The 72,089-nt window shown below is 44.7% G+C and overlaps 2 long non-coding RNA genes across 3 annotated transcripts; one reads left to right on the plus strand and one right to left on the minus strand.

Moving 5' to 3' along the window:
• Positions 1-23,282: 23,282 nt before the first annotated feature.
• On the minus strand, positions 23,283-27,492 carry LOC132828743 (uncharacterized). Its single transcript, XR_009646151.1, has 3 exons — positions 26,660-27,492; positions 25,394-25,565; positions 23,283-23,356 (listed from the first exon to the last, which is right to left on the minus strand). It is a non-coding gene; the product is annotated as an uncharacterized LOC132828743 (long non-coding RNA).
• A 5,506-nt stretch (positions 27,493-32,998) lies between these two features.
• LOC132828660 (uncharacterized) lies at positions 32,999-52,898 on the plus strand. 2 transcript variants are annotated; one of them, XR_009646137.1, is made up of 4 exons: positions 32,999-33,064; positions 35,323-35,501; positions 42,060-42,183; positions 50,714-52,898. It is a non-coding gene; the product is annotated as an uncharacterized LOC132828660 (long non-coding RNA). The 2 variants fall into 2 exon arrangements; XR_009646138.1 differs by lacking the exon at positions 32,999-33,064 and adding an exon at positions 34,049-34,178.
• The last annotated feature ends 19,191 nt before the right edge of the window (positions 52,899-72,089 follow it).

Here is a 72,089-nt window from a genome sequence, read left to right on the forward strand (position 1 = left end):
TGCTGTGCCCTTTCTGTGGAACAACTGCTCCCAGTCTGTACTTTCCAACTCCTGTCTGATGGAGTCATAATTTCCTTTTCCACAGTTAAATATCTTCCCCTCAGTAACTGCTCCTTTCCTCCCCATGGCAACGGTAAATGTGATGCAGTTGTCATCACTGTCACCAAAGTGTTATCCCACCGCGAGATCTGACACCTGTCCAGGCTCGTTGCCGAGCACCAAGTCCAAAATGGCCTCTCTCCTCGTCAGCCTGTCTACATACTGAGTAAGGAATCCCTACTGAACACACCTGACAAAACGGCTCCATCCAAACCATCTGAACTTAGGAGGTTCCAGTCGATATTGGGAAAGTTGAAATCACCCAAAGCAACAACCCTGCTACATCTGCATTTTTCCAGAATCTGACTGTCTTTGAGATCTTCAATCTCTCCACTGCTATTAGGTGGTCTGTAGAAAACCCCCAATGCGGTGTCTGTTTCCTTGCTGTTCCTAACTTCCACCATTACTCAATCAGTAGACAAACCTTCCTCAACAATCTTCGTTTCTGTAGCAGTAATGTAGAGGAAGGAGCTGCAATGAATATTCGCCAGGATGTTCGCTGCCTCACAGCACCAGGGCCCCAGGTGTGATGCCTGCCTCAAGTGACTGTCTGGGTGGAGTTTGCACATTCTCCCCGTGTCTTTGTGAGTTTCCTCTGGGTGCTCCGGTTTACTATCGCAAGGTATGCAGGTTAGGGTGAATGGGTCATGCTAAATTGCCCATAGTGTTAGGTGCAATAGTCAGAGGGAGATGAGTCTGGTGGGTTGCTCTTTGGTGGGTCAGTGTGGACTTGTTGGGCAGAATGGCCTGTTTGCACACTGTCGGGAATCTAACGTTGCCTGGGATGGATCCTTTCTGGTATGAAGTGAAGCTGGATAAGCTCAGGCTATGTCCTTTAACACAGAGAAAGTTGAAGGAGAACCTCAGAAATATATAAGATTATGAAGGGCATAGAGTGAGTGAAGAGAAAGTAACTGTAGGTCTGCAGTCACATGTAGGCCAGACCAGGTAAGGATGGCAGCTTCCTTCCCTAAAGGACATTGGTGAACCAGATGGGATTTTCCAACAATCAGCAATGGATTCACAGCCATACTTATCATCCAAATTCCCGATTTTTCTTGAATTCAAATTCCACCATCTGCCGTGGCAGGATTTGAACCCGGTTCCCCGCAACATTACAACAGTCTCTGGATTAGCAATCCAACCACAAGACCATCGCCTCCTCTAATTTATATCACATCTGATAAAGACAAGTGTCCTGTATGCATTCTGAACTACCCAAATAACATGACATGGTACCTTGACTGGTGTATAAGGGTCAATATTTAGTAGATTAAAAAAAATGTGGAAGGCATGGGGATGAGAAGGAATTTGAGAAAAATTATCATCCAGAGGGTGTGGAGTCCTGGAAGACATTGTCTGGGTGAGTAGTTGAGGTGGGTAACCTCCCAACCTTCAAAGGTACTAGGGCACGTGAAGTGTTTAAAATTCAAGACTAAATGCTAATGTAGGAAAGTGGAACTAGTGCTGTTGGTGCTATATTTTTGGCAGGACAGACTTGTTCGACAGCCCAGCTTCAATCCTGGATCTTGAGACTGTGTCCCCTGGTTCTAGACCTCCCAGCCAGGGAAAATATCACCTTCGCATCCAATCTGCTCAGCACTTTCAGAATTATATGTTTCAGTCAGATGCACTCTGATGATTCAATCTTCAATTGAATACACGCAACTGAACTAACCTCTTCCCATCGCATAGTCCTGCCGAACCCATATCATGCCAGTGAAGCTCCATTGCACTGCATCTCTTCCAAGTATATCTTTCTAAGGTAGGGGACAAACGCTGTGTGTAATTTTCCAGAGACCTGTATAACTGCAGTAAGAAATCCCTACTTTTGAACTCGATTATCCTGCAATGAAATACTATGATTATACTGTGCTTGCCTGTTTATTTTAATTAAATGGTTTACAAGGATACACAGATCCCTTCTTTGTATATATGGTTCTTATTTTTAAATACATTGTAATCCTTGTTGTATTCCATCTGTCATGTGCTTGGCTACTCACTGAACTCTTCTAAACCACCTTGAAGTCTCTGTGCCTCCTCCTCATCACACACAATTGTAGCCAGTTTTGTATTGTCAACAAAACTGGGCATGTTTTATTCGATTCCCTTATACAGGTCATTTATATATATTATAAATTGCATAGTCATACTCAGTTGAACAGATAATACAGGCATGTTAATTTTGAGCCTTTCACTGTCCATCAGATCACAGCACGATACTCAGGATGAAACTCTTAAGGGACAGCTGGAACAGTCTCAGCAAGAAATACATCATCTGGCATAATTTCAAGATAACTTTGCAGTGCTTGTATGAAAGACAGAATCTATCCAGACCAAGGGTTCAATAATGAACGTGTCTTGAAAAGTAATTTATTTATTGGCAAAAAGCAATAACTTTACTAGTGATGGTTGCACCAATATAGTTTTCAAAATGTTCTAACATCATCATGAAGTATGGCATGTGTATTCATAATTTTAGGCTTGTTTCAAAAGCCTGTGAGGCTGATGGAACACATCTCTCAGAGTTAGCAAGAAGCAGAGAACTGGGAATTAACATAGGACATCTTAACCAAACTGAATGATGCAGGAATTAAGGTGCTGCATACATTCTTAAACACACACACTGCGGGAGAAACAAAAAAAAAAGCAGATCAGAAGAGGATACGTTGGAATGTAATATAGATTTCATCTAAAAAAAATGGAGATTTCATTTTCAATTTCACTGGTTAAAGTTTGAATAATTTAATGCATAGATTCAATGGATAAGACAGACCTTTCTTTAACTCCTCTCTGAATTTGCTCTGTGTCCCTGCATAAATAAATGGGTTGATGCACGAACTCATAAACTGAAGTATATACCCACTTTGCTCCAGAATAAACGCAGTTTGATTAGAGTTTGAGAAGTAAGTCAGATTTGCAATCCGGAAATAGAGCACTGTTATAAAAAACAGGAAATATGAGAGGATGAAGGTGCCTGAAATGGCGAAGAGTAACACAATCGACTTTCGTCGTTTGTCCATCTCTGGGTCACCCTGATTATCTCCATTGTTCTGGCTCCGAAGTCTCTTGCGGGCTCTACTTGCTGTGAGAATGTGTCTGACAGTTAGAACATTGAGCAGCAAAGTCAGAATGAATGGAAGACAAGGGGTTATAATTGGTCGAATCCAATCATATGTAGCCCAAGCAACTGATGTATAAAATTCTTTTTTAATGTTGCAGAACCAGGGTATATTGTCAATTATGTATATTGGCTCTGATATGAAATACATGAAGGAACTTTTTACACAGCTCAGAATTGACACAATTCCTATAACCAGCGCTGCAGTTTTCTTGGTGCAATATCTCATTTTCAGCTTCTGACAACAAATGGCCACAAACCGATCAAAGGTGAAAGCTACCGTTAACCACGCGGAGCTGTCAATAGCTGTATATATTAAGGTAGCGCGGAGACTGCACAGTGGTGTGATGGACAAAAAACTGAATGGGAAGAAAATTCCAGCAATTCGACTTAATATCACAGCAGTAATCATCACCAAGAGATCCGTTGCTGCCATGGACACGAGATAATATGTGATACATCTAGTTAGACCACATTTGCTTCGAGACAGGATCACAATCACTGCCACATTGGCTGAAAATGATAGAAAAATAAATAGAGTGGAAGAGAAAGGCTGTGTATATAATCAAGAGTAAATGATTGCTACTAGTTTGACTCTTAAAATATCATAGAAAACTGTAAATATGTGCATTTGAAACAGTCCTGTCCTGTGATATATACCTTACGTTAGGGGAAAAAAATGAGCAATTATCTCTATTACAATTAAAGCAAATCAATTACATAATGAAGTAAAATAATGTGACTAAACCAAACAGAAAACAGCAAGAAAACAGAATGATTGAAAGGAAAGTAATAACAAAGCATCTGTATTGACAAAATGTTACAGAACATACTAATACAGGTGATGAGCCAAATAATCACCAATACGCTTGCAATTTTATGATGAAACTGATTACAACTTGCTGAGGCTTGAAAATAGCATACCCAAATATTTACTCTATTTTTGTTTCCATTGGAAATGTAGAGGCATGTTTTTCTTCAATATGCTGTTGTCCAAAAATGAAAACACAAATTGAGAACAAATGCTGATCATTCATGAAACAGCTCCTGCTCTTTTCCTTATACATCTGTGAATGATCACTAACAAGACAGGGTTTTCAATAAATCTAAACAAAAAATTCAGTCAGAATGACGCGAAATTTTAATAATTGAATCAGCAAACTATTTGTGGAAATTTGGCTCTCCCTGTCAATGCCAATTGTACAAGACAGCTACATTTAGACAATGACAACAATGCAATTCACTCTCCAATAGGTGAAGTAGCATAAGAGAAATATTTTCTTAAATCACACATTGAAACACTGTCAACAAACCACAATTTGTTTGTGATATGTGCGTGATAATTCACCAACAGAGCCAGTACCAAAAGAGAAAAAAAAGACATTTATTTCATTTCAATTCATAATAAAAATGTGATAAATCTCCTGTAGGAAAACTGTGCGGATCTTCTCACTCAGTTACAACACAAATAACAGAATACGATTCAGGTTACTCTGTAATATTTTCAGTTTAAGAAACAGGACCTGAAGAGTAAATGTGAGAAAATGTGTGACCAAAGGCATCATTGGAACTGGTGACAAATTCAAGCAACAGCATTAACCTGGGAGGGGTGGGGAAGTTCTGCAGTCCAGATGAATAACACTTGCTTGTAAATAGAAGAAAAGATATTTTGAGACAGTTTGGTTTATCGCATATATAGATAAATTATGTCTGTAATAGCAGTTATTTATAAGGTTAAATTGAGAAGAGCTGTCATATCATGTTCAAGAATTTTCATATAATAGGAAAACAAAAAAAGAAAAACACTGGACCATAACTAAAGAGCCATAAGTACAAGGAAGACAATAATTAATTACTAGTGGGCAAAATAGCTAACAGTCATGTCCTAAAAGACTTTGGTGAAATGCATGATGTGTATTCAAGCTTTATTGATCAGATAGAGCTCTGAACATTAAGAGGTTACAAGGCAAAACTGTCCACTCTTCAACCACTTCTCACTTAAATGTCAAGAATAAGAGCAGTTGGATGCTAATGACGTGCAATACCCTTTCCCCACTAAGGAGGTGAAAGGGGTGCACAACACCCTATTCTGTTGCATCCTCCCTTACACCAGATATGTTGTTTCCTCAAGCGATTCCAACATGGTTGATATCCAATGAACACAGCAAAAACAAAATGGCGCAGCTGGCAGCAGTTTTGCCAGTCAGAACTGTTCACGTCTGGAAGACTTGAGAAGGGATGGATGATGCCCATCTTCAGAAAGAACATGTGGCATGGAGGTTCTCACTGAAGCTGCAGCTGCAGATTCTGCTGTGGTGTATCCCCGAATCTCTGGCACAGGGTGCGCAGATTGGGCACCCTTACAAGAATGATGGAGGATTGCATCTCAGGAATGTGTGCAGTCAGAAATCGGGGTTAAAAAGGCAATTTAGAGATTCTGCTTTTGTCATTATCACCCCTAGAACGTACCAGTGTACAATACCTGTCTGTATAATTCAGCCTATGTTGATCGCATTGCTATAGAACTCTGTAGAACCATTGGGGCTAATAGGGATGCACAATCCCCAAATTAGCAACTGCGGGTAAAATGGAAACTAATAGCCTGCTGTTCTGGATAACACAGCTTTTCCTGCACATTCTTACTTGAACATTGTACATTATATAAAGAATGAAACGCTAGTCATAGCATAAGCAACAAGAAAATTTCGAAAAGGGCGCACAATTAATGATGGATTACTCAGCCTCCATTTAAAAAAAAACATACATTTATCTCTTTTTCCTCCAAATTAATGTGGATCATTGTGAAAATAATTGTGTTGATGCATGAACTCATTGACATCTTAATACCTGTCCTACTGAAATATTGACATAAAATTATAGAATGAGAACCAAAGATGAAGGAGGAAATGGAAACACAAATGAACACTCAGCATCAAAGAATAACATCATTTAAGAATTAGAGAAGGATTCATTGTGAATAAATTACAGACTACGTGTGCAAACATGGAAGAATATATGTCTCACTGAGGTTCAAAGCCAACTCCTTCAAACAAATGTAAAATTATACGATTAAAAAACGAAAAAACTGCGAGTTCTGCACATCATGAACAAAAACAGAAGTTGCTGGATAAAAGCTCAGCAGATCTGCCAACACCTGTAAAGAGAAAGCAGATTAACGTTTCAGGTCCGGTGGCCTTTCGTCAGAACTTACAAGTATATCGCATTGTTGAAATTTGCGGTCATGTTTTCAAAGAGATATTCACAAAGAGAAGGGAACGAGTGGGCAATTGACACCACTTTAAATTTTCAGACATAACGTTATAGATGTTGCAATTTTAATGTTGACTTCCTTACGTTATGATCATTTTTGCTGATTGTTTTGTTTTCTCTCAGTCATTGGTGAGAACTTATCAAGTGGAAAACCAATTGCAATTGAACACATTCAGTTAATGTATTGGCATACTCATGTCCCTTCATTAGTTCCCAAGTGTAAGATATTCAAGTGGATTATTCCTATCAATCAGTAGCTCATTTTTGGTCATTATTCGCTATATTGGAAGAGGAAATGTAAAAGTAAATTTCCACCATCCCAACAACTGGATTGTATACATTCCAATAGTGACAACACAATGTCTCCACAATTTGCACCTTGCTTACGGTTAGTAACTCACACAATGGAAGATTTTTCAAAGCACAGTGGCTTCCACTTTCACAGGGAGAGTAGAGTGATCATGAAATTCAGTAACAGTTCAAACATACAGCAAAATTCGATTTTGATTGTGGTAAATTTTCCAGACAATGCAATACATAGGTAAAACTGTGACATATCACACACCTTAGCAATGCCAGGAACATGAAAGTATTACATTAACACCTAGTAACAATGCAATAAGTCGTACAACTGTAAAACCAACGTGAATAATCTATGCTCATAAAAGGAGAGAAATAGCACGGTTAAATGTCAGCCATAACACTTAATACAAAAAAAATCATAACAATAAATTGTATAAAGTTGAAAAGGTACAATTGTGTATTAGTACTGTCGAAGTGGAAATGCCAAAAAGAGGAGAAATTACAGCGGATTAAATGTTCAACAGTAATAATTATTTCCCATTAAATTGGAGAATGGACGTGTGTTTGTGTTCATGTCGAAGCAAGAGATGGAAATGCACTGCAAGTAAACGAAGAGAATGAACACAGCTATGCAATATTTCTCATATCCTGAATAAATTATACGACTTTACCTGGAACCCCGATAGCTCCAATGATAGGATAATAAATTGCAAACACCAAGCCTTGTGGTACTCCGTGCATTTCTATCCGTCTTTCCGGGTGTATTCTGAAATGCACTGAATTATTTCCAGTTTTATCGTTCATGACCATCTCCAGGGAAGTAATTAGTTGGGTTCATGTTTGTTTTTCTTATAATAATTAAACTTTTTGCAATAAAACATTATTGCGTGTTTGGAAGAATGAACTTTGTTCTTTTTCAGGAGATCTGACATAAATCCAATGTGAAATGTACAGTCATGCACATTTCATCATTCATTCACTCATAGCAGCCTGAATGGAAATGCCATCAAAGCAATGGTGTTAACTGCTAACTGTGCAAAGAAATGCATATACCCTGAGGAAACTGTAGTCACCTTCTCGGCACTTACCAGTACACTGCTGTATGTTATCCATCAGACAAGCAGGAGGCTGGAAGAACACAGCAGGGCAGAAGTGGGTACTGCAGATGCTGGAGATTACAGCCAAGATTAGAGTAATGCTGGAAGAGCACAGCAGGTCAGGTAGCATCCGATGAGCAGAACAATCGACATTTCAAGCAAAAGCCCTCCAGCAGGAATTCCTGATGAAAGGCTTTTGCCCAAAACATCAATTTTGCTGCTCCTCAGATGATGGCTGACCTGCTGTGCTTTTCCAGCACCACTCGAATCTGGAAGAAGATAGCAAGCCAGGCAACATCAGGAGGTGGAGAAGCAGACGTTTCGGGTCTAACCCTTTGTCAGGACTGGGGGTGGGTGTGAGGGGAGCTGAAGATCAAGGGGGTGGCGGGGGCAGGATGGTGAAGTGAGGATAGGCGAAGGCAGGACAAAGGTACAACCTGGTTGGTAAACAGGAGGAATGGATCCAGTAGGTGGCAGGGAGGAGTGGGAAGCAGTTGGGGATGGGAAACAAAGTCGGGGGAAGGGAAGGGAGGTTATTTGAAACTGGAGAACTCAATGTTAAGATCTCCAGGCTGTACGCTGCCCAAGTGGAAGCTGAGGTGTTGTTCCTCCAAATTGCGGTTTGGCTCATTGTGGCAATGGAGGAGGCCAAGGATGGTCATGTCGGAGAGGGAGTGGGAAGGGGAATTAAAATGGGTGGTGACTGGGAGGTCCAGTCGGCCCTGCAAGCCCAGCTGCGATGCTCAGCAAACTGTTCCCTAAGCTTACGTTTAGTCTCCCTGATGTAGAGAAGACCACATCGGGAGCACCTGATGCAGTAAACTAGGTTGGAGGAGAGGCAGGTGAACCTCTATCTCACCTGGAAGGACTGTTTGGAAAACTGGATGGCAGTGAAGGGGGTGATGTACAGGCAGGTTTTGCATCTTTTCTGGTTGCAGGGGAAGGTACTCAGGGGTTCAGGGGGTTCGGTGGGGAGAGTGACACAAAGCAAGGACTGGTGAAGGTCCAAGTGGCCTGAAAAGTGAAGACAAAGTCCTGGAAAGGCTATTCCATTCTCCCACTCCTCCATCTCCATCACACGTTTTCCAATGATGCCAACGTTGACAACAGTGCATCCAAAATGACCACCTTCTTCAACCAAAGATTCCCCAGCACCATTGTTGCCAGGGCCCTCAACTAGGTCCTACCTATGTCCTTGCACTTTGACCCTCACCCCTCTCTCTGCCCTCCCTCAACAGTGATAGTGTTCCCCTCATCATTACCTACCATCCACATTCAGAAGATCATCAGCCACCATTTCTGCCACCTCCAGTGAGATGCCACCACCAGACACGTATTCCCCTCCCCTCCTTTGTCTGCCTCCTGCAAGGACTGCTCCCTCTGGGACACCCTGGTATCCACTTCCTTCATTCCTCGCACCTAACCAAAGCCCCACAGCACCTTCCCCTGCAACTGCCGAAAGGTGTAACACCTGCCCGTTTACCTCCTCCTTCCTCAGTATCCAAGGATCCACACATACCTTCCAGGTGAAGCAGTGCTTTTCTTACAATTCACACAATCTGGTCTCCTGCATTCGCAGTTCACAGTGTGAGAAATGAAGTGTAGACTGGGTGACCACTTCACATATCTCTGTCTCAGACTTGCTGCAGTGCTCCAGTGACTCTCAGTGGAAGCTGGAAGAACAACATCCCATTTTTCACTTGGGGACTCTGCAGGGCTCAATATGGAGTTCGATAACTTTAAGGTGTGAACTGTCTAATGTCCTCGCCCTCACCCCCACACACCAGGCCTTGGGATCACACAGTCTACTATTACACACAATCCATTATTAGCCACTAACAATCGCACTCTGCTAGCCAGATCATTATCCACTCTTTTGTCTGTCTAACTGCTCTTCTCTCTCGGAGTTCTATCACCACCCCTTCCACCCCCGCCCCTACTGCATAAAAAAACATTTTCCCAGCTACCATCAGTTCTGAGGAAAGGTCACTAGACCTGTCATCACAGCCAGACTTGCTGAAGTTTTCCAGCATCTTTTTGTTGTCGTTTCTGAGTATCAAATTGTCACTTCATTCACCCTGAACTACAGGGATAAATCAGACATACAACACAGGAAGTCAGTAAGCTGATTCCTGGGAAGATAACTACATTTAGAAAGTCTCCCTATATTAGTTACTTAAAAAAGTAAACTTACTTAGAGATAAAATTAAATCTAGATCATGCGATGAAGGACGTTTAAGGAAGACAAAAGAAAAGTTGAGTTAAATTTTGAGTCTTCCCTCATGCCAGGTGAGGGCAGTGAAGTGGAATGTGTGTCCTGTCACATGCGGGGAGACAGTGAATAGACCTGCACCAAGATGACTGTGTGCGCAGGAAGTGCTACACAACATGATCTCCAGGTTTTGGAGCTCAAGAAGTGGCTGGAGATAATGCGACTTATCTGTGAGACTGGGAGATACTTCAACAAAACGCTTTGGGAGGTTGTCGCACTGAAGGGGATGAAGGAAAGAAGAGAATTGATGAACACCAGGCAGCCAAACAGACACAGGCAGGTTGTGCAGGAGCTGTGGAAACTGAGGAGAATACAGGTACATCAAGGGTGTGTGGTCAGAGCCAAGCTTCTGGTACCACTAGCCGGAGTACAGAGTAGGAAGGAGAAAGCAGGAGCAGTAACGAAAGGGAATTCCTGATGTGGAGGTGTTGGGGTGGACAAAGTTAAAAATCACACCACACCAGGTTATAGTCCAACAGGTTTATTTAGAAGCACTAGCTTTTGGAGCGCTGCTCCTTCATCAGTTAGCTAGTGGGGCAGGATCATAGGACACAGAATATATAGTAAAAGATCAAAGTGTCATACAACTGATATATATTGAACGAAGCTAGATTACTGTTAAGTCTTTAATCACTTATAGTGGGGATGCAGGTTTCAATGGATTAATATGCAAATCTCGGAATTTCTTTCAAGTCGCGGTTCCGAGGTAACTTCAAGTTTTATTAAAAAGAAAGGTGACATCTCAGCTCAGTCAAGGCACTAACGGTCTGAGGTTAGAGTCTAACTGTATCAAGCCTTGAGTCAGACTGGTTCTATTTCCAAAGTAGGAATTTATTTAAAGTCTGATTGAAGATTTGTAGCTCGGGTGTCCGTTGTTGTGGTTCTGTTCGCCGAGCTGGAAGTTTTTGCTGCAAACGTTTCGTTCCCTGGCTAGGGAACATCATCAGTGCGTTTGTTGGAGCCTCCTGTGAAGCGCTGCTTTGATGTTTCTTCCGGTATTTATATTGGTTTGTTCTTGCCGCTTCCGGGTGTCAGTTTCAGCTGTCCGTTGTAGTGGTTTGTATATGGGGTCCAGGTCGATGTGTCTGTTGATGGAGTTTGGGGATGAATGCCATGCTTCTAGGAATTCTCTGGCTGTTCTCTGTCTGGCTTGCCCTATGACAGTAGTGTTTTCCCCGTCGAATTCACGTTGCTGGTTGTCTGAATGTATGGCTACTAGGGACAGCTGGTCATGTCGTTTTGTGGCTAGCTGATGTTCATGGATGTGAATTATTAGCTATATAGGACAAACAGGAAGACAGTGTTTTGTGCAGTCCTTGCATGGTATTTTGTAAACTACATTAGTTTGGCTCGTGCTGGGTATTGGATCCTTTGTTCTAGTAAGTTGTCTGAGCGTGGATGTTGGCTTGTGTGCCGTTATTAATCCTAAGGGTCGCAGTAGTTTGGCTGTCAGTGCTGAGACGCTCCTGACGTATGGTAATGTGGCTAGTGCTTTTGGTTGTGGCATGTCCTCGTTCCATGGTCTATCTCTTAGGCATCTGGTGATAAAGTTGCGTGGGTATCCGTTTTTGGCGAATACCTTGTATAGGCGTTCCTCCAGTAATTTATGAGTGACAGTTATCTGACAATGCACGCCATCATGCCATTTAACTGATAACTGAACGCGGAGTTGCCCAATGCTGTTTTTAAAGGATGTTGAGAACTTGTTTGGATAATCCAAAATTCGGATAATTAACATTCAGAAAATCGAGGTTGCACTGTAGTCAATTCTCTGAGGCACATAAGAATAATGACAATAAATACATTACGGGATTTCAATTACCCCAATATTAACTGGGATTATCAAAGTATACCTGATTAAAAGGGGGAAGATTTCTTGTAATGTGTAGCAGATAGCTTTGCATGTCCAACAAAAGGATGGTGAATCGATGGACCTAATTCTAGAAATGAAGCTGGACAGGTTTTCAAAATGACTGGATGTAAAGGAAAAGAGAGACATGGAACAGACAAAATAACTGAACAAAAACTACAAAGTCCCTAGACATTACTTACATCCCAGGTTGAAGTGGGAGACAAGGGAGGTACCTACAGGGACCCTATCTCAAATTTTCAAATTTCGCCAGCAACAGGGCAGGTACCTGAGGACTCGAGGATAGCTTATGTGGTTCAACTTTGCAAGAATGGTGGTAGAGATAGACAAGTGACTCCAGCGCAGTGGAAACCATTGGAGAAAATACTGAAGGAGGAAGTCGATCTTGATTTAGAGCAAAGTTTTATCTGGGATAGTCAGCATGACTTTGTTAGACACGTTAGGCGCAATACTACAAAAGCCCTAAACAGCAAGAGCTCCACGCATACTAGAGAGACAGGGAAAGTTCCTTCAAAAGGAACTAATTTGCATTGGAGATATTAAGAAGGTTCAGCACCCTATTTCCCCAGTGTGAAACTGGTGTATTTTGGATCTTATATTAATATACATAGGAGTGAAGCAGAGCAGGCTAGTTAGTTCCTATTTATTAAAATCTTGAAAGAACTTATTGTGCACTCAACTACTTATTCTCACATTCCCCAGGCATCCTCTCACTGCCTTGTTTGTCAATAATCTATCTATCTCGGTGGTAAATATGTGCAATGACCTTGCCCATGCCAAATTGTGGGGCAGAGTTTCTAAGATTCATGGCCCTATTACATAAAACATTCGCCTCGCCTCTATATTAAGATGGGGGTCTTCCTATGTTCAAGTGGACCCTCTTGTTCTAGTCCCAATTACAAGAGGAAATATCCCTTGAGCATCCACTTCCTATTCCAAGCCAATTTGGCTCTTCTGGACAAGTGCTCAATGTGACACCTTGTCAAAGGTCAGACTGAATTTGACGTAAACCTCCTTAACTTTATTATACTAATCAATATATTGTCACTTGGCAAAACAAAAACTCAAATAGATTAGTCAGACAGTATCCCCACCAGCAATTCCATGCTGATTGTTGCTGATCATCCTTATCTTTCCAAACGTTCATTTATCTTGTTCCTCAGTTTTATTTCCCCAATAATATCCCCGCCACTAGCGTCAGATTAGCTGGGGTTGCAATTACCTGGACTATTCTTTGCGACCACCTTGAACCAAGGATCCAGATTATCCATGCTCCAAACACCTGGCACATCATCTGTGGACAGCAAAATATTAACTCGCTCTGCCCGCAGTCTCCTCCCTTACCTCCCGTAGCAACCTGGGATAGGTCACATCAGGCCACGGAGAGTTTCCACAAGCTTTATATCAGCACCACTTCCACATCTCTCCCCCCTTTCCACTGGGGACAGTTTACATCACTTGGACATGTGTGTGCTTTATTACAATTGCGAATACTTAAATTAAAAGGCAAGTTTCAAAGTTAAACACTTTTTCATACTTGAAAATGTTTCAAAGTATTAAAATGCATTTAAATATTTTAAGTATCAAATGATGCGCACAGGAATAGATCCTAAGTTTTAATATGCTTAAACAGAACAGAAACAAAAAAGCAAGCTCTTACATCCTCAGGTGATGGTCAACGTTAAAATGCTTGATTAACGTTAAACCTTTAACGGGAGCATTTTAAGTTGTTGAAGTATAATGTTCGATGCTTTGTTCTATAGGAATCCCTTTAATTTATAGCAAACATCCCAGTTGACCATTACACCGCTTCAGACTTTGCTTTTCACAGTATCCTTTTCTAATACCAGGACTGATGCGAAATGTTGAGAGACCCTTAAATCTCCAAAGTTTGTGCGAAGATTTGTAGCTCGGGTGCTCATTGTTGTGGTTCTGTTCGCCGAGCTGGAAGTTTTTGTTGCAAACATTTCGTCCCCTGGCTCGGAGACATCAGTGCTCTGGAGCCTCCTGTGAAGCGCTTCTTTGATGTTTCTTCCGGTGTTTGTCGTGGTCTGTCCTTGCCGCTTCCGGTAAGTTGTTGTCTGAGCGTGGTTGTTGGTTTGTGTGCCATTATGAGTCCTAAGGGTCGCAGTAGTCTGGCTGTCAGTTCTGAAATGCTCCTGATGTATGGTAGTGTGGCTAGTCCTTTTGGTTGCGGCATGTCCTCGTTCCGTGGTCTATCACACCCTGGTCATGCTCTCCTACACCCTCTTTGGTCAGGCAGAAGATACAAAAGCTTGTAAACATGCACCAACAGGTTCATGAACAGTTTCCTCCCTGCCGTTATTAGACTGATGAATGGAATCTCTAACCTGAAATAATGTTGACCTTGTTAACGTTGGTCTTGCTTCTCACACCTCCTGTGCAGTGCAACATAGATGCCTCACTCTGAGACATGATCTATGTCTCTGATCCATGTATCTGTCTCTGTAATTGATCTGTATATCTTTGTTTGCTATGATCTGCCTGTACTGCTCACAAAGCTTTTCAATATACTAAGGTACACACGACTACAATAAATCAAATCAAATGATGGACACGCCTATGTTCCTCATGATCTCCTAATGTTTATCAGATACTGCAATCAGAAGCAATATCCCTCCCTCTCTCACTGCACCCCCCCAGGTCACCTCCTCTGCCCTGAAGCTCTTCAGCCACGTCCTGAAACAGACTCGCTACCACAGCCACACCTCCTTCCTCAGAACCTGCCTATGGAACCGACTGACCCTGCATGGACTCCGGACCACGTTCAGACCAACACAATTTGGACCCAACTAGTACCTACAACAGATCTGAAGCCTCCAACAGACCTCCCTCCGGATCCTCCTCCCCACGCTTGCAGCCATGCGCCGCTACCTACATTCCCTGCAATTAGCCCTACCCCAGCTCAGGACAACACTCTCACAGACCTGCAAAAGATCTTTGCTGTTCTTCATCCTCAGAAAAATTCATACTGAACAAATGCTTTTTCCTAGCAATAATCGATCATCAAAGAAAATAAATACTCACCCACACACTTCAGATTCTTCCACCGTTCCTGAACCTTCTCGTGACCGCCGGAACCGCTTGGGGGCCACTGCCCACGCGGCCTCTGCAGGCACCACAGCGAACGGTGATGTCACTTTAGCCCCCCAGCCACACGGACAATAGCCACCACCGACCATGCAGCATCTGTGATCACCACCCAGACAACCGCCTCCACCATCGCCAGGAAGACCATCGCTGACAGATACATGGCCGCTGGGACCAGCGCTGTTTCTGCCCGCCACGCCACTTCTGTCCCCGGAGTTGCCGTCGCCGCAGCCACTTCCGCTCCCAGTGACGTCGCTCACCTGCTCAAGGACCACACTGCACGCTACGCCACTCCCACATCCATCGCTGCCCCCACGACCAACTCCAGCCCGACACCAGGTCCTAGCTCCCAGCCCTCCCCCTCTGAGGATGAGCAATCGGTCCTCAGCAGAGGCCTCACCTTCATCCCCCTACTCTCCCGGAACAATGAGTTCGACGTGCGGCCAGATAGCGAGCATTTCATCCGCCGCCATCGCCACTGCGCCTACTTCTTCAACCAGGACTCTCACCCACCCTCTAACGACCTCTTCTCCCGCCTCCAACACACCCCGTCCACCCCATGCTGGCCTCTGACCCGCCCTTGATCGCTTCATACCCAACTGCTAACACAACATTGACCGCCTCAACCTGTCCACCCCTCTCACCCTCGCAACGTGCAGCCCTCCACTCCCTCCGCTCCAACCCCAACCTCACTGTCAAACCGGCAGACAAGGGAGGCGCGGTGGTAGTTTGGCGCACCGATACCTACAGCACTAAAGCTAGATGCCAACTCGCGGACCTCTTCTCCTACTGCCCCCTTGACCATGACACCTCCCACCACCAAAACATCATCTCCCAGACCATCATAACCTCATCACTTCAGGGGATCTCACATCCACCGCCTCCAACCTCAAAGTCCCACAACCCCGCACCGCCCGTTTCTACCTCCGACGCAAAATCCACAAACCTGACTGCCCCTGCAAACCCGTTGTCTCAGCCTGCTCCTGCCCCACCAAACTCATCTCTGCAACCAAAAGGAGTAGCCATGGGCACCCGCATGGGCCCCAGCTATGCCTGCCTCTTCGTTGGATATGTGACAGTCCATTTTCTGCAGCTACACTGGCACCATCCCCCACCTTTTCCTCCGTTACATCGATGACTGTATTGGTGCTACCTCGTGCTCCCACGAGGAGGTTGAACAGTTCATCCACTTTACTGACACCTTCCACCCAGACCTCAAATTTACCTGGACCGTCTCAGACCCCTCCCTCCCCTTCCTAGACTGGTCCATTTCTATCTCAGGAGACCAACTCAACAGACATTTACTACAAACTGACCAACTCCCACAGCTACCTAGATTACATCTCCTCCCACCCTTCCTCCTGTAAAAACGCCATCCCATATTCCTAATTCCTTTGCCTCCGCTGTATCTGCTCCCAGGAGGACCAAATCCACTACCGAACATCCCAAATGGCCCCCTTCTTCAAAGACCGCAATTTCCCCTCCAACGTGGTGGACGATCCTCTCCAATGCATCTCCTCCACTTCCTGCCCCTCCACCCTTGAACCTGCCCCCTCCAATCGCCACCAGGACAGAACCCCACTGGTCCTCACCTTCCACCCCACCAACCTCCGGATACATCGTATCATCCTCTGTCATTTCCGCCACCTCCAAACAGACCCCACCAACAGGGATATATTTCCCTCCCCACCCCTATCAGCATTCCAGAGAGACCACTCCCTCGTCAGGTCCACACCCCCCACCAACCCAACCTCCACTCCCGGCACCTTTCCCTGCAACCGCAAGAAGTGCAAAATTTGTCCACACCTCCGCCCTCACCTCCCTGCAAGGCCCCAATGGATCCTTCCATATCCGTTGCAAATTCAACTGCACCTCCACATACATCACTAACTGTATCCGCTGCACACGAATGTGGTCTCTTGTACATTGGGGAGAAAGGCCGCCTACTTGCGGAACGTTTCAGGGAACACCTCTGGGACACCCGCACCAACCAACCTAACCGCCCCGTGGCTGAACACTAATACCCCCTCCCACTCCGCCAAAGACATGCAGGTCCTTGGTCTCCTCCATCGTTAGACCCTGGCCACACGACGCCTGGAGGAAGAGTGCCTCATCTTCCGCCTAGGAACCCACCAACCATACGGGATGAATGTTGATTTCTCTAGCTTCCTCATTTCCCCTCTCCCCACCTTATCACAGTCCCAACCCCCGGATTCAGCACTGCCCTCTTGACCTGCAATCTTCTTCCCGACCTCTCCGCCCTATCACCCCCTTCCACCTATCGTATTTCCAGCGCCCCTCCCCCAAATTCCCCTCCACCCTACCTTTTATCTCAGCCCACTCGGCACACCAGCCTCATTCTTGAAGGGCTTATGCCCAAAACGCCGATTCGCCTGCTCCTCGGATGCTGCCTGGCCTGATGCACTTTTCCAGCGCCACACTTTTCAACTCTTATAGGACAAGCCAAACAGAGAACAGCCAGGGAATTCCTACAGGCATGGCGCTCATCCACCGATTCTATCAACAAACATCAACCTGGACCCAATATACCGGCCACTGCAGCGGACAGCTGGGACTGACAACCGGAAGCAGCAGAGACAAATCACTAAATGCTGGAGAAAACATCACAGAAGTGCTTCACAGGAGGCTCCCAAGCACTGAGGATGTCACCTAGACAGGGGACGAAACGTCTGCAACACATGTTCCCAGCTCGGCGAACAGAACCACAACAACGAGCACCCGAGCTACAAATCTTCTCACAAACTTTGAGTATCTCTCTACCACCCCCGCACACACCCCTCAATATGTCGGATGAAGGGCTTATGCCCGAAACATTGACTCACCTGCTCCTAGGATGCTGCTCTTTTTCAGTAACACACTTTCAGCTCTGATGCTCCAGTATCTGCAGTTCTCACTTTCACGCAATCGCTATCATCAGGCCTTGGGATCTTACAATGTATCCCATTAATTCACATTGCAAAGTTAACAGCTTTACTCTTTGGCAGACATATCACGCACTAGTTCATCTCTCAGGACTGCTTGAATTCTGTTATTCATTGTATTTATGGCCACCCCTACCAAATTCTGTTACTCATCTTATATTTCCCACTGTCCTAATCACAGCCCAATGATGTTCATACCTTCTAATTGCTATAACATTCATAATGTCACTTCTGATGCAGTTAGTTATATACGAAGTTACACCTAATGCTAGGAATCTTTAGCTAACAAGTTGTGAACAGCTTCTGCCCAAATGCTGATTAAAACCCAATCTTGAAAAGCTTGCCTGGCCATCTGCTAAAAGGGTGAGTGAGTGAAAGAAAACCCCTGCTTTCCACTGTTTAAAACAAAGTACAACTTATTGTCTCAACTCTAACAGTGAACACTAAACTGGAACGATGAACAAATCCAAGCCCCCTTTTCCTTAACGAATCGCTGTCTGACCCCCGACTATTATGAAAGTGCTGCTCCAATAACACAATTATTAAACATTAAATCAACTTAATCTCTTAAATTCCAGAGTCTTCCTTCCAGTCTTTCGATCCTGTCCTAACAATTCTGCTGTCTTTTCCCTGGGTTTTCTCTTACTTTTTACTGCTTTTGCTGGAAAAGGTACATTCGATAGATAGCGCCTTCTGAGAGATTTCTTTTCAACAGCCCCTTTTAGATGGCATGTGCTCTCATGTTCAACGGCATTTCCTCTGACTCATTTTCAATGTGCCCCTGATTACACCTGAAACTGATAGTCTGAAACCAGTTGTTGAGTTTAAATTCAATTAGCTTTGAAGGGCTGACTGCTTGGTTTAAATCAATTAGACAGATATGAAGTTGTTGTCCAAACAGCAACCAACACTCAGCAATCCATTAAACAGCCAATAAACGGGTACCTGCTTTGAAATAGCCAGTCTCCCAGCTGTTCTGTGCACTGGCAGTGTTTGCATACCTTAAACTCAGAAAAGCACTTTCTGTCTTAATATTCCATTCATAAAAATTAAACTCAATCACTTTTCACAGTGCAACGAATTTGTCCAAACTCCTTGGTTTTTGCAGAACATAATTGTCATTCTTTTAACGTATCATTTAATATTGTTGTGGGTCATGATTTTCCCCAACTTTTGCTGAATTGGAACTTTGGGAAGTATATTAACAGACAACATCTATCAGGCACTCTCTTACAAACATCTACAGTTGTTTGTACAGAACTCCCTGTGCATTAATTTGTAATAACTCTTTGCTCAAAACAGACCCTGTTACATTGGATTCCCTCCTTCTCAAAGCTCCATTGTTCTTTGTTTATGGCCTCGTTCTAATGGTGGTCCAGGCAAGCTAATTACATTATTGCAGCCATGTGTATGGCCATGTGTGGTCACTTTGTGCCCTTCTGACCATAGGCTGCCACAAGAATGATTAGACTGATCCTAGGGAGATTTGCAGCTATTGCCAATCTCCTCTCTTCTCCTTATAGCATTACTTGTATTGAAACAATAATACCGTGCTCCCTTGAATGAGTTAAACTTTTGTCACGCCCGTTGTTGACTTCATGTTAAAATGTTGCTGAGAACAATGTATCATTTAAAAGATACAAGAAGTGGGTTTCTTTTCCTCTGTCCGCTTATGTCCCACAAAGGGAAGTCATGACCATGAATAGGAAGGGTTTACAGGGATATTGGCCAAATGCTGGCAAATGGGACCAGATTAATTTTGGATATCTGGTTGGCATGGACGGGTTGGGTCAAAGACTCTGTTTCTGTGCTATGCACCTCTATGGCTCTATCACCCAACTTCACCCTCATCTTAGCTCATCTACTGCGTTGCCACAGAAGGCCGTGGAGTCCAAGTCACTGAGTATATTTAAGACAGAGATAAATAGGTTCTTGATTGTCAAAGGGATCAGAAGGTTACAGGGAGAAACTGGGAGAATGGGGGTTGAGAAGCTTATGATTGAATGGTGGAGCAGCCTGGAAGGGCCTATTTTCTGCTCCGATGTCTGATGGAAACTCTCATCCGGACCTTGTTATCTCCAGAATGAACTATCCCAACACACTCCTGGCCAGCCTCTCACATTAAACCTCCCTACAAAGTTGGAGTCATCCTGAGGTCTGCTGCCTTTGTGCTTACTTGCACCACATCTTGTTCACGCATCGCCCTTGAGCTCAGTCATCAGCAAAGGGGGGGCTGCTTGAGGATCAACATTTCCACAGCTCTTCCCCATTTTCTTTCCAGACCGTTGCCATGCTGTATAATGCAAAACGCCAATAATTACTCAGGGAACGAAAGAAAAATTCTCGGTTTCTGGAATAAACCGAATCCTGAGATGAAAGGTTAAATGAATTAAAATGAACATGCTGATTAATCATCCCCAGGAAGGAGGACATATCACAAAATAAACATGCTGGCTTCCTGGAAGAGAGGAGATAACACTGCTTGATAACTGCTGAAAATGTGTTGCTGGAAAAGTGTAGCAGGTCAGGCAGCATCCAAGGAACAGGAGATTCGACGTTTCGGGCATAAGCTCTGAAGAAGGGCTTATGCCCGAAACGTCGAATCTCCTGTTCCTTGGATGCTGCCTGACCTGCTACGCTTTTCCAGCAACACATTCAGCTCTGATCTCCAGCATCTGCAGACCTCACTTTCTCCTGCTTGATAACTGCCCATTTGTCACAAAACCGGTTAAGATAGCCTGCAGAAAGGATGTCCTGATGTAAAAGGAGTTAACTGCAGCAAAGTTATGCTTTACAGACAGTTAACCCGAAAGTAACACCTGAACGGGGAAGCTATTTCTGCAAGGAAGCTACTTTCAATAAGCTACAGAAGGATCACACCCTGGACATCCAGAGACAGATGCTATTGGTTGCAATTGTGGCTAAATTCCACTATTAATTGGGTGATAACTAATTTGAATTGTGAGGCTTAAAATTCTGACTTGCGGGGTCTTATTTTGGTTGCTACATACAACAAAGCTGAAATAGTTGTTTCAGGGCGGCACAGTGGCTCAGTGCTTAGCACTGCTGCCTCCCAGCACCAGGGTCCCAGGTGTGATTCCAGCCTCGGGTAACTGTCTGTGTGGAGTTTGCACATTCTCCCAGTGTCTGCATGGGTTTCCTCCCACAGTCATAAAGATGTGCAGGTCAGGTGGATTGGCTGTGCTAAATTGCCCCATAGTGTTAAGTGCGTTAGTCAGAGGGAAATGGGTCCGGGTGGATTACTCTTCAGAGGGTTGGTGTGGACTGGTTGGGCCGAATGGAATCTAATCAAAAAAAAATGTAACTGTCTGACATATTTCTTACTAACTAGCCAAAGTAAAGGCAGTTTGTGGCCATACACACACACACACACACACTTTCTCTATCGCTGATCACATCTGGACACACAGCTTTTGGCAACTCTTCCTTGAAGTATTGGAGACTGTGGCCATGAATTTGTTCACAGCCAGATTGGGTAAATTGTTGGTAGACAAGGACATGAGGGGTCATGGTGGCAGACAGGAATCTGGGATTGAGACCAAAACCTGCTCAGTCATGATCTCACTGAATGTGGAACAGGCTTAAACAGCCGAATGGCCTAATCTTGCGTCAGAAATTTCCACATTCCTGTCCTACACTTGAAACTCCAGGGTCTTGAACATTCCTTGTTTATTTGCTCAGCTATCTGTGGCTATTCTTTCTGAAATTTCTCCACCTTTAGATATTCCTTAAAACCATCTGCTTCACCGAGCTTTCAGTCAGTCAGTTACCCCAGAATCTGCTCACTTGTCTTGGTGGCAAATATTGTTTTTATAACATGCCTGTCAAGTGACCTGCTATTGATAGTACACCACAATTGCAAGTTAGCGTCACTAACCTGGACAACGTTCCTTTATCATCTCCGAGAGGTTAACCTGTAACTTTCAGCTAGCGGCATTGAGAGAGTACCTTCAGCACGTGGACTGCAGCAGTTTAAGAAGGGTTACCAATGCTGAAAACAAAACACATTTTAATCAAAGCTTTTCATCCTGCACTCGTCAGGACATTCACAAAAATAAAACCAACAGAAAGGGAAGCAACATTTCATACTGTTTGAGAAAAGAATGCTGATTGATTGATCAAGCCATTGCTGTGCTGAAAGCACCAAGGAGGGAATATCTGAGTTAATTACTCAAACTTAAATCAGAAAGGTTGGCTCTAACTGATCAAGGCATTATGCTGAGTACTGAAACTGTGTGTGTGCGTGTATGTATGTATTAGTGTCACTCGGGCCCTGTACCATTGGGTCAGTTACACGATTAATGTGGGACTTATCTAGATATGAAACATTATTTTTCTGGATCCATCTACACAAATCACAAAAAGCTGACGTGACGGCGACAAAATATTCGAAGGACACTTGACACTGTGGCTGAAGCCGGGTTGGCTGGGTTAAAAACTGGCACAACTTGCCTATGTATTCTTTCTGACCACACAGAACAGGCTCTGTGCATTAATCCATGGAGCTCCCAGTACAGTCAGATGTGTGCCACACTGTGAACCTGACTGACTATCATTAATCGGTTGTCAGTGAAATACTGAGCATACGCAGAATTTTTAGTCAATGTCCAACCACAGAAAGACATCTAATATTGGAATCTGCATTTTGGACTTTTGAAAGCACAGGCCAGTCAGCTATGGTCACTGCCTTGGCTGTTGTTTGAAGTGATCCAGTGCAGATGGATGGGGGGGAAGGAAATGTTTGTCCTTCAGACATGGTGCAGAATTTGATGGTCAATACTTGGTCAGAGGTGGAAGAGAAAATGACTGTAGCACAGAAAAATAAATGTATGCCTTTGAAATATACCACAGGAAGAGAAGGCTGCTCAGGCAACAGCAGCAGGAGAAACCAGGTTTAGAAACAGGCAACAGAAGTAACATTAACTTGTAAATCTTACCTCAAATACACTCATCACAACATTCAGAGTCAGTTAGACAATGGCAGAGAATTGATTAAGGAGGATTAGGGAGATTCAGAGCTACATGGAAGGAGTCACACCAGTTCCAGAGCCATGGAACATTTCACAGATTAAAAAAAAATGACAATCTCAAAAATCTAGATGAATAATCAAATATACTCACCTATGAAACAACTTTAGTCTTCAATTTTAAAACTTCCTGCTGCAGTTAGAAAGTTATCAGAAACACACATCCAAGAAAAACTTCAGTTGAGGAAATACTTGGGGAGCGGGTGATGTCACCTTGAACATTCTGTGGAAGAAGTTTACAACATTGATTCCTGTGAGCCAGGGGGAAACATTCAAAAGAGACATCTATTTCTCTTGGTTTGAGTTTGTGCGTAAACCCAAGCTTCCAACCCCCTGGGATTGGAGTTTCAAAGACCTCTCTCTAAACATCCAGGATGGAAATCCACATCATTTCCTCATCCTGACCCTAGGTGACCACAGTGAGTGATGTTCATTGCCTTTTTATCACGGTCAGCATTCCTGCTGTTTGAGGATAGGGCGTTTGGTATGCTTCCCTTTATTGGTCAGAGTATTGAGTACAGGAGTTGGGAGGTCATGTTGCGGCTGTACAGGACACTGGTTAGGCCACTGCTGGTATATTGTGTGCAATTCTGTTCTCCCTCCTATAAGAAAGATGTTGTGAAATTTGAAAGGGTTCAAATTTATAAGGATGTTACCAGGGTTGGAGGATTTCAGCTATAAAGGAGAGGCTGAACAGGCTAGGGCTGTTTTCCCTGGAGCGTCGGAGGCTGAAGGGTGATAGAGGTTTATAAGGCCATGAGGGACATGCATAGGATAAATAGTCAAAGTCTTTTCCCTATGGGGGGGGGGGGGGGGGGGGGGGAGTCCAGAACTAGAGGGCATAGGTTTGGGGTGAGAGGGGAAAGATATAAAAGAGACCTAACAGGCAACGTTTTCACACAGAAGGTGGTACATGTATGGAATGAGCCGCCAGAGGAAGTGGTGGAGGCTGGTACAATTGCAACATTTAAAGGCATTTGGATGGGTATATGAACAGGAAGGGTTTGGAGGGATATGGGCCGGGTGCTGGCAGGTGGGACTAGACTTGATTGGGATGTCTGGTCGGCATGGATGGGTTGGACCGAAGGGTCTGTTTCCATGCTGTACATCTCTACGACTCTAAGTTGAAAGTGTTTTTGCCCCAGACATTTGGACACAAAGACGAGAATGCTCCCGATGACGGATGCAGTGGGAAAGAGAGAACAGGATTTACTTCCTTGTCTTTCCGGCTGCACATTGTCCCTCATCAATTTGAGGATGGTATCTACTCAGGGTTGTGAGATATGCCCTGGGTCTGTGTGTGACTGAACAGAGCTGGGGAGCTTTGGACAAATAGGACATAGCACACACGTTCCTCCCAGTCATTGCAAACGTTGACATCCCACACCCTCCCCAACCACACAAGCGCCCTGATGCCAATCCTCCTAATGATACAGAAATGCAAATGCTAGAGATCTGAAACACAAACAAACAGAAACTAGAGAAACGCAGCAGATTTGGCTGCATGGGTAAGAGGAAAGCAGAGCTAACATTTCAGTCTAGTGATGCTTCATAAAAACCAGTCGGTAGCTCGGAAAAGATGGTATTTATGCCGAAGCCAAAGTGCAGAGTTGGGAAGAGGAGGGTGGTGAGTGAATAAGTAGAGACAGAGCCCATAGACAGAGACATATGAAAGGATAGATAAATGAGGAGATTACAGATAGCAGGCCAGGATATTAGAATAGCTGAATAAATGATAATAAGAGCGAAGAGTGAGAAAGTGGGTTAGTTGGTGCTGAATGGGACTCGCACTCGGTGACAATATGCCTCAGAGCACATGGGAACGGGTGGCAGCGTTAAAACCAACCCGTATCATAACAGAACGGGGTGTGGAATCAATTAAAATAAACACGGAAAGATGGAATCAAGTTCTAAAGTTATCGAACTCATGCTCAACGCTGTACTGTCCCCAAGCAGACAATGTGATGCTGCTCTTCGGGCTTGTTGGGAAGCTTGCTGGAACACCTCAGTAGCTTGCACACTTGCAGGTGCCTGCCAATTTAACATAACATCGTGTCCCAACACTAACCTTTCTGTCGTCGGCCTGCTACTGTGCCCCAGCGGGCCTCAGCACAGGCTCAAAGAACAACACCTCCCTCTTCTCCAATCTTTCCTCAACTCCTTCTCGAGTGAATCGGGTTCAGGAGGAGCTCCTGAGCACCCTCCCCTCATCTTGTGAATCAGACCGCCCTGGTCTGGATCCTGTTTGACATGAACCTACCTCGATCAGTCCCCCAGGAATTGGCCTTTCCCGTTCCATAACTGTGAGCAGCTTTGTTGGTCCACGGGCGGGAGTGGAACTTGTCCCTTGGAGTGTGTCGACACTCACTGTACATTCGGCTGAATCTCACTTCCATCAGAGCGGAGGCAGTTTTCACTCAGAAAGCAGAGAACTGGGAGAGGATGAAAAGCTGCAGGGTAAAGACTCGATCTGAGCACTGAGAAAACACCACGTCAACTCACAATACGGATTCGAGGAGTCTCCCTTTCTACCATCTAAGCTGACTACGCAGTGATGATACAGCCTTATCTCTTACCACCGTGAAATCACTTGGGAAATCTGGTGGAGGAGGGAATTGTCCTCCGGAATCCCAAGGCTCTGAAGTTTTCCGTCAATCGACAATAAAATGAGCCCAGAAACATTTTTTTGGGGTGGGGGGGGTGTTGGGGGGTGGGGGTGAATGAGAAGAGGGGAGAAGAGTTGTGGCAGCAGCATTCAATGCAGTTGGGTTGCTTTTAACACAGTCACCTATTCCAACTTACTCCTGCGTGATTATTCAACTGAACCCTCAGTTTATCAGTAGCCCCCCTCAACTACAACCCCCAAACACCTAACACCCCTGCCCTTCCATATTCACCCCACCCCCTCCACTGATATGGCCCCGGATCCGCAACACCGACACCTCCCAAACCCCTGATCTGGCCCAATTAGACTCAACAAAGCTCCCCTGCCAACATCACCACCTGGATCTTCCTTATGACCCTGCCATACCCACAGGGCCATCTTCTCACTTCCCACCCTTTCTGCACGACTCTTTTTACTTCAGAAGCACACGCAGCATGGTTTGACCCGTGCGGGGGCGGGGCTGGGGGCAACTATCTGCTTCTTACACCATGAAATTGCCACCGTGCTAATTTGTGAACAGGTTCTCCGGACTTGAGAAAGAGAGACCTTCACGCAGACGTATGAATCCACTTATGGGCAGCAGCAGACATCAGTACTGAACCGTTCCAAATGCTGAATCAAACCAGTTTATATTTAACATGATCAACAGCTAAATCTAATTACTGCAGTCCTTGTAAACGCGCTGGCATTTTAGCAGCTTGCTAGCTAAGTAAATCCTTTCTCATCCGCGATACAGGTAAATGGCTATTCCCCACCCCCACCCCACCGTGTACTCGCTGGTGTCTCAGCAAATTGTATGACTCAGTGAATCCTAATTCACACTCCGAGCAGGGGAATGGTCTCTGCCCGTTGTGAACTCACCGGTGTGCGAGAAGAAGAGAGGCCTGAACGAATCCCTTCCCACACTCCACGCAGATGAACAGTCTCTCCCCAGAGTGAATGCGCTGGTGTCTCAACAGATTGGATGATTGAGTGAATCCCTTTCCACACTCTCTCCCCTGTGTGAACTTGATGGTGCCTGAGCAGATGGGATAGCTGCGTGAATCCCTTCCCACAACCGGAGCAGATGAATGGTTTCTCTCTCCAGGGTGAGCCCGCCGATGTCTCAGTAGCGTGATCGACTGAGTGAATCTCTTTTCACACATGGAGCAGTTAAACGGCTTCTCCCCAGTGTGAGAAGTGAGTTGAGATGATGTTCTGAATCCAGTCCCACAGTGAGAGCACCTGAATGGCCTCTCATCTGTATGGACACGTTGATGGGACATCAGGTCCCTCGAACTTTTATAGCACTTCCCGCAGTCGTGACATTCAAAAGGTCTCTCATCTGTGTGAACATTTTGATGATGCATCAGTTCCCGGGAACTTTTGAAAGACTTTCCACAGTCACGACATTTAAAAGGTCTCTCCCCAGTGTGAACGTGCTGGTGTCTCAGCAGGTGGAAGTCCAAGCAAAGCCCTTCCCGCACAGAGAGCAGCTGAATGGCCTCTCCCCTGTGTGGCAACCCTGAGGCCTATCCAGGACAGATGGGTGATTGAATCTCCTCCCACAGTCCTCACATTGCCAGAGTTTCTCTCCATTGAGAACAATGTTTCTTCCTTCCATATTCAAAATCCAGTGATATCCAAGTTACAGGAGATCGGCTGCTGCTGTCAGGTACCAGTTTGATGTTTGGCTTGGGTTTCCCAACTTTAAATCCTCCTCTTCAAACAAAAGCCCTGCGAAACAGATTAAAAAAAAGAGAATGAGAATGAACCTACAAAAAAACCCCACAAAGACAGGTTATGAAATTGAGCTGAATGAATCCGGTAATTTGAGGGCTGGCACTGGTGAAAACTAAAAACGACCACGCGAGCTCTGCACGGATTGAGAAATACAACCAGGGGTTCAGCAACATCATTTACAAAGGGCGACTGGTCTGCACCTGGACAAGATTCAGACCTTCATAGAAGTAGTGTGGGGCAGAAAGGGACAAAGAGATACAGGAGATAAAGGTGTATGTGAAGACCATAACCTCTCAGTCCCCTTTCCAGTCGCACCCCAGGCATTCTATCCTGTTTACAAACTATAAGACCCTGTGACCATAAACCAGGAGCAGAAATTAGGCCATTCAGCCCATCAAGCCTGCTCTGCTATTCAATCATGGCTGACACGTTTCTCAATTCCATTCTCCTGCTTTCTCCCCATAGCCCTTGATCCTCATGTCAATCAAGAACCTGTCTATCTCAGTCCTAAGTATACTCAGTGACCTAACCTCCACAGCCTGTTGTGGCAGTGAATTCCACAGATTGCCCACTCTCTGGCTGAAGAAGTTTCTCCTTATCTCTGTTCCAAAAGGTCTTCCCTTTACCCGAAGACTGTGCCCTTGGGTCCCAATCTCTCCTACCAATGGAAACATCCTCCCAACATCCACTCTGTCCAGGCCACTCAGTATTCTGTAAGTTTTTTTATTAGATCCCTGCTCACCCTTCGAAACTCCATCGAGTACAGGCCCAGAGTCCTCAAATGTTCCTCATACGCTAAGCTGTTCATTCCTGGCACCATTCTTGTAAACTTCCTCTGAACACGGTCCAAGATCAGGACATCCTTCCCGAGATATGGGGTAAAAAATGAGGTCTGCAGATGCTGGAGATCACAGCTGAAAATGTGCTGCTGGTTAAAGCACAGCAGGTCAGGCAGCATCTCAGGAATAGGAAATTCGATGTTTCGAGCATTAGCCCTTCATCAGGAATGAGAGAGAGTTTGCCAAGCAGGCTAAGATAAAAGGTAGGGAGGAGGGACTTGGGGGAGGGGCGATGGAGATGTGATAGGTGGAAGGAGGTCAAGGTGAGGGTGATAGGCCGGAGTGGGGTGGGGGCGGAGAGGTCAGGAAGGAGATTGCAGGTTAGGAGGGCGGTGCTGAGTTGAGGGAACCGACTGAGACAAGGTGGGGGGAGGGGAAATGAGGAAACTGGAGAAATCTGAATTCATTCCTTGGATTGAGGGTTGGAGGGTTCCCAGGCGGAAGATGAGGCGCTCCTCCTCCAGCCGTCGTGTTGTTATGTTCTGCCGGTGGAGGAGTCCAAGGACCTGCATGTCCTCGGTGGAGTGGGAGGGAGAGTTAAAGTGTTGAGCTACGGGGTGGTTGGGTTGGTTGGTTCGGGCGGCCCAGAGGTGTTCTCTGAAGCGTTCCGCAAGTAAGCGGCCTGTCTCCCCAATATAGAGGAGACCACATCGGGTGCAGCGGATGCAATAGATGGTGTGTGTGGAGGTACAGGTGAACTTGCGGCGGATATGGAAGGATCCCTTGGGGCCTTGGAGGGAAGTGAGTGTGGAGGTGTGGGCGCAAGTTTTACATTTCCTGCGGTTGCAGGGGAAGGTGCCGGGAGTGGAGGTTGGGTTGGTGGGGGGTGTGGATCTGACAAGGGAGTCACGAAGGGAGTGGTCCTTGCGGAACGCTGATAGGGGAGGGGAGGGGAGGGAAATATATCCTTGGTGGTGGGGTCCGTTTGGAGGTGGCGGAAATGACGGCGGATGATACGTTGTATGCGGAGGTTGGTGGGGTGGTAGGTGAGAACCAGTGGGGTTCTGTCTTGGTGGCGGTTGGAGGAGCGGGCTCAAGGGCGGAGGAGCGGGAAGTGGAGGAGATGCGGTGGAGGGCATCGTCGATCACGTCTGGGGGAAATCTGTGGTCCTTGAAGAAGGAGGCCATCTGGGCTGTGCGGTGTTGGAACTGGTCCTCCTGGGAGCAGATACGGCGGAGACGAAGGAATTGGGAATATGGGATGGAGTTTTTGCAGGGGGCAGGGTGGGAGGAGGTGTAGTCCAGGTCGCTGTGGGAGTCAGTTGGTTTATCATAGATGTCTGTGTTGAGTCGGTCGCCCGAGATAGAGATGGAAAGGTCTAGGAAGGGGAGGGAGGAGTCTGAGACAGTCCAGGTGAATTTGAGGTCGGGATGGAAGGTGTTAGTAAAGTTGATGAACTGTTCAACCTCCTCGTGGGAGCACGAGGCAGCGCCGATACAGTCATCGATGTAGCGGAGGAAAAGGTGGGGGGTGGTGCCAGTGTAGTTGCGGAAGATGGACTGTTCCACATATCCGACGAAGGGGCAGGCATAGCTGGGGCCCATGGCAACTCCTTTAGAAACTGTGCACAGTACTCTGAATATGGTCTGACCAGAGCCTTCTCAAACCTCAGAAATACATCCCTGCTTTTACATTCCAATCCTTTCAAAATAAATGCCAACGTTGCATTTGCCTTCCTAACTATTGACTCAACCTGCAAGTTTGCCTCGAGAGAATTCTGGAATCGAACTACCAAGTCTCGCTGCATTTCAGACTTCTGAATTTTCTCCCCAATTAGAAAATAGTCCTTGCCTCTATTCTTCCCACCAAAGTGCACGACCTCACACTTTCCCACGCTGTATTCCACTCCCTCATCACCAAACTCACGATTCACTCTGACAACCAAGACCGAACCAAGTTCTTCACAACCATGGCAACATTTTTCACTCCTTGGTGAGTGTTCGAACATTTATCTCAATATTCAACGTAATATATTCCTTGATCTGATCTTCTCTGAAAAGCTACTGTCTGGAAGAGGAACTATATTTCTGACATCAGCTAAATCTCTTATGAGCTGCTCAATAAATGTTCAGTCTTCGGTTTTTATGGAATGAATTTTTGATTCTTTTGAACTGAAAACAAGCAAACAGCATTGAATGTTTACTCTATGTATTGTAAACCCAACAGCAGAAACAATTCACTAAACACTTCAGGAGTTAGTAGCCACTTGCTCTCTCAGCACTGCTATATTTCATCACTGTTCCTCAAAGATCCTAACATTATTTTATTTCAAATGAAGTCCCAAAAGTAACCAACATCAACGTGACACTAGTTTGAAATTCAAACTCAAAAATTTATATTAGCAGATACTTACAATTCATGCACATCTCAAAACAGAACACACTCCCAGCCTCCAACATCTCTGTAATCTACAGACCATCTAACAATCGGCTACAAAAGGGTTAGTGTTAGGATACAGCGACAGGGCTGTTCTAGCAGATTTGAAAAGAGCAAATCTGATGGAACTAGGTAGACAAAAGCCAGGTAACTATAGACCTGTTAGCTTAACTTCTATAGTGGGGAAAAACTTGAATCTATAATCAAAAAAAAGTGAGATATCTGGGTGGAATTTGTACTACTGGGCAGACACAGCACGGGATAGCGAAAGGCAGGTCCATGTTTAACATTTTTTACTGGAATTCTTTTGAGGATCTTGAGAGTGTGGTGTATCTGGATTTCAACAAGGTGCTACCCAAAAGGCTGTTGCAGAACGTAAAAATGCATGGCATTGCAGATAATGTATTAGCATAGACAGAAGATTGGTTAACTAACAGAAAGCAAAGAATGTGCATGTAAATTGTGTTTCTGTACGGCGATCAGTGGCTAGTGGTGTGCCTCAGGGATCAGTGCTGAGACTGCAATTGTTTACAATTTACATCGATGATTTAGCATTTAGGACGAAGTGTAGTGTGTTAAAGTTCACAGATGACACTAAAACGAGTAGTAGAGCAAAATGCATAGAGAACATTGAAAGTCTGCAGAGGGATTTAGATCGATTAAGTGAGTCAGCAAGGGTCTGGCAGATGGAGTTCAATGTTGGTAAATGTGAGGTCATCCATTTTGTAGGAATACCAGCAAAATGAACTATTACTTAAATGGTGAAAAACGTTATGCAGGTGGATGTGGACGTCCTTGTCCGTGAACCTGAAAAGTTGGTTTATAGGTAATTAAGATGGCAAATGGAATACTGTCCTTCATTGTTAGAGGGACGTGGGGTTTAAAGATAGGGAGGTTTTGCTGTAGCTGTACAGGATGCTGATAAGGCTGCACCTGGAGTGCTGTGCACAGTTTGGGACTCCTTACCCAAGAAAGGATTTTTGAACAGTAAAGGAATTAAGGGTTACAGTGAGCAGGTGGGTGAGTGGAGCCAAGTCCACAAAAAAGACTTGATGAGCCAGATGGCCTGCTCCTATTTCTTATGTTCTTCTTCGGTTACTGGCACAGACACCTGCACAGTGGGCTCTGGCCCGAAACGTCGAATTTCCTGTTCCTTGGATGCTGCCTGACCTGCTGTGCTTTAACCAGCAACACATTTTCAGCACAGACACCTGCACACCATCCTCCCTGTGCTGATTGACCTATGAAACAGCAACACAGTGTCAGTAAAACGTGGAACTGGAAAGGCACAGCAGGTCAGGCAACCATGGAGGAGCAGGAAAGTTGACGGTTTTGGTCAGGTGAAGGGTCCCGACCCAAAATGTCAACTTTGCTGATTCCTTCCCCCCTCCCAACGCTGTCCGACCTAGCTGTGCCATTCCAGCTCCAGACTTTAATCGACTCTTGACTTCCAGCATCTGTGGTCCTTATTCTCTCCAGTCATTTTGTCAAAACACTAACAAGGCAGAAATTGCTGGAGACAGTCAGCAGGTCTAGCAGCATCTCTGCACAGGGACTGCTGGGTCTGCTGACTTCCTCCAGCAACATCTGCTTTTGTTACAGATCTTCAGTTCTTGGTTACACTTTACCAGGGTTTAAGACACAAACAAGACACTTACTAGGCCCAGTTATCCAGCAGCCCCACCTCTCTACTCCGCTTTCTCCATGGGTTTTCTGCAAACCAGAAACGATGGCCTGGATTTGTGAGACAATTCTCAGCCCACATGGCAAAGCTGCACTTGACCATCCCACTCCTTTACCAACATGGCAGCCGCGCATGCGTCCTTCCACATATTCACACCCTAACAAAGATGGCGGCACCGAGCCACAGCGAAGGCGGCCGCCGCCGTTTTCCTGTTTACTGCGAACGCGGAAACGGAAATTCGAATTCAGGCCTACCGGGTTATCTGCGAAATCCACAAGACCACTGTTGTTTTTCCCCCCCCCGATTTTTTCTTTCGCGGGCACCTCCCCCAGGCCCCGTTCACGGTGGACGCTGCGCTCGCACTCAGCCCGATCACATGCGCAGTCAGAGTCCCGCCCTTTCTTCACTCCGATTGGTTGGAGGGCCGGGGCTCCGTCTCTGCTCGCCTTCCTCCTATTGTCCGGGACGTCTGTCAATCAGCCGGGTCCCATCGTCAGGTGACCCGCCCCGGCCTCAGGAGCAGGAGCAGCTGCTGTTGATTGTTCCGTTTGTCCGTTGGAGGTGGGGGGGCGGGGTTAGGTCCGAGCCCCGGCTGCTGATTGGTCCCTATTGGTCCTTTTGATGCGAGGGGGCGTTTTGAACAGGTCCGCGTGCTAGTTGCTGATTGGTCCCTTGGGATGAGAGGGGCGGGGGCAGACTCGAATGCGGGTCGGTGATTGGTCCGTTTAAAAAATGTGTTGCTGGGAGAGCGCAGCAGGTCAAGGAGAGTGTGTCCATCAGGCTCAGAGAAAGGGGAGTGAGGAGGGACCTGGGGGGAGGGGAGATGGAGGTGGGATAGGTGGAAGGTGGTCAAGGTGAGGGTGATGGGGGAGTGGGGAGTGGGGGGTGGGGGGATGGAGAGGTCAGGAAGAAGATTGCAGGTTAGGAGGGCGGTGCTGAGTTGGAGGGATTTGACTGAGACAAGGTGGTGGGGAGGGGGACATGAGGAAACTGGAGACGTCTGAGTCCATCCCGTGTGGCTGGAGGGTTCCCAGGCGGAAGATGAGGCGCTCTTCCTCCAACCGTCGTGTTGCTATGGTCTGGCGATGGAGGAGTCCAAGGACCTGCATGTCCTCGGTGAAGTGGGAGGGGGAGGTGAAGTGTTGAGCCACGGGGCGGTTGGGTTGGTTGGTCCGGGCGTCCCTGAAACGTTCCGCAAGTAGGCGGCCCGTCTCCCCCAATATAGAGGGGGCCACATCGGGTGCAGCGGGTGCAAGAGATGATGTGTGTGGAGGTGCAGGTGAATTTGTGGCGGGTATGGAAGGATCCCTTGGGGCCTTGGAGGGAAGTAAGGGGGGGAGGTGTGGGCGCAATTTTTTTGCATTTCCTGCGGTTGCAGGGGAAGGTGCCGGGAGTGGAGGTTGGGTTGGTGGGGGGTGTGGCCCTGACAAGGGAGTCGCGGAGGGAGTGGTCTTTCTGGAACACTGACAGGGGAGGGGAGGGAAATGTATCCCTGGTGGTGGGGTCCGTTTGGAGGTGGCAGAAATGATGACTGATGATACGATGTATCTGGAGGTCGGTGGGGTGGTAGGTGAGGACCAGTGGGGTTCTGTCCTGGTGGTGATTGAAGGGATTGGGTTCAAGGGCGAAGGAACAGGAAGTAGAAGAGATGCGGTGGAGAGCATCGTCAATCACGTCTGAGGGGAAATTACGGTCTTTGAAGAAAGAGGCCATCTGGATTGCTCGGTATTGGAATTGGTCCTCCTGGGAGCAGATGAGGTGAAGGAATTGGGAATATGGGATGGCCTTTTTACAGGGGGCAGGGTGGGAGGAGGTGTAGTCTCGGTAGCTGTGGGAGTCGGTCGGTTTATAGTATACGTCCGTGCTGAGTCGGTCGTCCGAGATAGAGATGGAGAGGTCTAGGAAGGGGAGGGAGGAGTCTGAGACGGTCCAGGTAAATTTGAGGTCGGGGTGGAAGGTGTCAGTAAAGTGGATGAACTATTCAACCTCCTCGTTGGAGCATGAGGTAGCGCCGATACAGTCATCAGTGTAGTGGAGGAAAAGATGGGGGGTGGTGCTAGTGTATAAACGCCATCCCATATTCCTAATTCTTTCCCCCTCACTTCCCTCCAAGGCCCCAAGGGATCCTTCAATATTCATCAGATTCAGCACCGCCTTCTTGACCTGCAATCTTCTTCCCGACCTCTCCGCCCCCACCCCCTCTCCGGCCTATCACCCTCACCTTAACCTCCTTCCACCTATTGCGTTCCCAACGCCCCTCCCCGAAGTCCCTCCTCCCTTCCTTTTATCTTGGCCTGCTTGGCACACCCTCCTCATTCCCGAAGAAGGGCTTATGCCTGCAACGTCGATTCTCCTGCTCCTTTGATGCTGCCTGACCTGCTGTGCTTTTCCAGCAACACATTTTTAAGCTCTGATCCCCAGCATCTGCAGTCCTCACTTTCTCCCTGTTTGTCCGTTGGCGACTTGGGGAGGTGGGCCAGATGTACGAGCGGGTTGCTGATTGGTCCATCGGCGGTGGCTCAGTGGTTAATGGCGTTGTCTTACAGGGTAAGGGTCCCGGGTTCGATTCCAGCCTCGGGTGACTGTCTGTGTGGAGTTTGCACATTCTCCCCCTGTGTCTGCGTGGGTTTTCTCGGTCCAAGGTACGCTGTTCAGGGACTGCACATAGTGTTCAGAGAAGTGTAGGTTGGGTGCATTGATTAGGTGTGAATGTAGGGTAGGGGAATTGGTCTGGATGGATATACTTTGGAGGTCCAGTGTGGATTTGTTGACCCAAAGGGCCACACAGTAGAGATTGTGTAATAAAAGAGCTGCAGATGCTGTAAATCAGAAATAGAAGTTGCAGGAAAAATTCAGCATCTGTAAAAATGTAAGAAAGATTAACTCTGATTTCTCTTCACAGATGCTGCCAGACCCTGCTGAGCTTTTCCATCAGCATTTAAAATGTGCGCTGGGCCAGGATAAGCACATCAACTGACCTCGGGCCTGGATGAGCACCTTTACTGTCCCGAGGCAGACGTTATCTGGACGCACAAACTGATGTAGAAGCTTGTGTTCCTCTGTGAAGAAGGGAAAAAAAAGGTTAGTGATGGCAAATGTTGGTCCCCCTCCAGCCACAAACAGGGCAAGGTATCAGACACAGAGGTGGCAGGTCATTTAAGTACATACCTTGACTCCCTCCTCAGAAAGGAGGATGCAAGTAAAAGTATTGAGGAACATTGTATATAGTGAGAGGAGGAATCAGATTGAAATTAGTATGGGAGAGAAATATGATGATGGGGAAGCTAATGGGATTAAAGGCAGATGAATCCCCGGTTCCAAAAATCTCAACCCCCTCAAATTATTTAAGAAAGTGACCTTAAATATGTCGGGTGCGTTGGTGGTTATCTGTCACCATTCTGACTGTGGAGCATTTTCCTTTGGACTGGAAGGTAACTAATGTCCCTGCGCTATTTTAAAAGGGGAGGAAGGAGAAGCGGAGAATTATCGGCTATTAAACTTGACATCAGTATCGCTAAAAATTCTAAAAGATTTAATCACGCAGCAGTTGGGAAAGAGTGACAGGATTGGACAGAGTCAGCATAGGATTACAAAAGCAAAGCCACGCTTCACAAACCTACTGGAACTGTTCAAGAATGTGTAATTATAGACAATAGAAATAGGTGCAGGGATAGGCCATTCTGCCCTTCGAGCCTGCACCACCATTCATTAAGATCATGGCTGATCATCCTTAATCAGTATCCTGTTCCTGCCTTATCTCCATAACCCGTAATTCCACTATCCTTGAGAGCTCCATCCAACTCTTTCTTAAACGAATCCAGAGACTGGGCCTCCACTGCCCTCTGGGGCAGAGCATTCCACACAGCCACCACTCTCTGGGTGAAGAAATTTCTCCTCATCTCTGTCCTAAATGGCCTACCCCTTATTTTAAAGCTGTGTTCTCTGGTTTGGAACTCGCCCATCAACGGAAACATGTTTCCTGCTTCCAGAGCGTCCAATCCTTTAATAACCTTATACGTCTCAATCAGATCCCCTCTCAGTCTTCTAAACTCAAGGGTACACAAGCCCAGTCGCTCCAATCGCAAATCACTGGCACGATGGCTCAGTGGTTAGCACTGTTGCCTCACAGCACCAAGGTCCCAGGTTTGATTTTAGCCTTGGGTGAATGTCTGTGTGGAGTTTGCACATTCTACCTGTGTTTGCGTTGGTTTCTTAGATTAGATTACTTAGTGTGGAAACAGGCCCTTCGGCCCAACAAGTCCACACCGACCTGCCGAAGCGTATACCACCCAGACCCATACTCCTACATTTACTCCTTCACCTAACACTACGGGCAATTTAGCATGGCCAATTCACCTAACCTGCACAATTTTTTTTGGATTGTGGAAGGAAACCAGAGCACCCGGAGGAAACCCACGCACACACAGGGAGAATGTGCAAGTTCAAAACAGAGTCGCCTGAGGTGGGAATTGAACCCAGGTCTCTGGTGCTGTGAGGCAGCAGTGCTAACCGCTGTGCCGCCCCAAACCGTGCTGGTTTCCTCTGGGTGCTCTGGTTTCCTCCCACAATCCAAAGATGTGCAGGTTAGGTGAATTGTCCATGCTAAATTGCCCGTAGTGCTAGGTGCATTAGTCAGAAGGAAATGGGTCTGGGTGGGTTGCTGTTCAGAGGGTCGGGGTGGACTGGTTGGGCTGAAGGGCCTGTTTCCACACTGTAGGGAATCTAATGTAATATCATCTTTCAACATAAGATAGTCCTGCTATTCCAGGAATTGACCTCATGAACCTATGCTGCACTTCCTCAATAGCCAGAATGTCGTTCCTCAAATTTGGAGACCAGAACTGCACACAATACTCCAGATGTGGTCTCACCAGGGCCCTGTACAGCTGCAGAAGAACCTCTTTGCTTCTATACTCAATACCACTTGTTATGAAGGCCAGCATGCTATTAGCTTTCTTCACTACCTGCTGTACCTGCATGCTTGCCTTCATTGACTGGTGTACAAGAACACCCAGATCTCGTTGTACTGCCCCTTTACCTAACTTGACTCCATTGAGGTAGTAATCTGCCTTCCTGTTCTTGCCACCAAAGTGGATAACCATACATTTATCCACATTAAACTGCATCTGCCTTGCATCTGTCCATTCACCTAACCTGTCCAGGTCACCCTGTAATCTTCTAACGTACTCCTCACATTTCACTCTGTAACCCAGCTTTGTATTATCAGCAAATTTGCTAATGTTACTATTAATACCATCTTCTATATCATTAATATATATTGTAAAAAGCTGTGGTCTGAGCACTGATCCCTGCGGTACCCCACTGGTCACTGTCTGCCATTCCGAAATGGAGCCATTTATCACTACTCTTTGTTTCCTGTCAGTCAACGAATTTTCAATCCAAGTCAGTACTTTGCCCCCAGTACCATGCACCCTAATTTTGCTCACCAACCTCCTATGTGGGACTTTATCAAAGGCTTTCTGAAAGTCCAGGTACACTATATTAAATGGATCTCCCTTGTCCATTTTCAGGGTTACATCCTCAAAAAAATTCCAGAAGATTAGTCAAGCATGATTTCCCCTTCATAAATCCATGCTGACTCTGACCTACCCTGTTACTACTATCCAGATGTGTCGTAATTTCATCCTTTATAATAGACTCCAGCATCTTTCCCACCACTGAGGTCAGACTAACTGGTCCATAATTTCCTGCTTTCTCTCTCGCTCCTTTCTTAAAAAGTGGTACAACATTAGCCACCTTCCAAACCGCAGGAACTGATCCTGAATCTATTGAACTCTGGAAAATAATCATCAACGCATCCACGATTTCTAGAGCCACCTCCTTCAGTACCCTGGGATGTAGACCATCAGGCCCCGGGGACTTATCAGCCTTCAGACCTAACAGTCTCTCCAACACCATTTCCTGGCAAATATAAATTCCCTTCAGTTCAGGTCCTTCAGTCACTGTTACCTCTGGGAGATTGCTTGTGTCTTCCCCAGTGAACACAGATCTGAAGTACCAATTCAATTCTTCTGCCATTTCTTTGTTCCCTGTAATATATTCCCCTGTTTCTGTCTTCAAGGGCCCAAATTTAGTCTTAACCAGTTGTTTCCCTTTCACATACTTAAAAAAGCTTTTACTATCCCCCTTTATATTTTTGGCCAGTTTACCTTCGTACCTCATTTTTTCTGTATGTATTTCCTTCTTAGTAATCCTCTGTTGTTCTTTAAAAGCTTCCCAGTCCTCCGTTTTCCCACTTATCCCTGCTATGTTATACTTTTTCTCTTTGACTTTATATGTTTCTTAACATCCCTCGTCAGCCACGGCCACCCCTGCCTCCTCATAGGATCTTTCTTCCTTGTTGTGGTCCTGTTCGCCGAGCTGGGAATTTGTGTTGCAGACGTTTTGTCCCCTGTCTAGGTGACATCCTCAGTGCTTGGGAGCCTCCTGTGAAGCGCTTCTGTGATCTTTCCTCTGGCATTTGTAGTGGTTTGAATCTGTCGCTTCTGGTTGTTAGTTCCGGTTGTCCGTTGCAGTGGCCGGTATATTGGGTCCAGGTCGATGTGTTTGTTGATAGAATCTGTGGATGAGTGCCATGCCTCTAGGAATTCCCTGGCTGCTCTCTGTTTGGCTTGCCCTATAATAGTAGTGTTGTCCCAGTCGAATTCATGTTGCTTGTCATCTGCGTGTGTGGCTACTAAGGATAGCTGGTCGTGCCGTTTCGTGGCTAGTTGGTGTTCATGGATGCGGATCGTTAGCTGTCTTCCTGTTTGTCCTATGTAGTGTTTTGTGCAGTCCTTGCATGGGATTTTGTACACTCCTGTTATCAGACAAGCCAAACAGAGAACAGCCAGGGAATTCCTAGAGGCATGGGACTCATCCACAGATTCAATCAATAGGCACATCGACCTGGACCCAATATACCGACCACTGCAACAGACAGCTGGGACTGACAACCGGAAGCAGCAGGTTCAAACCACTACAAATACAGGAGGAAAGATCACAGAAGCGCTTCACAGGAGGCTCCCAAGCACTGAGGATGTCACCTAGAAAGGGGACGAAATGTCTGCAACACAAATTCCCAGCTTGGCGAACAGAACCACAAAAACAAGCACCTGAGCTACAAATCTCCTCACAAACTTTGAATCTTTCTTCCTTTTTGGCATGAACTGATCCTACATCTCCTGCATTATACCCAGAAATATCTGCCATTATTCCTCCATTGTCATCCCTGCTAAGGTATTGCACCATTGAACTTTGGCTATTAGTTGGGCTATTCAGTAAGGATGAACCAGTTTACTTGGATATGGTTTGAGTTTACTTTGAAGTTAGAAGGCTTTCGAAAAGGTAACACCAAAACGATTAGCATGTAAAATGCATGGGATTGGGGGAGTGCACTGACATGGATAGAGAACTCCTTGGCAGACAGGAACATAGAACAGTGTACCGCACATGAATACACTGTTTGGCTGAACATGTTAAACTAATCCTCTCTGCCTGCCCATGGTAGGTATCCCTCCATTCCTTGCTTGTTTGTGTGCGTATCGAAAAGTTCCTTAAACGCCCTTATTGTACCTGCCTCCACCACTCCCCCTGGCAGTGCATTACAAACTTAACATCATGATTTGGAGATGTCTGTCTGTGTTGGACTGGGGTGAACAAAGTTTAAAAATCTCAACACCAGGTTATAGTCCAACAGCTTTAATTGGAAGCACTAGCTTTCGGAACGACGCTCCTTCACACTATCTCCTGATGAAGGAGCAGTGCTCTGAAAACTAGTGCTTCAGATTCAACCTGTTGGACTATAAGCTGGTGTTGTGATTTTAAACATAACATCGTGTGGGGAACAAAAACCTTGCCCCTCACATCTGCTTTGAACATTCCGCCTCTCACTTTAATTGCATATCCTCTAGTATGACATTTCAACTCTGGGGAAGATATTCTGTCAACTCTATCTATACCTATCATAATTTCATAGAAGTCTATCAGGTCTCCCCTCAGCCTCTGCTGCTCCAGATAAAACAACCCTAATTTGTCCAAGCTCTCCTTTTATAGCCCATACCCCCCCTAGCCTAGGCAGCATCCAGGTAAACCTCTTATACACGCTCTCCAAAGGTTCCATATCCTTCCCGTCATGTGGTGACCAAAATTGAATGCAGTTCTCTCAGTGCGGCCTAACCAAACTTTTATAAAGCTGAAACGTCACCTTCTACTCAAGGGTTAGGAATAAATGTTTCTTTTCCTGAGTGACTGGCACTGACTAAGAGGATACCACAGCAATCAGTGCTTGGACCCCAGTTATTCACAATTTGCCCATACAATGGCGTTAAGAGATCTGTTTTATCCAATTTTTATTTTTGAAGAGAGTTTCTGAGCCATCGAATCATACAGCATGAAAACAGATCCTTTGGTCCAACCTGGTTGTGTTTAGCTTAGAGTACTGAGTGTGGAAACAGGCCCTTTGGCCCAACAGGTCCACACTGAGGCACACCCACCCAGACCCATTCCCCTACATTTACCCCTTCACCTAACACTATGGCCAGTTCACCTAACCTGCACACTTTCTTTGGACTGTGGGAGGAAACCCACGCAGACGCTGGGAGAACGTGCAAACTCCACACAGCCTGAGGCAGGAATTGAACCCGGGTTTCTCCTGCTGTGAGGCAGCAGTGCTAACCACTGTGCTGCTGTCCCTATCCTACACTTCATCGAATTCCAGAGTCTTGAGCGTTCCTTATTTATTTGCTCAGCTATCTGTGGCTGTTCTTTCTGGAATTTCTCCACCTTTAGAGATTCCTTAAAACCACTTGCCTCACCAAGCTTTCAGTCACTTGCCCTAGTATCTGTTCTCTTGGCTTGGTGACCATAATCCCACAGTAAATTAGTACCACCTGCTTGCACTTGGGCCGTGTCCTTCCAACCATTTTTTTATTCATGTACTTGCCTCATCACTTATTCAAACGCTGTAACTGTACTTGCATCCGCCACTTCCTCTGCTCATTCCACACACAAACCATTCTGTCTTTTTTTTTTATCTTTCTCCTCTTGCCTTAATAATATATCCCTTATTCTTGAAATTCCAGAACCTAGGGAAAAGACACCTGCCATTCATCTTTCCTGTATGCCTCATGACTGTATAAACCTCCTGTAAGGTCACCCCTCAACCTCCTACATTCCAGTGAAAAAGTCCCAGCATATGCAGCCTCTTGTTGTAACTCAAACCTGACAACACCCTGGTAAATGTCTTCTGAATCCTCTCCAGCCTAATTAGGTGACCAGAACTGCACACAACTCCAGAAGAGGCCTCATCAACATCCTGTATAACCTCAACAAAACGTCCCAACTCCTATATCTGGGCAATGAAGGCAAACATGCAGAAAGCCTTCTTAATAACCCCACGTGATCCAAGTTGTGTTACAGCCCTAGCTTATCCTTTTAATTATGTAAGTCCTGTCCTTGTTTGTTTTACCAAAATACAATCCCTTGCTCTTATCTAAATTAAACACCATCTGCCACTCTTCAGCCCAATGGATCAAGATTTCTTTGTAATCGTAGATAATGTTCTTCACTGTCTGCTATACCAACAATCTTGGTATCCTCTACAAGTGTACTAACCGTGCCTTCTCTTGTCTCATCTAGATCATTTATATAAATAACAAACAAAAACGGAGGATGATCCAGAGAATACACATGCATCGAATTCAGAGAGTGACGGTCATGTGCTCATCATAAGAGACCCCATTCCAGTCACTTTCCAAAGCTGGTAAGAGTTGGAGATTTACAGGATCTTATTTGTGCCATTTTACCAAATCCAGAAGCATTTGTTGGGTGGGGAGGGGAAATGGATATTATCAAGGACAAGTTAGATTAGATTAGATTCCCTACAGTGTGGAAACAGGCTCTTCAGCCCAACCAGTCCACACCGACCCTCCGAAGAGTAACCCACCCAGACCTATTTCCCTCTGACTCATGCACCTAATGCTATGTGCAATTTAGCTTGGCCAATTCACCGAACCTGCACATCTTTGGACTATGGGAGGAAGCCCACAGAGACAGTTGTCCAAGGCTGTAATTGAACCTGAGACCCTGGTGCTGTGAGGCAGCAGTGCTAACCACTGAACCACCATGATTAAGGTATAAAGGATGAATATTAAATTTTACCTGATAGGATTGGATAAAGATCACTGGGCGGGGACTGTTGTGAAGCATCAGTATGATCATGGGCCAGTTGGTTAAATGTCCTCTTTCTTGTATCAAGTATTTGAAATATGGAAACGATGATGACAGAGGATTTCTTTCAAAGTTTAATTCTGATGAAATCAGAAAAATGTTCTTTTCTAAAGAAACGTACAAAAGCAACTCACAATAAATAGTGCCATTAAGGAAAGGAAGTTCCACAAATGTGACAATGTGGTCACTTTAAAAAGGTTATTTTGCCCTAGTGTTTTTCTTCTTTCTTTTGAGGTATAAAGGCAGAGGTGTCAAAATGTCTACTTTAACAATGACAGGGGACTGACTAGTCTTTTAGATTAGATTATCTACAGTTTGCCCCAAGTCCACACCAACCCTCTGAAGAGTAACCCACCCAGACCCACTCCCCTCACCTATATCTCCCTTGAGTAATGCACCTAAATTGCCCCATAGCATTAGCATGGCTAATTCACCCTAACCTGTACATCTTTGGACTGTGGGAGGAAACCGGAGCACCCGGAGGAAACTCGCGCAGACACAGGGACAATGCAAACTCCACACAGACAGTCACCCGAGGTGGGAATCGAACCCGGGTCCCTGACGCTGTGAGGCAGCAGTGCCACCCCAGTTCAGGTGTGTGTTGTTTTTTCTCTCTAGTTTGGTTTAAGTTGTCACAGTCACAGAAAGTGCTGCAGTGCCAAAAGGTTCCATACTTCAGCAGCTGATGGCTGGGCAGCTTTTCTCCCTGAAATCTCTCCTGCCTGTAAGCACCTGTGTTCGAATATATCTTTTGTTACGGGCTGTATTTGTGGGATGTTATGGAAATTGGAACAACACCTTAGTTAAGGTTTGTTTGTGGTGGAGAGGGATTGAGTTTCCTGAGCCATGAGGTCATGTTACAGCTGAACAAAACTGAGTAAAGAGCCTACCTCTAATATCTGTCCTTTTTCTATCACCCCTCAATTTAAAGCTATGTCCCCCCCCGTGCTAGCCATCACCAGCTGAGGAAAAAGGCTCTCACTGTCCACTCTATCTAATCCTCTCTTCATTTTGTATGAAGAATGTGATTAATGTCTAAATCCCTTCTCACAGCAAGAGGAAATGAACAGTTTCTCTCCCAAACAAATGTACTTGTGTCTCAGCAGGATTGATAACTTAGGGATAACCCTTCCCACACTCAGGTCACGTGAATTGTTTCGTCTGAGTGTGAAGGTGCTTGTGTTTTCGCAGGTTAGGTGGCTGAGTGAATACCCATCCACAGTCAGAGAATCTGAATGTTTCCTCACTGTGAACGTGCTGGTGTACGCAAGGTGAGGTGATCTCCTCAGCCAAGACGCACAGTGAGAGTGCTTAGAATCCTAGAATCCCTACAGTGTGGAAACGCTCTTTTTTTTTGTCCCAATGAATCCACACCGATCCTCCAAAGAGTATCCCACCCAAACCCATTCCCCTACCCTATTACTCTGCATTTCCCCGTGACTAATGCACCTAACTAACCTCCATATCCTGAATGGTATGGGGCAATTTAGCATGACCAATTCACCCTGATGTTCACATCTTTTGACTGTGGGAGGAAACCACATTCTCTCCATGGGGAGAATGTGCAAATTCCACACAGATAACCGCCTGAGGCTGGAATCAAACCCAGGTCCCTAGCGCTGAGGCAGCAGCACTAAGCACTGGGCCATCGCGCTGCCCCAGACAAATCAAATTTCTCTACCTGTCTCAGCAGGATTCGAACTTAGGTCCCCAGAACATCAGCTGAGGTTCTGGATCAAGTCTCCAGTGATAATACTACTAGTCCATCACCTTTCCATCCTGAACGTGCTCTCATCAGGGCTGAGTTATTGGTGATGTACTGGAACATTGAAAGCAGTTGCTGCATTCAAGACAATTATAAACTCTTTCATCAGCGTCAACTCATTGGTTTTTCCCACAGCTGGTCTCCCCCTGTATAAGTCTGTTACTGAGTTTTCACCTCCTCACATTCCCACACTTCCACTGTTTTTCCCGCTAGCGACTGCATTTATGTTTTGATCGGCCAGAAGATTGGTTGAACCCTTGTCCTTGGAGAACACGTATGCAGTTTCTCTATACTGTTTCTTCCATGTAGGGTGGCTCAGTGGGTACGCACTGCAGCCTCTCAGCACCAGAAACCCAGGTTCAATTCTTGTGGCCATCTGTGTGGAGTTTGCAAATTCTCTCAGTGGGTTTCCTCCAGGTGCTCCGGTTCACTCCCACAGTCCAAAGACATGCAGGTTAGGTGGACTGGCTGTGCTACATTGCCCGCACTGTCCAGGGATGTGCAGGTTAGGTGGGTTAGCCACAGGAAAATGCAGGATTACAGCATAGAGTAGGGGTGAGTCTGGATGGGGTGCTGTTTGGACGATTGGTGTGGACTCAATAGGCTGAATGTTTATAACAGAGTCTGGGCGGCACGATGGCTCAGTGGTTAGCAGTGCTGCCTCACAGCACCAGGGTCCCGGGTTCAATTCCAGCCTCGGGCGACTGTGTGGAGTTTGCACATTCTCTGTTTGCTCTGGTTTCCTCCCACAGTCCAAAGATGTGCAGGTCTGTGAATTGTCCATGCTAAATTGCCTGTGGTGTTAGGTGCATTTGTCAGAGGGAAATGGGCCTGGGTGGGTTTCTCTTTGGAGGGTTGGTGTGGGCCGAAGGGCCTGTTTCCCCACTGTTGGGAATCTAATATTTTCCCAAGCTGACTGGATTTGCTTACCTGCTTATTCTCGCCATCATGTTTAGAATGTGAGTGGTACATTCACAGTTTTCCAACCCTCTGGGTAATTTCCAAAATCCAAGGGCACAGGAAGGTTATTGCCAGTGCATCCGCTAAGTCTGTAGCTCCTTCCTGCAATATCCAGGGATGCAGCCCATCATTTTCAGGTGACCTATTTATCTTTCAGCCCCAATCGATTCCCTATACTTGTGCTTCCTCTGACATTCACTTCTTTCCCATTATTATTTCATCAGCCTCATTCTCTAAGCATCCTATGTTCACTTTGCATTCTCTCTTTTGTGGGGTGTAGGTTTGCTCGCTGAGCTGTAGGTTTGATATCCAGACGTTTCATTACCTGGCTTGGTAACATCATCAGTGGCGACCTCCAAGTGAAGCGAAGCTGTTGTCTCCTGCTTTCTATTTATATGTTCCAGGGGTTTGTGGTGATGTCATTTCCTGTTCGTTTTCTGAGGAGTTGATAGATAGCATCTAGATCTATGTGTTTGTTTATGGTGTTGTGGTTGGAGTGCCAGGCCTCTAGGAATTCTCTGGCATGTCTTTGCTTAGCCTGTCCCAGGATCGATGTATTGTCCCAGTCGAATTGGTGATTTTTTTTCATCCGTGTGTAGGGCTACGAGGGAGAGGGTCGTGTCTTTTTGTGGCTAGCTGGTGTTCGTGTGTCCTGGTGGCTAACTTTCTTCCTGTTTGTCCTACATAGTGTTTGTGGCAGTCCTCGCATGGAATTTTGTAGATGATGTTGTTTTTTTTTCCGTGGGTTGTACTGGGTCTTTTGAGTTTGTTAATCTTGGTTTGAGTGTTGGTGGGTTTGTGTGCTACTAGGATTGCGAGGGGTCTTAGTAGTCTGGCTGTCATTTCTGAAACTTTTTTGATGTATGGTAAGGTGGTCAGGGTTTCTGGCTGTTTGGTGTGCTTCTCGTGGTTGTTCTTGAGGAATCTGCGGACTGTATTTTTTGAGTATCCGTTCTTCTTGAATACGTTGTATAGGTGGTTCTCCTCTGTTTTCCGAAGTTCATCTGTGCTGCGGTGTGATGTGGCTCGTTGGAATAGTGTTCTGATACAGCTTTGTTTGTGTGTGTTGGGATGGTTGCTGGTGTAGTTAAGTGTTTGGTCAGTGTTTGTCGGTTTCTGTATACGCAGGTATAAAAAATAGAAAGCAGGAGACAACAGCTTCGCTTCACTTGGAGGTCTCCACTGATGATGTTACCGAGCCAGGTAATGAAACAGCTGGAGATCAAACCGACAGCTCAGCAAGCAAATCTACACCCTAAACCTCAACCTGAGCTACAAACCTTGCATCTCTCTTTTGTATTTTGCACATTTAAAGAGGGTTTTGCTGGACCTCTTGATATTACTTTCTAGTTAACCCTCATTGTATATTTTCTTCCTCTAATATTCTGTGATAATCGTTAGTTCATTTAAAAAACTTTCCTGATCCTCTGTCTTACTGCTAATCTTTGTATGTTTCTGTTTTCAATTTGATGCCATCCTTAACATCTCTGGTTAACCTGTGTTCAAACTGTAGCTAGATTAGATTCCCTACAGTATGGAAACAGGCCCTTCGGCCCAACAAGTCCACACTGACCCTCCGAAGAGTACCCCACCCAGACCCATTCCCCATATTTACCCCTGACTAATGTAGCTAACACTGTGGGCAATTTAGCATCACCAATTCGCTTAACCGGCACACCTTTGGGAGGAAACTGGAGCTCCCGGAGGGAACCCACGCAGACATAGGGAGACTGTGCAAACTCCACACGGACAGTCACCGGAGGCTGGAATCAATCCCAGGTTCCTGATGCTGTGAGGCAGCAGTGCTAACCACTGAGCCACCGTGCTGCCCCAATAAGTTTGAATAAGTTTGTTGTCAGTCATGGATTATTTTGTTAAATGTTTGACAATTTCACCAACTACCTTTCCCCTCTCCAGCCAGCTGTCATTTATAATTATTTTAATTAATTAATTAAGATGCAAAACAATTGTAATCATGAGATTCACAACATATTGTTCATGGAAATTGTCCTAAACAAAATCTATGAAATCTTCTTTATGCCTACTTCTGTCAATTTGATGTTTCCAAGACTAAAGTCAACCGTGATGAGTTAATTTGGGGTCGGCATGGTGGCCCGGTGATTAGCACTGCTGCCTCACAGCACACGGGACTCCAGGTTCGATTCCAGCCTCGGGGTGACTGTCTGTCAGTTGGACTTTGCACATTCTCCCCTCATCTGCATGGGTTTCCTCTTGGAGCTCCGGATTCGTCCCACAGTCCAAAGATGTGTAGGTTAGGGAGGTTAGTCATGCTAAATTGCCCACAGTGTTCAGGGATGTGTAGGTCGGGGTGGATGGGTTGTGGGAAATGCAGGGTTATTCAGGTGGGAAGGGGTGGATCTGGGCGGGATGCCCTAGGAATGCCCTCAATGGGCAGAATGACCTATTTCATCATTGTAGAGATTCTGTGAACTGCCTCTTTATATACCCTCATTTTCAGTAAACTAGACTACCCTGAAACTTGGGGGAATAATAGTAGTGTTGTCCCAGTCGAATTCATGTTGCTTGTCATCTGCGTGTGTGGCTACTAAGGATAGCTGGTCGTGTCGTTTCGTGGCTAGTTGGTATACATGGATGCGGATCGTTAGCTGTATTCCTGTTTGTCCTATGTAGTGTTTTGTGCAGTCCTTGCATGGGATTTTGTACACTACTGTTATAGGACAAGACAAACAGAGAACAGCCAGGGAATTCCTAGAGGCATGGCACTCATCCACAGATTCAATCAATAAGCACATCGACCTGGACCCAATATACTGACCACTGCAACGGACAGCTGGAACTGACAACCGGAAGCGGCAGATTCAAACTACTACAAATGCCGGAGGAAACATCACAAAAGTGCTTCACAGGAGGCTCCCAAGCACTGAGAATGTTACCTCGACAGAGGACGAAACATCTGCAACACAAATTCCCAGGTCGGCGAACAGAACCACAACAACGAGCACCCGAGCTACAAATCTTCTCACAAACTTTGAGCCTTCACTATTCTACCTACCCGTAACTCTACTTTCAAGGGGCTATGAACCTGCACTTCAAGGTCTCTTTGGACCTTACCATTAAGATGTAGAAGCCCTGCTGAGATTTGCTTTCCCAAAATGCAGCAACTCACATTTATCTAAATTAAACTCCATCTGCCACTTCTCAGCCCATTGGCCCATCTGGTCCAGATCTTGTTGTAAACTGAGGTAACCCTCTTCGCTGTCCACTACACCTCCAATTTTGGTGTCATATGCAAACTTACTAACTATCCCTCCTAAGCTCAGATCCAAATCATTATATATAAATGCCGAAAAGCAGTAGACCCAGCATCAATCCTTGTGGCACTCCACTGGTCACAGGCCTCCAGTCTGAAAAACAACCCTCCACCACCACCCTCTGTCTTCTACCTTTGAGCCAATTCTGTATCTAAATGGTTAGTTCTCCCTGTATTCCATGAGATCTAACTTTCCTCACCAGTCTCCCATGGGGAACCTTGTTGAATGCCTTACTGAAGATCACATCCACCACTCTGCCCTCATCAGTCCAGTTTGTTGCTTCTTTAAAAAATTAATCAAGTTTGTGAGACATGATTTCCCATACTCAAAGCCATGTTGACTATCCCTACTCAGTCCTTGCCTTTCCAAATACATGTGCATCCTGTCCCTCAGGAACCTGCCCACCAAGTTCAGGCTCCCTGCTCTATAGTTCCCTGGCTTTTCCTTACCACCCTTCTTAAACAGTGGCATGACTTTAGCCCACCTTCAGTTTTCCAGCACCATTTTTTAGTCACTCGCCATGTTAAGATATCTCAGTGGCACAGTGGCTTAGTGATTAGTACTGCTGCCTCGTAGTCCCAGGGACCCAGGTTCGATTCCAGCCTTGACAGTCTGTGTGGAGTTTGCCCATTTTCCTGGTGTCAATGTGTTCGTCTGAGTGCACCGGTTTCCTCCCACAGTCCAAAGATGTGCAGGTCAGGGTCAATTGGCCATGCTAAATTGCCCGTAGTGTTAGGTGCATTAGTCAGAGGGAAATGGGTCTGGGTGGGTTACTCTTCGGAGGGTTGGTGTGGACTTGTTGGGCTGAAGGGGCTGTTTCCACACTCTAGGGAATTTAATCTAATCAAACAGAGAACAGGAGGACTAAAATTCACCTACGTCAGTAAGCAATAGCGATTCCCCAACAAATGAGAATGAGAACTAGAAGCCACTCTGGTCAGTTATCCAAAGACACTGACATTATTTGATGTGTTTGTGTTGCATTGACCCACCACCCTCTAATTATATAATTGAACACTACTCTCCATTCTATCAATTTAAACCTATATCCACATACTAAATTCGTTTATACAATTCTAATAGCTTTTTTTTTCAACTGTTGTTCCAACATCGGGTAGACCCTCCTTCTTAATTTAAAACTTACAACACAGAAAAGTTTTATCCTGCGTCATGATCTGTAAAAATCAATTGGCCAAGAACTCTTTAAAGTAAAAATTAACAACTTTATTCTCTGTTATACGTTAAGAAATAATTAACTAACCAGTATTTACAATTTATTTCTCTCACCTGTCTTTTACCTTCCCTTCTACAATACTAATCCAATAAAACTCCCAATTAAGATTTACTAAGCCACATTTCTTATCTCAACCAGACAGCTGTCGGTTCTTGTCTTCAGATCTTCCTGTATCTTCTTTTTTCTCCTTCTTAGGAATTTTTGCAGTCTCTTACGTGCTAGGACGTGGCAGATCCCCTCTCAGCTGTTCAATTTTCCCCCGGTCTTGTACCTCAGAGTATTGGATTGTGTCATTGGCTTTTAAGTTTGTCAATATACTCAATTCAACCTTTGGAATTTTTTTTATCGGAGTATAACTTAAACTGATTGGCCGGATTCAAGTTTGTTGTCTCCAATGCAACGAACATCTCGAATTGTTCAACCCAGTGTAACATACATTGTTGTCTTATTGAGAACACTTGGTACTGTGTCCAGCAGTTCTGCTTTAACTCTCTTAAAAATACAGCTACACTACCGATATATTATTATCCACAACCAAGCAGTACCTGTACCCAGTGTCCTTGTACAATCCACCAGCTCCCGCTACCTGTGGGAATTTTTAACAGGGCTGAGTGGCTGCTACAAATTTTGGTGGTCTTCGCTTGTCACTGAAAATTTGTAGGATCTCCAACGTCAGGACAAACATTTGGCAGCAAAGTACAGTGCTGTATTTGAGCTCCTGGTCCAGGGTTTGTTTGCCTCTGTCGGCTTTCCCTGTTTTTTTTTTCCTTTTATTACTTTTGTTCTTTTCTCTTTTAAAACCCTTTTTTAGTGTCTTCAGCAAGGCGAGAGCAGGCTTGGACTCACAAGCATGCACCACAGCAGCGGCAACAGGAAAGTGCGAGCCCTGCAGCGTAGTAGAGAGAATGAGCTCAGCTATCCAAGATGGCAGAACCAGCATGGTTGGCACTTCTGCTATAAATCAGATACAGGAAGAGAAATTGCTGGAAAAGCTCAGCAGGTCTGGCGGCATTTGTAGAGAGAAATCAGAGTTAACACTTCCTGATTTACAGCATTCGCAGTTCTTTCTGTTTTTACTTAGTGCGCGTCTAATAAATTACCAAGTTGGAGTGGTTCTGAAATCTGTCCTAAAAATCCAACTGTTTGAGGAAGACGACCCTGCCATCCAATCTATTTGTCTATGGGAATAGATATAAACAGAGGAGAACCTGATGAAGGAAGAGGCAATTTATTTTGACCAGAATCTCTCAATCCCTCACCAGCAAGGAGGATCAGGGGAGCAGGTGTATTTGAATATCTTCAAGTTTATTCTCAATCTCACATTGTCCTGATTTGTTCGATATCCAGGATTAGAAGAAAAGTTCCTCCATCAAATACTGGGAAGACTGAAGTCTTCAGACACCACAACAAACTGCAAGGTTTTTTTTTCCATCTCTTGGTAACTGCCTCAAGCCAGACGTTTCAGAACCAAGGCAAAATATTACACCCACATATCCCACCTATCATCGCAAGACCATCTGGTCCCACCTCCCTAACGAGAATAGAAGGTGTTAGAACTATTCAGCAGGTCAGATGGTGCCTGTGGAAGGAGAGTAAAACTTTTAGCTCACAACGACTTCCATCAGAGCTCAGGGAAAGTGAATAAATCGCAGGGTTTGAGGAAGGGAACAGGACTTGGGGATCAGAAAAAGTGGCTGTAGGATAGAGTGGATCCACCTCATTAACATCAGTAACTTTTACCTCAACCTCAGTTCAACTGTTTCTGAATCTCTCATCCTTCTTCCTGCAGGGCCCCTAGTCTGTTCAACACTGACACCCTTTTGTCTAACCTCTGACATTCTACCACCACAAGCGGGTGATAATCCAAACCCAAAAGTTGTTAGTCACAAGATACCCCTTTTCACCAATGATCATTTTGTCCACTGATCTACAAAGATCTCCTGCTCAAGCACCATTTCAATTTTAAAATTTGCACTCTTGCAATCCCAGAAGCAACAGACAAACCTGATGACTTCCACATTCAAAGGTCAATGATATGATATAGTGGCTCAGTGATTAGCACTGCTGCCTCACAGCACCAGGAACCTGGGTTCAATTCCAGCCTCTTCCCCCCCACCACCCTATGTGTGGGTTTCCTCCGGGTGCTACGGTTTCCTCCCACAATCTAAAGATGTATAGGTCCGGTGAATTGTCCATGCTAAGTTGCTCGTAGTGTTAGGTGCATTAGTGAGGGGTAAATGTAGAACAGAGAAATGGGACTGGTGTGGGTTACTCTTCAGAGGGTCGGTGTGGACCAAAGGGTATGTTCCCATACCGGAGGGAATCTACTATGATATCCAGGACCCAGTGAATGCACTGAGGTTGGACAGTCTTGAGCTCATGTTTAGGTTGAGCTCCCCATCTACAGATACTTCTTGTTTAATATCACGTCACAGGAAGTTCCAAAACATAATTTATAGAAGTTCACAACATTGCTTCTTCGTGCTGAGGATGAGTCACAGAGATCTGGCAGCACAGAGAAAGGCCCTTCAGCCCATTACCTCCATGCCGATCAAACAGAACCACCTAACTGTTCCAATCCATTTCCCAACACTTGGCTATAACCTTATACAGAGAAACCTCGATTATCCGAATGAGATGTGTGAGCACTATTTTGTTTGGGTAATTGATTTTACCTTAAACATGGGAAGCCATGCTGTTCTAATACTGTGCTCTCCCAGAGAATTTCTATGAGTCTGCCATTGCAACAAACTAATTCTTTCAGTCTGCAAATCTCAGGTTAAACTGAGAAGGACTAAATCCTTACCGTCACGTAAATACTGTATGTGAAATCCCAGCATTAAACAAGGTCCCAGGGAGCTTCTGCGATCGCAAGAGCATTTCTCAGTTTCCGGGAACTCAGTGTCACGATCGGAAGACAGAAGCACAGCCTCAGGCGTGCATTTACGTTCTCAGCCTTGTTTTTAATGACCAGTAAAGTGATGGCAATACCCTGCACTGTACTGTAAAACACTTACTTTTGCGAAGGGCAGTGTAATTAACCCTAACCTAAAATAAAAATCCAGTCGCTGATGCTTGAGCTGCTTGTGTTTCTTTCTCTTTGCCAGCGTTTTCATCAGTTCTTTTCTCATCAGAATACATTTGCCACTTGGATGTAACGTTTTTACAGGATCTTGAGATCTTCTTTGGATAGTCCAAAATTCAGATACGAGAGGTTCCTCTACATACCTTGGCATTGCAAGTGTCCATCTGAATTCTTCTTAAAGACCAGAGGGTTTCTGCCTCTAACATGCTTACGGGAAATGCGTTCCAGATTCCCACTGTGCTCCGGGTGAAAATATATCTCCTCACATTTCCTCTAAGTCTCTTGCCCATTACCTTCAATCTATTCCTCCTGATCACTGATCCCTCTCTCAAGGGTAAAGTTTGCTTCCTGCATACTCTATCTATGCCCCTCATACTTTGATATGTCTCAATCGCGTCTCCTCTCAATCCCTTCTGCTCTGGGGCAAACGACTACAGCCTGTCCAATCTCTTTTCGTAATTGAAATTCTCCAGCCTGGGAAACACTCTTCTGTAAATCTCCTCTGCACAGTCCTATCACCTCCCTCCAGACTTGTAAACAATACTCATAACTGCGCTGTCCGCAACATTTCAGACAGTTCCAAAATCGCCTGCTTGATCTTAAGCTCTCTGCCTCGGTGATGAAAGCATGTATCCCACATTCCTTGTTAACCACTTTATCCACCTGCCCTAATACCTTCTGGAACTGGTGGATGTGTATGCCAAGGTCCCTCTGATCCTCGGTGCTTTCCAGTGTCCCATGGTTTATCATAGCTTGTTTGCCTTATCCAAATGCACCATCTCTCATTTATCAAATTGAATTCTGTTCGCTGCTGATCAGTCCACCTAATCACTCTCCTCTGACTAAGGCAACTCTCATCATTAGTTCCAACTACATCAATTTAGAGTCATAGTGATGTACAGCACGGAAACAGACCCTTCGATCCAACTCGTCCAGGCCGACCAGATATCCGAAATGAATCTAGTCTCAGTTGCCAGCATTTAGCCTATATCATTCTAAACCCCTCCTATTCATGTATCCGCTTTAAGGTTGTAAGTGTACCCACTCCACCACTTCCTCTGGCAGCTCGACCATCTGCATGACCAAGTTTTCTCTCAGGTCTTCACCCCTCTCACCTTAGACCCATGCCTTCTAGTTTATTTTTTCTTTTGTAGCATCTACAAATTTACTGATTAACCCTCCTGTTTTCAAGTTTAAATCGCTGTATAAACCACAAATGACAAGCCACCCAACACTGATCCATGTGGTACCTCATTGAATGCAGGCTTACAGTTGGAAGAAAACACTTCTCAACCATCACTCTCCACTTGCTGCCGCTGAGCTGACTGTGAATCAATTTTGCTAAATTTCCTTGGGTCCTTTAGTCTGACACTTTTGTCATCTCACTGTAGAAGACTGACAATGCTTGCACCCTCACATACTTCACTGTTGTCAACAGCTCCTCAACTGTGTTTCTGGGTTCACTTTGGTTAGCAACACCATCAAAGTAAAAGAAACTGCTATAACTCTGAAAACAAACAAAAAAAAATTTTGGTGAAGTGAGGAGTGATCGAGAATAAAAGGAAGGTAGGATTTGAAGGTTGATTCACACTCTGAAGTGCAAGAAAAAAGTCCAAGATGTGAAAAATTATGTGGGGAAAATAGCACAACACCAGGTTATAGTCCAACAGGTTGATTTGGTAGCACTAGCTTGTGGAGCACCGCTCCTTCATCAGGTGGTTGAGGAGAGATAAAGCTGATACATCAGCAGCACATGGTCAGGCCATGAGCAGCAAGAGAAACCTCACTCAACACTGTCAACAAGAGCGAAATCGTAAGCGGAGCCAGGTTTGCCAAGGCCACAAAGGTTGATGGAGTGGTGGGTCGTGTGGAGGGCTGTTCTAAGTCGCAATGTGGCATTGACAGGATGCAGAGCTGGACTGCGAAGTAGCAGATGGGGTTCAACCTGGAAAAGTGTGAAGTGATTCACTTTGGAATTACAGGGTTAAAGGAAGGAGCGGAGGAATCTTGGGTCCATGTCCATAGATCCCACCGAAGTTTAGATTAGATTCCCCTACAGCATGGAAACAGGCCCTACGGCCCAACCAGTCCACAACGACCCTCTGAAGAGTAACCCACCCAGACCCATTTCCCTCTGACTAATGCAGCTAGCACTGTGAGCAATTTAGCATGGCCAATTCACCTAACCTGCACATCTTTGGACTGTAGGAGGAAACCAGAGCATCTGGAGAAAACCCATGCAGACACGGGGAGAATGTGCAAACTCCACACAGACAGTCACCCAAGGCTAGAATCAAACCTGGGATCCTGGTGCTGTGAGGTAGCAGTGATATCCACTGCGCCACCGTGCTGCTATTAAGTTGATGGGGTTGTTAAGAAGGCATGTGGTGTGTTGACTTTCATTAGCAGGGATATTGAGTTTAAGAGCCGTGATGTTATGTTGCAGATCTGTAGAGACCTGGTTAGACCACACTGAGAATATTGTCTTCAGTTCTGGTCACCTCATTATAGGAAGGTGGACATGCTTTAGAGAGGAGATTTATCTTGATGTTGCCTGGACTGGAGGGCATGTCTTATGAAGAAGGGTTGACGGAGCTAGGGCCTTTATCATTGGAGCAAAGAAAGATGAGAAGTGGCTTGATAGAGGTGAATCAGATGATGAGAGGCATGGATAGAGAGGAGAGCCAAAGACCTTTCTCCCAGGCGGAAGCATCTATCACAATAGGGCATCATTTTAAGGTGTTTGGAGGAAGTTATAGAGGAGATTTCAGAGGTGGGTTCTTTATTCAGAGAGTGATGCGTGCATGGAATACACTGCTAACAGTGGTAGTATAGTCAGATACCTTAGGGGCATTTAAGTGGGTCTTGGATAGGCACGTGGATGATAGTGGAATGAAGTGTATGTATGTTGGTTTGACTTAGAGTAGGACAAAAGGTCGGCACAACATTGAGGGCCTGTAGTGTGCTGTACTGTTCTATGTTCTAAAATCCTAATGATATACTGTTCCAAAAAAATACAAGTCCCAATTGTATAAATCAAAATAAAAAAAAATTTAGAATTTAGTTCCTCGAAATTATAGCCAGGACGCGTCTTGAATTGACTTAAATTTATTTTCACTTGTACCGAGGCACAGTGAGAAGCTTTGGATCTGCGAGCAATACAGGCAGATCACAGAGTTAAGTAGCATAGATAGTAAGTAATAGGGAAACAGCAGCAACAACAAAAACACAGGTACAGGTGAATGTTAAGAGTTTGTGAGTGCATTCAGTATTCTAACAGCAGTTGGGTAGAAACTGTTTCGACACCGGCTGGTGCGTGTTCAGGTTTCTGTACCTTCTCCCCGATGGTAGAGATTGTCGAAAAACATTGCCAGGGTGGGATGAATCTTTGAGAATGCTGGCAGCCTTTCCTTGACAGCGGGCCTGGGAGATGGATTCTATAGATGGGAGGTTGACCTTTGTGATTGTCCGGGCCGACTTCACCACTCTCTGTAACCGTCTCCGATCTTGAATGGTACAGTTACCATACCAGGTAGTGATACATCCAGACAGAATGGCTCTTGATGGCACACCTATAAAGGTTGGCAAGGATATTCTTCTGGAATGGTCTGTGCCTTCTCTGTTGATCTTCAGTCAGGAATGCCTTTCTCCATTGAATTCTTGTGTCAGGAATATTAACCACGAGTACCACTGCACCTTTAGTCAGATGTTTTTTCTGCGAGCTTAGAGAATTCTGCAGGAGCCGGTGACTTTCTATTTAAAGCTGATGGTTGTTAACTCGATCATTTGCTCTCATGCTGACTTTGAAATGCCCTCTCCTCTTATACATTTGAAAACATACCAGTTTTCTTTTTACAGTAGGATTGGTCCTGTGTTGTCAAAGCCATCAGATTTAAATTTAATTGGTTTTTAGTCTCTAACTGCAAGGTTTAAATTAATTGGCTGATATTCAAATTAGTTGCCTTGTGAACAAAACAAAACTGATGCCTGGATTGCTAAACCACACAGCCTTTGATAAAAGTGTTTCCATTTCAAGTCTGCGCATCTCAACCCACTAGCGACAGATTTTGCCTTCTGGATTTCTAGGAAAAAGTGAGGTCTGCAGATGCTGGAGATCAGAGCTGAAAAAGTGTTGCTGGAAAAGCGTAGCAGGTCAGGCAGCATCCAAGGAGCAGGAAAGTTGACGTTTCAGGTATAAGCCCTTCATCAGCCCTTACATTCCTGATGAAGGGCTTATGCCCAAAACGTCGAATTTCCTGTTCCTTGGATGCTTCTGAGTTTATAACCTTGGAAAATGCGCATCATCTTTTAAAGGGACCACACACTCCCCCTTAACATTTTATAACATCAAATTCTGATGTCCTGCCTTCCAATCCACACATACTCTCCCCAACTTCACAGCACGTGGGGAGTGGATGATGTCGATTGACATGCGATTGCCGCTGCATGATGACAATCTACTCAGCAGCTGGGTCTGTGCAAACCAGAGCTCACCATACGTTGTGATGGATGGGAAGGTCCCTGAGAGTGATAGGCAGAGGAGATTTACCTGAATGGTTTGTCGGATGGGGGAATGTAATTGGAAGGCTAATTCGGAACAAATGAAGTGCTTATCCTTGAAGCAACACAGATTGGAGGGAGCATTTCTGAACAACATTCACTGAGACTGAAATGTTAACTCTGTTTTCACTTCAGACACTGTCAGACTTGCTGAGTGTCTCCAGCAGTTTCTAGTCTTCTTTTCATTTGGAGGGAGATTTGACGCAGTTATTAAGTCATAGAATGGTACGCCACATAAACAGACTCGTCGGTCCAAACAGTCCAAGCTGAGCATAATGCCAAACTAAACTGGTCTCACCTGCCTACTCCAAACTTCATGTACTTATCCAAATGTCTTTTAAATATAATTGTGCCCACAATCACCATTTCCTCAGGAAGTTCATTCCACACGCAAACAACCCTCTGTAAAAACTTCACCACTTATGCATTTTTAAACCTCTGTGTTCTTCCCTTAAAAATGTCCTCTCCCTAGTGTTGAAATGCCCCATCCTAGGCAAAAGGCACGTACCATTCATCCTATCGATCTCCCTCATGATTTTATTGTCTACGTGGACTTCAGTAAAGCCGTTGAGAAGGTCCCTCACGGCAGACTGGTACAAAAGGTGAAGTCACATGGTATCAGGGCCGATAAGATGGATACAGAATTGGCTTCGTCAGAGACAGAGGGTAGCGGTGGATACTTTTCAGATTGGAGGTTTGTGAGTAGTGGTGGTCCACGGGCTTCAGTGCTGGGACCTCTGCTGTTCGGAGCTGTCAGAAATGATTTGGAGGGAAAACGTGGTGGGTCTAATTACTTAGCTTGCGGATGAAATAAAGATTGGTGGAGTTGCTGATAGTGAGGAGGATTGTCATAGCATACAACAGAATGCAGATCAATTGGAGGCACGGGTAGAAAAATGGCAGATGGAGTTTAATCCGGACAAATGTGAGGTGATGCATTTTGGATGGTCAAGTACAGGTGGAAATGTTACAGTGAATGGCAGAACCCTAAGGAGTATCGATAAGCACAGGGATCTGGGGGTGCAGGTCCACAGATCACTGATGGCAGCAACGCAAGTACATAAGGCAGTCAAAAAGCCCTGCGGCAAGCTTGCCTTCATTGGAAGGGGCATTGAGAATAAAGATAAACAATTATGTTGCAGCTTTATAGAACTTCAGCGAGGCCACACTTGGGAATATTGCATACAGTTCTGGTCACCACACTAACAGAACGATGTGAAAACATTGGAGAGGATCCAGGAACGGTTTAGCACGACACTACCTGATATGGGGGATTTTAGCTATGAAGAAAGGAAGGTTTGATAAACTGGGTTTGTTTTCACAGGAGATTGAAGGGCGACCTGAAAAACGTTGATAAGATTCTGTGAATGTCATGGACAGAGAGGAACGTATGAGGCTTTTTCCCTGGATGAAGGGGGTCAGTTACTAGGGGACACAGGTTCAAGGTGCGGGGTGGGGAGGGGGAATGTTTAAAAGAGATGTGTGCGGGACATTTTTCATGCAAGGTTTGGTGAGTGCCTGGAACACGCTGCCAGAGGAAGTGGTGAAGACAGACACAATACCAGCATTCAAGAAACACCAGGACAGATACATGAATAGGAAAGGAATCGAGGTATAAGTAAAGATGGTTTCAGTATGGAAGGGAAATATGTGTTGGTGCAGGCTTGGAGAGCTGAAGGGCCTGCTCCTGTACTCTATTGTCTTTTGTTCTTTGCTGTTATAAACTTCTATAAGGTCATCTCGCAACCTCCTACAATCCAGTAAACGAAGTCCCGGCCTACCCAGTCTTGCTTTGTAACTCAAACTTTCCATTCCAGGCAAAATCCGGGTAAATCTCATCCGATAACTGGACCAACAGAACTGCACACAGTATTCCAAACAGGACCTCCCCAATGTCCTGTAGAACCTTAACATGACTTCCAACCACTGTATTCGAAGAGCTGAACTGCCAAATGCCTTTTTAACTATCCTGTCTATATCTGACACAAACTTCAAAGAATTATGTATCTGCCCCCTTAGGTCCATCTGCTGTACAAAACTACCCAAAGTCCTTCCATTAATTGCGTAAGCCCTACCCCTGTTTGATGTACTAAAATGCATTCCTCTCATTTATCCAGATTTAACTCCATCTGCCATTCTTCAGCCCATTGACCCATTTTGATCAGGATCCCTTTGCAATCTTAGAAAACCTTCTTCATGGTCTATTATGACACCAGTTTGGCATCCCCCACAACTAACTTCTGTGTTCTTACACAAATCTTCACATAAATGACAAACAAAAGAGGATCCAGAACCAATTCCCATCGAACACCGCTGGTCACAGGCCTCCAGTCTGCAAAACAACTCACCACCACCACTCTGTGTCTCCTGCCATTAGGCCAATTATGTATCCAATTGGCAAGCTCATCCTGAATCCCATGTGTCCTAACTTTACTGAATAGTCTACCATGTGGAACCTTGTCAAACCAAGTTAGCACTCATTCCTGATGAAGGGCTCTTGCCTGAAACATCAATTCTCCTGCTCCTCTGATGCTGCCTGACCGGCTGTGCTTTTCCAGTACCACAACACTCCACTCTGATCTCCAGCATCTGCAGTCCTCACTTTCTCCAATTAAACAATGTCTACTGCTGTGCCCTCATCAACCATTTTGGGAACTTCCTCAAAAAAAACTCAATCAAGTTTGAGAGACGTGATTTTCCTTGCACAAAACCCTGCTGACTATCCCTGATCAATGTTTGCCTCTCTAAAAGTCTTTAAATCCTACCTTTTAAAATCACCTCCAACAATTTATCCACAACTGAAGGCAGACTCAGGTCTATAGCTCCCCAGTTTCTCCTTAAAATCTTTCACCAACAATGGTACAACATTAGCCACCTGCCATTCATCAGGGACCTCACACGTAGTCATACATGATGCAAATATTTCTGCATGGCAATTTTCTTCCTTACTTCTCACAACATTCTGGGATACATTTGATTAGGTCCCAGAGATTTATCCAACTCTATGTTCTAAGACCTTCATAACTTACACTGCTGTGATGTGAACTATTTTTGAAACATCACTATTTGTCTTCCTACATTTTCTAGCCTCAATTTCTTCCTCCGCAGTAAAAACTGATGCAAAATATTCATTTAGTATTTCTCCCATCTGCTGGGATTTACCACAAAGACAGCCCCCTTGATCTTTAAGGAGCCCTCCCCTCTTTCAAATTACCATCTTTCTCTTAATGTATTGTAAAATCTGTTTGGATTATCCTTAACTTTATCTGCCAATGCTATCTCATATCCCCGTTGTCTTTCTTATTTTTTAAGAAAACATTGTGCTGTCTATATTGATTAAGAGATTCGATTGAACCAAGTTGTCGATATCTAAAAAAAATTTTCTTATATTCTTGACGAGAACCTCAATATCTTTATTCATCCATTGTTCCTTAATCTTACCAGCCTTACCCTTCACTCCAAAGGAACCAAATACCTATCAACTCCCATCATCACACTCTTGAAGGCCTTCCACTTCTCAGATATCCATTTACCTGTGAACAGTCTGTTCCAATCAACGTTTTAAGTTTGTGCCTCATACCATTAAAATTTGCCTTACTCCAATTAAAAAGTTTAACTTCTATGGAAGGCTTATCCTTTTCCATAACCATTTTGAAACTAATAGAATTATGATCGCTAAACCCAAGGAGCTACCCCCCACTTGTACTTCAGTCACCTGCCCTGCCTTAGTTTTGAAAAGTTGTGATGGTTTAGATAACCCAGGTGATGAAAACGTTTTCCCATTGCTGGCCATCAAAGATTAGTGGACAAGGTTTTCAGGTATTTGGAAGTATATGCAGGGGAGAAATGAGAGAGATGTTCTTACCATGCAAGAAGCAAAAACCTGGACCTCAAATGTCCCACATATCAAAGGTCTGAAGAATCGAGCCATACTAGCGGATGTTAATTGATTTCAATTTCCCGAATGCTTATCCTCCACTTGCAATATCCTGAGAAAGGAGTTTATAGAAGTTATCGTTCTCAGTCCAGGAGAAAAATTTTCTCTTCTGGTAGCTGTTAAAATCTGGGCTCATTCTGGACAGAAACACAGCGAATGGCCAACAGCAGCTTTGCCTTGCCAGTTTGTGGCCTCCGGCGAGTGGTTTTAAAGCATCCCAGACAAATGCAGAGCTCCATTACTCCTCTGCCTCTCTCTGTTCCTCTTGTGCTCTCCTCACTTGCTAGAGCTCACTGCCTGTGCGCTGAGGATACGGTCACTGCCCAACAGCGCATCTGCACAATGTCCCCTCCCAGACTACTCCATACTGACCACTCAGCTAGTTCCAGTTGCCTGCATTGGACCCATAGCCCTCTCAATCCTTCCCATCCATGTACCTATTGTACCTCTCTCAACCACTTTCTCTGACAGCGCTCCCTGGTGCACACCACTCTCTGTGTGAAGATGTTATCTCTCAGGTCCTCCTTAAAACTTTCCCCTCTCACCTTAAACCTGTGCCCTCATTTTCAATTCCCTGTCTCTTGGGGAAGAAAAACTATTTGCATTCATCCTGTCTATGCCCCCCATGATTTTATACAGCCCAGTAAGATCACTCCTCATTCTCATATATTTCAAGGAATAAAGCCCTATCCTGGCCAACCTGCCCCTATAATTCAGGCCCACTAGTTCTGGAAATATCCTTGTAAATCTTCTTCGCACTCTTTCCAGTTTAGCTATGGCATTCCTATAACAGGCTGACCAAAACTGTACGCTATTATCCAATTGCAGCATCACCAATGACTAATCCAATGGTAACATTACGTTCCAACTCCTATACTCATTTCCTTGACCGATGAAGTCCTGCATGCTAATTCATTACCCTGTCTATCTGTGGCACTGCTTTCAAAGAACTATGAACTTATACTCCTAGATTTTCCAAATGCAATACCTCATGCTTACCTGTACTGAATCCTACTCTGATGTGCAAAGAGACTTGGGAGATCTAGCCCAGGATTCTCTCAAGGTAAACTTGCAGGTTGAGTTAGTAGAACACTAGATGGCACAGTACAGGCACTTCGGCCCATGATGTTTTGCTGAGCATTTATCTTAATCGCTATGAAGATGTGGGTGTACTGTACTTTTAAGAGAGTTAAAAGCTAGCCGAACAACCTGACAGCACCAAGTGTTCTGAATAAGATACAATGTAACATGCGGTCCAGCAGCTAGGGTAGCTGATTGCCTGGAGACAAAAACAAATTTGAATTAGGTCAATCAGTTTAAATTATACCCTATAAAAAACAAACTCCAATCAAGTTTAATTTGAGTATATTGACAATATTAAAAGCCAATGACACAATCTGATGCTGTGGGGGTATAAGACTGGGACAAATTGAACAGTTGGGTCGAGAACTGCCAAAAGCCCAACAGATGTAGGTTACTAGTATCCAGAGTTCTCTTGAGAGCTCCTGTCTAGGGAAGGACTTTGCACAGAAATAGACACCATCACAGACTGGAAAGCAAATCGACAGAGGACGATTAAGTGAAGATTGGACCTCTGGCGGGTTTTCAAATTTTAATTTTTATGTAAATCTTAATCGGGAGTTTTATCAGACTAGTTTTATAGAAGTGAAAGTAAAATATAGGTTAGAGGAAAGAGTTGGAAATAGTTAGTTAATTATTCTCTGTTATACTTGAAGAACTTTAATTCGTTCTTGGCCTCTTGAAGTTTCACAGATTACTGCATGGGATAATTTTTTTCTGTGTTGCTGATTTAAATTAAGCAGGAGAGCTTACCCATGTTGTGACAGTTTGGGGCTCATCATCTGGATTTGAATGGCTTAGGGGGCCTTTGTCTGCAATTTTAACAGTTTTGGTCTTTGATTTGTGATTTGAACCTGTTTAGACAGATTTGAATCTGTTTGCGAGTACGAAAAATCCCAGCAGATTTAAATAGTCACAGGGTGGTATCCTAGATCTTTAAATAAAATATTGGTGAGACAATTTGTTTAATTTCGGTGATTTGTGGTGGAGTAAACTGAAAGTGGGAGAAATGACTCTTATAATTGTGAAAGAGGGTCTGGGATTCGAAGATGATTCTCAAATTTGCCAAGAAAGTTTAGAAGGAAAGGAAAAGGCCATACTTTTAGAATAAATGATTACGTTATGTTTGAGTATAATCAAGAACAAAAGTAACGCTGACGTTGTAAGGGAGTTACTCAATCATGTAGGTGTATCAGAGAAACAGACAAGTGTAGAAGAGATAGAAAAAACTCAAATTACAATTGAGGAAAATGAAGTTAGAAGATAAACAGAGAGTGAAGAGAAATATAGAAAGAAAAATGAGAGAGCGAGCGAAGGTTCGTCACTGAGCAAGGAGAGAGACAAGAAAGGGAGACAGAAAGCGAGAGAAAGAGTGAGGAAAAAAGAGAAAAATGTTCTTAACTTAGCAAAAAGAGAGAGCATGTAAACTTGAGAAATTGTGACTTAGTCAGCAAAGTCAAGTTAACTGGATGGAGATTACAACAGAAGGTCGTGATGTCCACAATTATATCAAAACTCTACCACATTTGATGAGAAAGATGTTGAAGCCTTCTTTATTTCATTTGAAAAATTGGCTTGGTAGATGGAGAAGTTTGAGGATTTTGGGTAATGCTAGTTCAGACTAAACTGATCGGCTGATCTAGTGAGGTAATTGCCACACAGTCAGATGAGGTGTCAAGAGACTATGAAGAGGTTAACAGGCTATTTTAAGTGCTTATAAATTGGTACCAGAAGCATACAGACAGCGGTTCAGAAACAGAAAGAAGGAACCAGGTCGGACTTATGTTGAGTTTGAAAGAATTAAACATGATCATTTTGATAGATGGGTGCGTGCTTTGAAAATAGATGAGACCTTTGAGGCTCTATGAGAGATTATTCTGCTGGAGGGGTTTAAAAACACACTTCCAGAGGTGGTAAGAATTCACATGGAGGAACAGAAAGTTCAGGAAGTGAGAAGCGCGCTGAATTAGCAGATGAGTACATGTTGGTGCTTAAGACATGCTTCCAGCCAGATTTTCCACCTGTGAGGGATAGAGGTTGGGAGAATGGGAGATCCTATATGATGAAACCAAGAGTAGAGAGCACTGGAAAAAAATTACCATAGGATAAAAAAGAAGCCCAAGAGGGTGGAAAGGAGATGAAAGGCCTCAGATGTTTCCACTGTAGTAAAGTGGAACACGTAACGACACAGTGCTAGTTATTAAAGAAAGGTGATGCAGGAGAAGAAGCTAAGCCAGTGGCATTTGTGGGGGAAGTAACCAACAAGAGCCTAGGAACTGTAGCAGAGTGCACAGCCTAGGAAAGGGCTGGGTATGTGGTTAGTACCTGATCTCTACAAAGAATTGGCCTCTGTGGTTGAAGTTTCCTCAGAAAGAACAGGGGGATAAAGATGAAAAGTTCTAATTCTGAGAGATACAGGATCTAAGCAGTGGCTGATAGCATGGGATGAGCGAATAAGCATTCTTTCTGATCTGTTACCCGTGAGTGTGGTAATTTGTGGGATAGATCGACGGAAATTTCGTGTTCCCCTATCTAAGATCAAGTTGGCGTGCCAACTCAATACTGGGGAAGTTACAGTGGGAGTGATTGACAAGACTGTCAGTTCCAGGAACTCTTGGGAATGATTTGGCAGGATCCAAAGTGGGAGTGACACCTCTTGTTGTGGAGAAGCCCAAGGAAGACCAAGACTCTGAGGACTTAACACAGAAATATCGTAGTATTTTCCCAGACTGTTTGATAACCAGATCCCCAAATCATAAGTCACAGTGAAAAGTAAAGAGAAAGATGAAGGAGTTGAGGTTCAGTTGGTGGATACCCTGTTTGATGTAATGGTGTGGGAAACGCCTGAACAGGCAGAGGGTCATACAGAAACTTTTAGTCCTGATAAACCAAGAGATTTACAACAGCAAGATATGACAATAAAAGATATATTTGTGGGTGCGTACTCTGAAAAGGAGGCAGAGAATATTCTGGAGGGTTATGATCTGAAAGATAGAATCCTCAGACAGAAATAGACACCAGGCTAAGGTAGAAAAATATATTTATTTGCCTGGAATGCACAAGGATGTAGTTAACTTTTGCCGAATGTGTCATACATGCCAAATGGTTGGAAAGCCACAGGCTGTAATAAAACCAGTAGCTTTGTTGCCAATTTTCACATTTGAGGAACTTTCATGTGGGTTATAATTGGTTGTATAGGTTCCCTCCCGAGAGCTAAAAGTGGGAATCAGTACTCATTCACCATAATGAGTGTGTCTACCAGATTTCCGGAGGCAATTCCGTTATGGAGTATCAAGGCAAAAAGGATGGATGAGGAGTTAGTAGCTTTCTTCACACGGTGTGGGCTACCCAGAGAGATTCAGTCTGACCAAGGGTCAAAGTTTACTGCTAGGTTGCTTAAGGAGGTTATAGATAGCTTAGACATACAGCACTTTAAATCCGGTGCATAGCATCCTGAATCCCAGGGAACTTTTGAAAGGTGGTACCAGACTTTAAAGACCATGATCACCGCATACTGCCAGGACTAGCCGAATGATTAGGATAAATATATCCATTCATAATTTTGCCATTAGAGATGCTTCAAACAAATCTACTCAGTTTACTCCCTTGGAATTAATATTCGGGCATGAAGTGAGAGGTGGTTTAAAATTGTTTTTTTTGAAATTGACAGGACCAAAGTCGGAGATCTCACACTGAGATTATATATCGGAGGTGAGGGAGAGATTAAATTGAGTAGGTGAGTTATTTAAACAGCGCCTAAATAGGGCACAGTGTGGAACGAAGCAGGAAGCAGATAAAAGCTCTGAGACTCTGACATTTTCCTGACGGGATGACGTATTAGTACTGTTTCCAGTGATAGAAGATCCCTTCAAAGCCAGGTTTTGTGGTCCCTATCAAATTGAGTAAAAGTTAAGTCAGGTGAACTATTTAGTAAAGATGCCAGGTAGGATAAAAAGGTATCGGGTATGTCACGTGAACATGCTGAAACAGTATTACACTACAGAGAAAGAACTGGAGAAACAGGTGTAAGCTACTGCCCCATAGACCGAGGAATCAAATCCAGATGATATGGATCTCGATGTGCCTCAAAATCGATTAAGGTCCTTGAGGAGTGGGATAGGTTAGTAAGCTATCTGTCTCCGGAGCATAGAACATAGTTGAAAGATCTGTTCCAACAGTATAAGACATATGTAAGAATCAGATGTGGAGGACTAATTCTATGGCACATGGACTACAACACGCCTATCGACTTAATTCTTTCAAAGCCAGACAGGTCACAATGGAGGTGGAGGCCTGCTCGACAAGGATGTTATCAAACCGAGCCAGAACGAGTGGAGTTCGCTGATTATCTTAGTTCCCAAACCGGACGGGATTCAACGATTCTGCGTGGTCGAAGGTCAACGCTGCTACAAAATCTGACTCTACACAATTTGTAGATTGGAGGACTGTATCCAGAAAGTCAGACACGCCAGTTACATCACCAAGTTGGACTTAATGTGTGGTTACTGGCAGGCATCTTTATCAGAGACGGCGAAAGAAATTTCTGGTTTGTAACCTTAAATAGGCTGCATCAGTTTAAAGTGATGCCCTTTGGAATGAAGAACGCATCTGCCACATTCCAAAGACTCATGGACAGAGTTGTAACTGGGTCAACAAACTGTGCAGAGTATTTGGACAATGTAGTAATCTTTCGTATGTCCTGGAAAGATCACATGGTAAAGTTGACAAATCTCTTTGAGTGAGTACGAGAAGCAAAATTGATGATAAACTTAAATGAAACTGAATTTGTGAGAGCAGAGGTGGTGTTTTTGGGACATAACATCGGTCATGTAAGGTTGACCCCACGGAACGCAGAGACAAAGGCCATCGAGGAATTTCCATGACCAACCTCGAATAAAAAGGTGCTTCGATTCTTATGACTCAGTGGATTTTATGCGAAGTCTATTCATTAAGGACCTCCCCTACTTCCTCCGATTCCAGGATTCAGTTTATCTTTTTCATCGTTCAAAAATACATTCATTCATTTTTCAAAGCTTACAGATTTATTTTGAACAATAAATGAATTAAGGGATATGATGAGAACACGGGTAAGTGGAGGTGAGTCACGAAATCATCAGCCATAACCTTATTCAATGGTGGAGCAGGCTTGAACTATTCATGCCTCTACTTCTTGCTTTCTTGCCTTTATTTGTCGGTGTATTGAGTTCAGAGTTAAGATGTCATGTTGCAGCTTTATAAAACTTTGGTTAGGCCACACTTAAGAACATCGCATTCACTTCTGGTTGCCACATTACAGGAAGGATGTGGAGGCTTTAGTGAGGGTGCATAAGATGTTTACCAGGATGCTGCCTGGATTAGAGGGTACGGGCTATAAGGAGAGGATAGTAAAACTCTGATTGTTTTCTCTGGAGTGGTGGAGGCTGAGGGATGCTTGACAGATGCCTATAAAATTATGAGATGCATGGACAGGGTTGACGGTCAGAATCTTTCTAATACTAGGGGGCATGCATTTAAGGTGAGGGGGAAATATTCAGAGGAGATGTGAGAGGTAAGTTTTTTTCACACAGAGATAGGGGTCTGAAACATTGTGCCGTGATAGTGGTAGAGGCAGATATGATAGGGTCATTTAAGGGATATGTACAAGAATTTGCTACAAATGGAGGGAGATAGACCAAGGCAAGCAGAAGGGATGAGTTTAATTTGACATCATTTTCGGCAAACATCTTCAGCTGGAGGTCCAAGATGTCCCTCCCCTTCCTTGACCTCTCCATTTCCATCTCCAGCAATAATCTACAGTCTGACATTTGCTATAAACCCACAGACCCCCACAACTACCTGGACTACCTTTCCACCCACCCGTATCTCACAACGCTCCATCCCATTGTCCCCTTCCTCTGCCTCCATCACATCTGCTCTGATAAGGAGAGGTACTGCTCCCAAGCTTCCCAGATGTCCATCTGTTTTAATGAATGTAATTTTCCCTCTTCTGTCATCCAGACAACGCTCCACTGCTCCAAATGCTCTCCCCAACAAAAAACATAACAAAGACAGGGCCCTCCTTGTCCTAACTTTCGAACCCACTAGTCTCTGCATCCAATCTATCATCCTTAAACACGTCCGCTAATGCCAATTTGATCCAAGCATCCAGAATATCTTCCCCTCCCCACCCCTCCCTGCTATCTGCAAGGACCATACCCTTCACCAATCCTTGCTTAGCGCCACTCTCCCCACCAAACCCCAGATACCCCACGTACCTTCTCCTGAAACCAGAAAAGATGCAAAACTGGCCGATGCACCACCGCCTCACCTCCATCCAGGGACCCACTCACTCCTTCCAGGTGAGACAGAGGTTCACCTACCTCTCCTCCAACCTTGTTTACTGTATCTGGTGCTCCCAATGTGGTCTTCTCTACAGCGGGGAGACCAAACATAAACTTAGGTTTTGCTGAACCTCACAGCCAGGCCCGCAAGCGCCACCTTGACTTCCCAGTCACCGCCCATTTCAATCCCCTTCCCATGTCCTTCCTCAGACATGTCCTTTCTCATCCTCTCCATTACTACAGTGAATTGGACCGCAAACTGGAGTAACAACACCTCATCTTCCACTTGAGCAGTCTACATCCCCGAGGATTCAACATCAAGTTCACCAAATTCAAATACCATCCCTCCCCATGCCCTGAATCCCTTTCCAGCGCTTCCTCCTCCCTTCCATTCCACTGATCAACCCTTCCTTCCTGCCACCAACCGCACTCACTCCTCCCTCGACCAACAAGATCATACCCTCCATCTGTGTCCACCTAACATTACCTCACCATTCTTATACTCCCCACACAAAACCCTTCCGCCTCTTTCTCTTCAGCTCCCTCTACTGCCACCTCCAGTCCTGCAGAAGGGGAAGTTTTGCGATTTGCATATGAAAGAACTGAAACCATCAGGTCATTCTCAAAGATGAGCGACTTAACAAACAATCCGGGTCTTTTTGAATCTATGGTTTCAGTTACATCACACTGTAAACTTTTGCTGTAAATTTTGTGTCTTACAATCTTAGACTTCACAACCACCTGATGAAGGAGCAGCGCTCCAAAATCTAGTGCTTCCAAATAAACTTGTTGAATGATAACACTGGCATCTACCCAACAATGTTAAAAATTATCCAAATATGTCCTGTACATGAAAGCAGGACAAATTCAATAATGGCAATTGCTGGTCAATCAGTCAACTCTCAGTAATCAGTAAGGTAGAGGAAGGTGTCATTCACAGTTGTGATGACGCTGCTCCTTTAACATGGTGATGCTGTCCTCAATAATTTTTTTCAGAGAGGTCGTAAAATACATGAACTCGGAGAAGTCTGGCCTTGGATGGGTTTTAAGGCTAATTTGATTAGAGCTAACGCATACTAATGACATTACGGAGGTCGTGTCTGGATTTCCCATGAAGGTCAGGGTCATCTGATTGGAACACCTCACTCCCGGACTTCAGTGGGCAAGGGAAAGCCTAGTTCATCCACAGTTTCCGGTTGGGGAACATTCAGAGTAACTTCTTTGGAACACCATCTTCTACACTCATGCTAATGACATCTGCAACGGTGGACGCATATTCATTGAAGTTGGCAGCTGAGTTTTTGAATATGGACCAGTCTCTCAATTCCAAGCAGTCTCTTCAAAGCTATTCCATTGTCTCAGACCAGCACTCTACCACTCTCTGCACTGGGCGCTTGTAAGTCAGAGGGAAGAACACAGCATTGTGATCTGGTTTTCTGAAATAGTGACAAGGTATGATGTGGTAGGATTTTTGATGGCAGTGTAATGTGGTTTTTTACATGACTCTGCAAATTGAGTGAATGTGGTTGCCTTCATGATCAAAATCAATTTATGATGATTTTAAAATCTCATCAATTGCAAATTGGACTCACTGGGGAAAAAAAGTTTGTTTTCATGTGTTTTGCGAGTCAGAGTCTCAGGATGATGTGACTGTTGATGCAAGTAGTGAACACTGTCTCTGCTCTTAACTTGAACAGTCAATGAAATGCAACATTTACCATGATGCAGACTTTGAACGAAACCTTACACAACATTATTGTCCAATATGATGCTAACACAGAACAAATCAGATCCCAGCCCAATATCTTGCATGATTGATCGCAAGTTTTATTTTTAAAGTTTTGTCTTGGTTTGTCACTAAAAGTATTCCCAAAATGAAACCAATTTCTCATGAATTAGTACACATCAAATAGTAAGGCTTACTCTTTGCCCCGGAAATATCCTTGACAGAGCTTCAATCCTAATGAAGTATTCCTGCTACTTTTTGCTTTTAGATGTCGTACTGAAACAACTCTCGCCACACATTCACAGATGCTATTCTGTCCGTTTCTCCCTGAGACATTTAAATGGAGAGTAACCCACAGACCCCTCACATCCTAACCTCTAACATCTGGAAAAGCCGAAGACTTTTCAGTTCTGATGGTTTGAATGACAAATCAATTCTCGCAGCTTAGAAACTGTCTTCACAGAAGGGAGACTTGCAGCAAAGAAAAAAAAATCTGCCCTCTTGTTAATATTTCTTCTCAACTGAACCTGTTTGTAGCCTATGAGTATGTCTCTTTTTTTAAAGCTGCAAAAGTTCATACTTGTAAACCGATCATAAAATGATTTTTTCTTTAGCTTCCCGGCGATATAACCTAAGTTATACATCTCCCTGTAATCGAAGTCTTCATTTCAATGTTCCATTTGGATTTGTGACCTCCTGTTTTGTACAACCTTGGCCCCCTCAGATGACATTTTCCTATCATGCACAGAGACAAAATTTGCAAATTGTTGGCTACTTTTCTACATAGTCTGCATTGCTATTGGCAGTCTTCTCGTCGAAGGCAGTGATGCACTGGCTGATTGTTACTTGTTAAGGTCGATTAGTGCCAATGTTTACAACTTCCAATGCAAAATGACATGTTAATGAAGGAATCCATGTTCAGAAATGTCTTTGAAATTACAGATATATATATGTGTCTGTGTGTGTGTGTGTGTGTGTGTGTGTATGTGTCTGTCTGTGTGTGTGTGTGTGTGTGTGTGTGTATGTAGAGCTAGCATTTCCAATCCATACGTTTCTAATTCTCTGTTTAACTAAAATGTCAACTAGTTACAGATTCCACCTGAATCAATACTATCTATTGGCCCTTAAGGAAGGAATGTTTCATGACGAAATGGTCCTAGGTTTCAATGGTGGCCACAACGTTTGCGATGATTGCACCTAAATTGGGTCATGGGGTCTGCAGGAGTAGAAATAAGGTTAGCACTTTATCAAGGTTTTACAATTTAGTGCTCATACATTGGGATGGTCGTCAATTGGAGTTGCCACAAGTTGCCAGCTACTATTATTTTCAAAGATGCAGCATTGACCTAGAAACAAAAGAAAATGGAATGGAAAAAGATAGATTTTTCTGAATTCATTAATATCGGTGGAGATGTTCTGCTTCCCGCTGCAGTGGATCATAGGAGTTTATTGTTCGGTCATGGTGGGCAAACGAGATAA

The sequence above is a fragment of the Hemiscyllium ocellatum genome, chromosome 27 (assembly GCF_020745735.1).
Source record: "Hemiscyllium ocellatum isolate sHemOce1 chromosome 27, sHemOce1.pat.X.cur, whole genome shotgun sequence".
NCBI lineage: Eukaryota > Metazoa > Chordata > Chondrichthyes > Orectolobiformes > Hemiscylliidae > Hemiscyllium > Hemiscyllium ocellatum.